A 72,089-nucleotide genomic window follows, 5' to 3' on the forward strand; every position below is an offset into this window, starting at 1 on the left:
ATGGTGAGGGTGATTTACTCTCAGAATGGTATTTAGATTTAGATTTACTTGCCATCCACAGTTCGGGGCCCTCCTTCTAGCACCAAATATGTTGAAGCCCTGAAAATTGGGTCTACAACAAGGGGGATACCCACCCTGTCCAGACCTTAGTTAGCAACTCCTTTTTTGTTTGGTATAGTGGGTCTCACTGGGGATATGGGACCAGTTTCCCAATTTATGTGTGTGTGTGTTGAGAATTGATATTTCCTTCCTAATAATTTCTAGGTAAAATGGTTTTATTCTAAGTCTAATCTAGTAACATGCAATTATATTCTAATGAACAGAAGTATCTAATTCTAAAACTAACCCAGGATTTAATCTTTCAATTATGCGATCTAAAATAGTTTCTACAGCAATTCATAATGAATATCATTCAATTGCTATAAGAAAAGAATTCAATAAAGATGAACTGTTTCATATAAAAAGTTAGCCGAATAGTCATGAAAAACATATCGCATAATAAGTCACTCATATATTAAGCATAAATAAATGGCTATCACCATACGGAAGTGCCAAATGATAACTCAAGCATTCAAGCATTCATACCTAAATAATTGAACATGAATATCACCTTAACACATAAGCAAAAATTGTTAAGAGATAAAAGTACCATTTATAACGAGTTCTACTCATGAGTTCTAGCAATAATGATTTATCTCTTCTTAATTCAACATCTACTAAGAGTACAAAAGTGAAATTTTAGTAGCAGATATTAAACATTGATGTCAATAAATCTTGGTCCATTCATTCATCAAAACCTCTTCGAAGGGTGCAAAAGTGCATGTTCTGAGGACAAGTTTTTGATCAATTTCAGGACCCTTCTCTAAATGCATGAGAAAGGTTTAAATACTACTAGATAAATATAAAAATAGTTTATTACAAAAATATAAATGGATGTTTAAATGACCATCATCATTTCAAGCAAAAAAGAAAGCAAAACTAAAACTAAAACTGGATCTAAAAGTGAAACTGGAAATTATGTATCTATGTATTTGTTCCTTGTAGTCACAAGCATCCATCATCGGCTTGAGGAGAGTTGGCTGACCGACCTTCGACTTTAGTTGTCTTGCAAAAATGGAATTGACAAGTTCTGGCGCTATCTTCTCGGCAGATTTAGTGAGACATTTGAGAGTCATGCACTGACTGTGTGGTTTAACTGAGTATTGCCAGTAAGAATCCCAATTTAACTTGGTTAAACTTTTGATGGACTCTGCCATTTCTTGAACCTTTTGTCTCCAACTTGTCTGTAGATGTTGCACATTTGGTAGAAATCCTAGAGTGGTCTCTGATATGAGATTTTCCCTGTGTAAATTTTCATTGACACAATCGATGACATTGTTTGCTGCAGTGGCTGCTTCTTCTGCTGCTTGTTCTGCTTTCCTGATCTGTGCATCCCACTTATTAAAGAGCATTTCTTTGTGGGCTTCATTGATTATGGGTGTGCTTGCCTATTTTCCTTCCTCTGATTCCTACCAAACCAAATATTCAGTAACTCTTTTATCAATTAAATCGTAATCATGTTGCAAGTCCACGACTTGATTAGTGATTCTATCGCTTATCTCACAATAAGAGCTCCACTGCGATATCCTTTGGCACAATGTTTTTTGCTGCTGCAGGAGTTGACCATTTATGGAAATGGATTCTATGACAAAATTTGTAAGCTGAGGATCATCCTTATGCATCTCTTGCATAACCTGTATCTCTTTTTATCTTTTGGCCAAACTGTTCGGTTATCCTAGCTGCATTTGTTGAAAGTCCTACCGTAATTTCTCTAGCTTTTTCTCTTCCTCGCTATTGACGCTGGCTTGGTGTAACTGTTGCTGCAAAATCTATATTTGAGCCTCTTTTTCTTTCAATAATTGTTGTACTTGGGATGCTTTATCAATGATTGCAGAAGCATATGCTCCTGCGATCTGAGATAATTTAGTGAGATTTTCAGTAGGGTCAGTGGTAGGATCTTGCCAAAGGATGTCTAATTGCTCTGCATCAGAAGAGAGAAAACTTTTCAATTTCCTTTTCTTTCTTTGCCTTCTCACCATCGCCTTATGCTATGGACTATAAAATAAATTGAGAGGAGGAATTTCCTCTATTTTGAGCATAATTTCAGAAGATGGGGTAATGGGAATATGCTCCATTTCTGGGACATTGCTGATTGTTCCAGTGACTATATCATCCACTGTCTGCACATTACTCTTAGGTGTCTTTGTGCTCTACCCCTTAGTATTGATTAAGTCATTGAATGTCTCCCATTCTTTATCTAGCTCGGTTCTAACTGGTGGTGGCTGGATGATGAGAGGGGGAGGATTTACCTATGGAGTGGTCAAAACCTGTTGTTCTGGGCACTCTTTAGACTGAGCAGTATCCCTTACTGACCCTTCACTTTTATTATGGTCACTCTCGGACCTCTTGGAGTGTTCTGGTGTTTCTCCCCCAGACTTGGATCTAGACCTGTCTGTGCTTGAACTTTCACTGAGACTGATACTGGGAGTTAGCTCCCTCACTGGTTCCAAGTGTAATTTATCTAAAGAGATATTAGCTAATCTCCTTTCCCTGTATATTTTTAATTCTTGAAATTCTGCTAGAGGAAATTGCTTTTGGGCCGAGTGCAGAACTTCTTTAAGTGTACTTTTCTGCTGAAATGTATCATCAAAAAGATCATCTTCTCCATAAAACACTTTTATTTTGACTGCAGTAGTGAAATTCTTAACGATATCATAAGGGTCGAATTGTCTTCCTGGAAATTTGAACAATCGTAGACATAACATGTTGTTTACTTCTTTGAATGCATGACCTACATCAAATAGTGAAAAGGCCCCACAGGCCATAGGAAATTGCGGCCAAATGGCCTTCTTCTTGTCCTTTAGCTCTTTACTCATTCCTCCTACTCTGCAAGTTTGGTAGGCAATCTCTCATGTCAATAGTTTATTAGGGACATATAAAGGTAGGACATGAGGGGAAGTGAGACTTCTGAATACTCTGACATAGGTGAAAATTTCTTCTCTGAACCATCTTGCGACAGGGAGCATATTGACCTCTGCTTTGAGAGAAAATCTTGGAGCGTCTTTATTATACAACATCTTGTATAGAGATAGCATGACCCCATGACAAATCTTATAAAAATATGGAATGAACTTGGAATCCCATAATTCCTTGTGATAAACATGAATGGGTAAAGGGTCGTGTGTAGTCCATTTCCAACCCAATAGAGAAAACTTGGAATCTAACAGATTGCATCCACTACATAAGCAGATAAGTAAAAAGGGGAATAAATCCTCTGAGCAGTTCTTTTGGACAGATAATTCAAAATGACTGTGGCTAAATTGTCAGACAATATTTTAGCCCAATCCACAATAGTAGCATTAGTGGTGGCATCTAATAATGGTAGCCAGTCAGATGAAAATTTGTTAATGTCAGGCTTTCCAAAAAGTCTACACAGCATAGCAACAACAAAGCAATAGGGAGAGGTGAGACAACCAATACTATACATACCATGCTTATCCTTTTTTACTGGTTTGTCCCTTCTCGACCAGTACTTGGTGCATTGTGCCAAATCTTCATTTTCTTTAGCAAACTTCTCCATGAACTATTTGTTATAGGTCACCTATGGCTCTGGTAGATCATACTTGAGCCTCAGTTCTTGTGTAGTGAATAAGCCAATGAAACCTTGGCTCTGAGTCTTAAACTGTCTATTTGTTATCTCACCGCTATCCAGTACCCATTTGACCATGTCTATGTATGGAAGAATCTTAGGCCTCGCCACTATCTGGTGTAAGAACGAGCATGCTAGTTTTGTAATTGATGCCTCAGATGACCCGCATGATTTTGAAGTAGTTGTAACCTCCATTACTCTGTGATTTTCTTCCTCGAGTAGATTATGCATGCCTTCCCAAGTAGTAATGTTGACATCTTTGTTACAGGTGGTGTCTGTGTATAAGGGCATCATTTATTTGTCTTCATAACTCGGAGCCTTTCCCTTCTTTCCCATAATAATTTGAACATTTCTATGTATACATCTCTACTTTTCGCTCCTGCAATTTGCAAATGAGGAAAGAGTAATGATAAGAAAAAGGTGACAGGAAAGCTTTAAACGCAGAAATCATATAAAATATGTCGCCTTACATGAAATGGCTCTTCGATCAGTTCACAACCATATTTCATTAATGATTGCCAACTAACTCATTAAATTAGCATTAACTCGCATAACTGGGTATCGGTTCATGGTAAAGATTTTTCTATCAACGAGCCCTGCAGATCTACGATAAGGCAATTTTGCAATTTGCTTCACAATATCGCAAATCCATTATGTGTGGCAATCATCCATTACCATATGTTTTCTACAAAATGTGATTTGCAAGATGCGCCATCGCATATCAGTGGTTTGAGGTATTTCACTTTAAGTGATACTTGAAGCACATGAAAACCACGATGCGATGAATTTCTTTAATATGTGATCTCGCTTTGTGATTTCATAATATTAGGATTCTATTTGTAGGAAAGCATTATTACCTTTTTGTGATGTGATGCAAAGCTTTTTATTCATAGAGTGGTTTTGTTCGAACTTATCATAAAACTTAAGCCTTTTTAGATTTTTCAGGTATTCTCCTAAGTTTATGATAGTAAGATTTATTCAAAAAGGGAATACAAGTCCTAATTTTTTTTTTTAATTTAATGGATAAGGGTCCCCACTTATTTAGTATTAGTGAGAAAACTAAATAAGAATGGGGGTTGTTGCTGGCCACAATAGGTAGCTAATTCAATTGAAAGTTCAAAATAGTCTTCGTCTATGTGTCTTATCAAATTTGAGGTCAAAGCATCAAGTTTGTCAAAAGTGTCTAGAACATGTTGATCTAAATCAGGATGTATAGTATTCTTCTTTGATTCAATAAATTGAATAAAAGTAGGGGCTATTACAGTATCATGGGCTGAAGTTTGAAATTTGGTACGAAACAATGAATGCTCAAATGGTAAATCAAATTGAAGATCCTCTAAGTTTCATAGCTCTTTAGGAAGTGAATTTGCTTTGATTAACTGACTAACACTTTCTTGAATATCTCCTTTTTTGTTTTTTCTTAAGATTTTTTCTGGATTATCAACAATTATAGCAGGGTTTGGATCTAGATGTGCCCTGGTACAATATGTTCTTTTGCAAGCCAGAATTTTTAATTTTTTTGTTTTTTAATGAAACCTTTGATAACCCTAACATGGCCTTAAGGTGAAAAGAAGAGATTTAGGATTTCCTTTAACATTTAATAAACTAAGGGCTCGTTTCCCCAGTATGGTCGCCACTATGTTATCACTCTAGAATTTCCCTAGGGTTGTCATGTTGCGTTTAAAGAAATAATAGAGGTAACCGCAAACCTACTTCTGGTATTAGGATCTAGCCTTTAATGCTCAGAGAGGGCTCTCTCCTAATGATTTAACTTTGTTGGATTAATTGATTTTAGGCTAGTTATTTAAGCTTGGTTGGTTTTTGATTTGATTTGGTGGTTGAATCATTGATTTAGATGGATAGATAAGTTTCTTTTTACCATTGGGCCATGGAGTCCAAATGTCAAAAAAACAGGACTGAATCAAGTTCTAAAGATAGTGCTCACAGGGCAAGGTAGCTGAGTAAATTCAGATATTTTAGGCTGGATGGTGAAGTGGTTTTTCAATTGGGGTCAAGAAGCAGTTAAGGATTCCTCATACTAAATAATGGAGGAAATGAAAGAGGTCAATCAAAATTAGGGAGAAATGAAGAATTCCCTACTCTAGATATCAAAAGAAGACATCAAAATGAATAACTGTTCAAGGGAGAGTGTACCTAAACAAATTCTGAAGTAACATTCCAGTTATTTCATTCAAATTGGAAAACATGTATGTATGTTAAATAATTAAGAAAATAACAATATAACAAATGAAAGATACTCCACTAAAGTGGCCCAACACATGAATCTTATAATGCAATGCCTTTATTACTCATTCTAGTCTGCTAACTTGAAAATTTTACAATAAACCCTCGGGTTTTTAGATAAATAATAACTATAGAAATGTCCAGCAATCCACCCTTAATACTTCAAATTATGAAGTATTTATAGAAAAAACTTATCACAAAATATCCTAAATTGTTTTAGGAATTATTCAAGGAAAATAAAATATCTTCATGCAAGAAGATAGATACAGATATGTAACTAATGCAAGTTGTACCTCTTTTGTTGTTTGTTGTTTTGATCCTTTGTTATTTTCTCTCTTTGGTTGTTTTCTACATTGGTTGACCTTTTACTTTGCCTTTGACTGATACTCTTTCATTTTTAAACCCTGTTTTTCATCTGATACTCTTTGAATTAGCTGATCTGATGTTTTACCTTCACTGCTCTGTATTCACTCTTTACCTTTCATTTTTACAGTAAATCATTCAACTTTTCCCAAGTCTCTACATCTCGTAATTTAATATTTACCATTCTTCTGTAGACTTCTTCAGTTTCTGTGTATTTTGGGAAAGTGTCCTTATTTATAAAAAGATGGTTTACCTCATGCTGGAGGTAAAAGAGGTTCTCAAAAGTATAGTAAAGGACTTTTCCTATAGGAATCCCTATCATGGAGGAACTGTTCGCTTGTTCCTTCACCACTTCTTTGATTTTCTTATCATAGTCTCCATGTGGCATCAACCTGTCACTAATCACCAATGGATTAGGCAGACCTTTCTACCTCAAAGCATTAAATTTTACCATAAACCTAGCTATTTCTAACTCCATTGTTTCGCACTTATCCTCAAGTTGTGTCATCATGTTCCTCTTGGTGATTACCTTCTTTACCTCTAGTATGGTCTTAGTTCTATCAACTATTCCAAGCTCCTGCAATTCATACTTGTTATTTGAGTTAAGCAACTGGATTATTCTTGAGGCTTCTTCTGGCATATTTCCAAGTTCAGCTCTAACCCTTTGAAGTGCCTCACCAGCCTCTTTGACCAAATCATTTTTCTCAAATATCACCTGTATAGATGGCTATATATCATTGACTGAGTCACTGATATTGGCCCATAAAAGTTGTTTTGCTTGGGCTAGTGGCTCTTTCAATGTCAATTCTTTCTCTAACTTTTGTATCCTTTCATTCAATCTATTTGACTTCTGTGTCTCATTATTATGCATGATTTGAGCCAGTTTATTTTCATCCTCTAGAATTTTTATGTGTTCCTTAAGTCTATTTATTTCAATGGTTTGGTTGGACATATCCTCCATGGCTTTCACCAGTTTACTTGCTTCATCACTAGGATGAGTTGTTGTTGTTGTTGAACTTGTTGTTGATGTAGTTGCTGATGCAGTGGAAAGTGTTGTAGCTACTAGAGCTGTTGTGGCCAGTGAGGCTGCCAAAGTAGAAGGAACTATCATAGTAATTGAGGAATAGCAGTGGTAGTAGCTTCTTCAATGCTGACCTGTTTCTCCTATATTAACTTATCCATCTCATTCTCCATTTCTTTTAATTGAGCGTTTAAATGGAGAATGAGGTCCATTGTATCATCTTTCTCGATTTGATTCGCTAGAACTTCCTTGATCTGTGGATGTTCATAAGGATGAAATTTTATCTACCTCTTCAATGTAGCAATGTCTTCATTTTTATTTTTTATGAGCTTTTCCATTTTCTTGATGTCATTTGGATTATATCCAATCTCAATCACTAGTCATTCTAGTGATATAATTTTGTTATCCTTTTCCTGTGAGGATGCCTTACTCTAGCTTAAATCGTGTTGTGATATTCTCTAGAGAATTTTGAAGTTTTTCTACACTCATAGCTTTGTTGGTCATTGTTGAGTATATCATTTCTCCTTCTTTCTTATGAAATTCAATCTGATCTAAAGGATGAAAATTCTTGGCCAAAACTTCAAATTCTATCTTCTTGTAATTTTCTGATGACCTAGGCTATTGTACTATAGGCTGCAAAAAGGTCATTTGCATTTTCCCTATTTTAATGTCAAAAGTTGAAAGTACCCTATTCTGATTACTAGGAGTTTGTTTGAAATACTGGGCATATGTTTCAGCTTTAAATGCCTCATTTCACAACTTGATTTCTTTATACTTCTCCTTTATATATTTTTCCTTATCCACTAGTTTGCTAGATGAAGAGACTTCAATACTAAGCTGCTTGTGAATAATTTGAGCATTAGAGGTTGAAGGTTGATGAGTTTCCTCCAAAACTACTGTAGTTGTACTCTCTCTAACCACTGTATCTGTATCAGTGATTTGAACTATCTCAACTGTCTGTTCTAGATCATTTACAAGATTTAGCTTGGGCTTCTTCCTTTACATGATTTCAAATCTGTCATGTGTTGTATCTATGTTTGAGCAAGAACCTTCTTCCCTCGTTTTTTTTTCATTTATGTCCTACAGGGTTGGAGTATGTAGAATGGAACTAGTATCCATTTGTTTCTCCATATCTATTATGGTATTTTCCAACCACTCTCACTGGTTGGCATATTTTTCAATTTATGGCCTGGACTCATCCATAAAAGGGCTCAATTTAAATTTGATCCTTAGTTTGTTTATGACACCTAAAGGGTCATACTTCCATTTAAAACTATTAGTAAACTTGATTTCTTGAAAACATTTTTCTGCATCTTCTCCAGCTTCCCTATTATTGCAGATAAAATGACCAAGCTGGTTTTTGATTTTGAACTACGTTTCATTCCTGGCTAATATAAAATTCACATCATCTGAATTTATAATTTGCTTGATATACTCTAATGCAAATATTCTCATGGGGAGATATTTTGGTAACTTATAGGGAGTGAGTTGGCATCCATACACCCTTATTTCAATGTGGTCCTAGTATAAATACCAGTCTCCTATTCTACTATGTTTGGATAACTTTAAAACTTTCTTTATCTCATCACTGATTCTGGGCCGATTACTACTTCTTAGCATATTATCAACTAGGTGAACAAAGGAATCAATGAACTCCTTGTAGCTGAAAATAGTGGAATAATTTTGGATTAACGGTGTCTAAAAGATGACAGATCTAGGATGGCCTTTAGTGCCATCTTTTGGATGTTGGCTGGAAACCTGTTTGATTGGAAATGTAGGAACATATGGAACAATACTGAAGAGTATTTGAATACTCCTTCATTTGGAAATCTGATCAATTGATCATGGATTTTTTCTGCTAAGAATTAGGCAAAATTGAAAACTATAGCCGGAGGCTTGCCTAGACAAAAAAATACAGAGGAGAGCAAGTATAGGCTCATCTACATGCTCATCAGTGGTATATCCTAGAATATAAGACAACATGGTTACAATCTATCTAACGCTCTTAGAGAAAATGCTAGAAGAGTATAGAGGACTATCTGTAGGAATATGAGCTTCTTCTAGGATGAAATTCTGAAAAATTTGAGACCTCTTAGGAAGATCCAACTTTAAATACAATATAAATAGGTTTTCAATAGAATATGGGGTTTCATTAAGCTTTGGCTGGATCTACAACATTTGGTTTATTGACTCTACAATGATTGTGAATAAAATCTGCTTGTTAGGGGAGACTATGGCTCTTTCACTGGGGATATAGCAGAGTTAGCATAGGTTGATGATTTTGGGGAATTGGCATACCTATGGGAACAAGTATTTGAGTAAATTAGATTCCCATAGATGAATATCATAATTCTAGTTGACGAATTTGTATTTACTCTAGCAGTGGAGTTTCAATAGATGGCTAGGGGAAACTATGTCTTTGATCTGGAAATCTCTGTCAGCCAATAGGAGGTGGTAAATGTCTAGGTTAGAGGTTTGTAGGGGTTTTGCATTAAAATTTCTCTAGGAAGCCATAGTTTTGTTTGTTTTATTGAATTAACATTTATCTAGCTTAAGGAGTAATCTTAGGACCTCTGGAACAATGCGAAAGGTAAATACAATCTGTAGAAAAAGGTTTTTTTGGATGCACAGCGGGTTTCTTTAGTTTGGGAAGGTTTTTAATTAATTCAATTGATTTAACCTTTTATAAACACTGTGCAAAGCTTAAGTACAGGGCCTTTTTGGTACTTTCAGGAATACCTAGAAAATGAAGATTTGGTGTATAGTTAGGGTTCTGTGGGAGAAATGGATGATTTCTAAGGCTTGAATGGTCTTTATGCTACTTTAAATCAGAGTCTGCAACATCTTCTGGTTGTAAAAAGGTTAAAGCAGTTGAACAGAGCTTCCAAGCATTAGAATTGGTTGACAAAGGTTCTTAGTAATAGAATAATAGTGAAAATGGTAAAAAGGGTGGCTTTTTGGTTTTTAACCAATAGTGGTCAACCTTTGGGTGTGGAGGTAATGTTTGAACCGTAGACGATTTCCTTTTACACAGGGAGGTGGTATTATGGCTTATCACACCGCTTCTGAGTGTAGGGTGGTATTTTTTCAAAGGACTTGATACAACGTGGGGCTGTTGTGTAGAAAAAGGGCGATCAGGCAAAACTGTGAATCTCGCATGCTTTTGGGATGCTAAAGATCAGATTTGGGAGCACACAATATGGGATGGAGACAGTCGGATCTGGAGGTGGGTGATCAGACAATTATCGCATACCGGAGTTACGAGGGATGAGTTAGGGATTGATTGGTGGGGCCAAGGGATAATTAGTGCGGTAGTTTAAATATATACAAAGGTTTTGTGAGGGTTGGGGAGTTATAAAGTGAGGGGCTTGAAATATATAAGGTGGGACCATGGGTTAAAATAATATAAGGGTTGAGTTAAAAGGGTATCGGGGAGGGTTTTTCAATGGGGCCCGATACATTTAACTTTTTAAACTTAGGATAAGGGGGTTTTAGTGGGCTTATAAGGGAAAATGAAATGAAATTAGGGGAAAATGATTTTTAAAGGGAAATGTCTATGGAAAGGAGTGAAATAAAGGAAAAAAGGGTTAAAATGAAGGGGAAGGGATATTTTTACCAGGGGAAATAAGAGGGAAGGGTCCTTTGGAATCAAGAAGGGGACAAATATTGGGGAATGAAAATTAATGAAGGGGTAATGAAGGGAAATTAATAAACTAGACATTTAGGGGTTTAGTGAAATGAGGGGAAATTAGTTAATAAGCTTTAGTATTTAGGCCTAAAATTATATAGAACTTTTTAGGCTAAATAGCCCAAAGTAATATATGACTTTTGTGAATGTCCTCCTTCTTTGGTAATTCCTCCTGCGCATGAAACATAGGATTAAGCATAATGAAGGTGCATTTAAGTTTTCAACCTTGTGCATTCCAAAACCTATTTTAACTAGCCTCTATTTACCCTAGCATTTTCTCTTCATTAATTGGGTGCATTTGAGCTTTCTAACCCTTTATTTCTTTTTCTTTGATAAAAAAAACCATCTAATTCTAATCTTATAACTTCCAATGGCTCAGACTAAATGGATGTGTTCATTATTATTCTCTACCTAACTACTGATCTGCCAAGATTAAATAGTTTGGCTAGATCTTTATTCTCTATCTGCCAACTTGAAATTTAAAGCATGAATGAATCAAGATTAAACTATTTGACCATCATGGATTGTGGCATTCTTGACAAGCTGCACACAATCTTATTTTTTGCAAGGCAAAGTAAAAATTAGTGGCATTTGAATTTGCATCGCTTTCATAATCTATTTTCTATCTCTTTTTGGTAGGGTTCATATTTTATTTACTTTTCTTTTAGTCCTTTGATTTTTCTTTTGGGACTTATCCTCTTTACATTTTCTATTTTTAATATAGGAAAACATTTTACAGAAAGCAAAAGTATGTACAATATTACAAGACTGATTATAGCCAATTCAAAATTATGAATCCTATTGCTATAGGACCCTAAGAGCCTGCACGGGCGAACTTTTCCCTACCGTGATTGTTCCTGCGTTGATATTTGATGGTTTCCTCCATTCTGCTAGCCACTTTCCTACAACTTCCTATACATCTATGTGCGTTAGTAGGTATGGTAACCTATACCATACTTTCTTAGGGTCTTGCTTCACACAGATGGATATGTTATGAAAATTAGCTTTAAACTTTGGGTATGCCTACTTGAATGGTCTTTATGCTACTTCAAATCGGAGTCTGGAATGTCTTGTGGTTGTAAATGGGTTAAGGTAGTTGAGCACAACTTTCGTGCATTAGAAATGGTTGATAGGGGTTCTTGGCAATAGAATAATAGTGAAAAGGGTAGAAAGGGTGGCTTTTTGGTTTTTAACCAATAGTGGTCAACATTTGGGCGCAGAGGTAATGTTTGAACCGTGGACGGTTTCCTTTTACACATGGAGGTGGTATTGTGGCTTATCACACCGCTTTTGAGTGTAGGGTGGTATTTTTTCAAAGGACATGATACAATGTGGGGCTACTGCATAGAAAAAGGGGGATTGGGCAAAACCGTGAATATCAAATGCTTTTGGGATGCTAAAGATTGGATTTGGGAGGGTGCGATATGGGATGCCACAGTCGGATTTGGAGGTGGGTGATCAGATGGTTGTCGCATACTGGAGTTGTGAGGGATGAGTCAGGGATTGATTGGCAGGGCCCAAGGATAAGTGGTGCAATAGGTTAAATATATACAAAGGTTTTGTGAGGTTTGGGGAGTTATAAAGTGAGGGGCTTGAAATATGTAAAGTGGGACTATAGGTTCAAGTAATATAAGGGTTGAGTTAAAAGGGTATCAGGGAAGTTTTTTCAATGGAACCCGATACATTTAAAGTTTTAAACTTAGGATAAGGGGGTTTTAGTGGGCTTATAAGGGAAAATGAGATGAAATAAGGGGAAAATGATTTTTAAAGGCAATTGTCTATGGAAAGAAGTGAAATAAAGGGAAAAAGGGTTAAAATGAAGGGGAAGGGATATTTTTACTAGGGGAAAATAAGAGGGAAGGGTCCTTTGGAATCAAGAAGGGGAAAATATTAGGTAATGAAAATTAATGAAGGGTTAATGAAGGGAAATTAATAAACTAGACATATAGGGGTTTAGTTAAATGAGTGGAAATTAGTGAATAAGCTTTAGTATTTAGGCCTAAAATTATATAGAACATTTTAGGGTAAATACCCCAAAGTAATATATGACTTTTTTGAATGTCCTCTTTCTTTGGTAATTCCTCCTGTACATGAAACATAGGATTAAGCATAATGAAGGTGCATTTAAGCTTGCAACCTTGTGCATTCCAAAACCTCTTTTACCTAACCTCTATTTACCCTAGCATTTTCTCTTCATTAATTGGGTGCATTTGAGCTTGCTAACCATTTATTTCTTGTTATTTGATAATAAAACTATCTAATTATAATCTTATAACTTCCAATGGCTCAGATTAAACTGATGAGCTCATTATTATTGTCTACCTAACTACTGATCTACCAAGATTAAATAGTTTGGCTAGATCTTTATTCTCTACCTACCAACTTGAAATTTAAAGCATGAGTGAATCAAGATTAAACTATTTGACCATCATGGATTGTGGAATTCTTGACAAGTTGCACACAATATTATTTTTTGCAAGGCAAAGTAAAAATTAGTGGCATTTGAAGTTGCATCACTTTCATAATCTATCTTTTATCTCTTTTTGGTGGGGTTCATATTTTATTTACTTTTCTTTTAGTCCTTTGATTTTTCTTTTAGGACTTATCCTCTTTACATTTTTTATTTTTAATATAGGAAAACATTTTATAGAAAGCAAAAGTATGTACAATATTACAAGACTGATCATAGCCAATTCAAAATTATGAATCCTATTGTTATATGACCCTAACAACCTGCATGGAGCAACTTTTCCCTACCGTGATTACTCCTGCACTAATATTTGATGGTTTCCTCCATTTTGCTAGCCACTTTCCTATGACTTTCTATACATCTATGTCCATTAATAGGTATGGTAACTTGTACCATACTTTCTCAGGGTCTTGCCTCACATAGATGGATACATTATGAAAATTAGCTTTAGACTCTAGGTATGCCTCCAATTTCCCAAACAATATTGGGGAAAGCCTTGGCCTCTCGTTGATCATGGTAAAAAGGTCCATCCTGACCAACACCCATAATACTTTCGTCTTCATGAACCTTTTTTATAGACATTTTTGTGCCTTACAGCATGAAGCATGAAATGTCCATAATCTAAGGGATCCAAAGTCCCTAAACATGTTGTTCCTACCCCTAGAGGAACAAGGTCAGCAAACCACAGCACTGAATAAAAGTTCTCCACCTGAAAACACTCAAAAACAAGGCAATTCTGGATCATGTCAACTGCTCCACTGAGCATCTGCGCTGAATGTCAAGTGCTCCACTGTCTACCTGCGCTGAATTTCAACTGCAAAGAAGGCTACCTGCGCTGGGCGAGTTTGGACATGTGGCACAGTCATTCCTCAAGGTGTTAATGCCCAGGAAGCTTCCAAAATGACACTTGGATCAAGGAATTCGACTGGTGATGAGTAAGAGGGTCTAGATCTCCAAGTGGACTCAAGAACTGAAGAATAACTGAAGTGAGAGAGGACACTAGTCAGCTTCATGCCAGCCTCAAGCTGACTCATCCTTTCTCCAAAACTCCTATATATAGATCTCTCTCAGGAGGTCTAGGGAGGCTGGAATCTTGTGAATGTAAGGAAGTGCTGTTGGTTTGAGTTTAGAACTATTGGGTGATTTGCTTTGAAGGAGGTGAAGAGGAGATTTCTTTCTGCTGGGAAGGTGATGCTGGATTGGGCCTCTTATGGTTGTATCACTTCCTGAACTTTACTTCTTCCATTAATAAAGCATTCGAGGTTCTTCTATATGCATGTGTCTCAATGATGTATTGTTATACTTGTGTATTTGATTTATTCTAATCCTTGAATCAATTATGAATCTATGCTTCTTGTAGTTTCCCTCTCTTGCCTTTTTGCAGGATCTTGGTGTAGCTGGGCCAGTGGAAGAGCAAGGAGCTGGGAGCAAGCAGGAAGGAGAGAAGATTGGATCAATCATTAGCGAAAGACATCGGTTAGTGGATCTCTTTCTCTCCTAGTTTACTTTCATAAAGAAGAAATCTTAAATAGATTTTCTTTGATTGTTGCTGAGGTACTATCACCCTTAGAGTGGGATAGGGTCATTCCGTATTGGATACTTTTCCCAACAACAAATTGGCGACTCCGCTGGGGATCGTATCTTGTTGGTTTTTTGTGTTTTTTCTATTCATTTCATAAACACAGGGAGTACCGAATCGAACTGCATTTGGATCTTTCAAATGCAAAGTAGAGGGCAGCTACTCTAGCTCAGTTTCTGGGCATGTTTATGATTTGAAGAGCTGATCCACAAGGACTCTGAACAGCTCTTAGTGATAGCTTTTCATCCTCCTAATTACCCTTTAGTGTGTACTTGATTGATAGCTTTTGATTTGGCCAAAAACTGTGGATTTTTGAGCAATCTGTAACCTGGAAACCAAGAGAAACGAGAGTTTCTCTGTTCATTGCAGGCACTGTGAAGGCAGTCTGCATTTCATCGCAGGTCCCGAAGGGGCTACCTGCGCTGAATGTCAAACTGACAGTGTTCTACCTGCGCTGAACCAGTTAGGCCTTGTGCAACTGGGGTTCTCTGCTTTCTGTTGCCCTATTTTCATCCCTGTTTTTGCAGCCTGTTATCAGTCAATGTACCTATCTGAAACCACCTTTCTTTGCCACTATTCTGCCTCGGTTGTATAAAGAAACTGTATTTGTTCTTTTTGTATTTCTTATATCATTTGCAATTTCCCATCACGAAAGTGAACTAGTCTTGCTGTGACCTCTTAGATCTAGACCTGTGATAAGTGTCGTTCTGATCTTTAGAGTTAGCTTGTTTGCTGTTCATAGCTGATTGAGCTTTTGCTTTCATCATATGGTTTGAATTTAGGTATTTCTAGTGTTGAAACAAGTAAATCTTAAGGTGTCTTTTGATTTTGGACAAAAGCTTGTTTACTTTCACTTGAAATTGAATTCAAAGTTATACAACAGCTTTCTTTTTGTAGTACATCAACATTAAGAAAGAGAAAAGAAATACCTGCATTGTGCATGTGCATTTTGACAGCTTGCATGTTGATTTAGGAAAAAGTGCATTAGTGTGTGCTCTATGATCTGTGTGAAAAGATGATGTCTTTCTTTTCCCTCAGTAGTTAAGATTTTCAGAGTTGAAAGATTGAAAAGCTTGCTTATCATCTTAGACTGCATTTAGGAGTTGTACCATACATCTCGTGGTGATCCATAAAGGCAAACTGCTAAACAAGATCAACCTAAAATAAATTGAATTTACATAACAACGCATTGAAACATAACGCAAACACATAGAGTTCTAAGCTAGAGACGTGTTCCGGCGTCGTTAAACGTGATATCTTAGCGTTGAGTGGTTGGGTGATTCCTCCATGGTGAAGCGATACGTATCAATACGGACTTGTGCTCCCACGTACCGTCGCGTATATATTGGGAGACCCCTATAGGAACAAAGCCTTTATCCATAGGAAGCCATGTCGGCCGCCCTACTGATCGCAATGCAGTGAACACAGCATTCACAAAGATCGACCACCCGTACCGTAAAACGTATTCTGTGGTTTTGCGAAAAGTTTGGCACACCCTCTGCCTAGAACTCCAGAGTAGTTTCTTTTGGCCTTTTTCAAACTCTATAACTGAAAAATTCCATCCGAGCATTTGTCACTTCGGGCTCGTTAAAACATCGAAGGAGACTAGAGTCATCTTTAGCTTTTTCTCAACTCTTAAAAAGTGAAAAAGCAAGTTGTGTCTAAAGTGTCGTTATAAAATTTATTTTAAACGGAACATAATCACCTCCTATTCCTGCGTTGATCTGTAGGTTGAGAACATGGAACACCCCAACCAAGGAATTCCCCATGACGGAAATCCTAGTCCTTTCTCCTCTTGGGGAGAAGTTGGTGCGCCCCACATGGCCACATTGTCGCTTCCAGGACTGACAATTGGCCTGCCAATATGGCTATTCTCAACCAATGTAGTTCAGAACACCATGGTTCCTGAACAGTCGAGTCAATAGTTAGATCAGTCTAGAGCTGCCCACCAGCCTTCTACTTCCTATAACTCTTCCTCCAATCCTTCATCTTCGCAAGGTAGAGCCAGCAAAAGCCAAGCTCCCATGGAGAAGAAGGAGAAGAAAAAGAGAGAGAAGAAGAAGAAGGAGCCTAAGGCGACTGGGGGCAAGCAAAAGACATCTCACAAAAATCCACACACAGCACAGACCGGGCCTAAATCGCCATGTGTCATATGTAGAGGAGACCACTTCCATAGAGATTGTCCCTGTATTCCCCGGATACTAAGGGACTGGTCCCCTCGTTTGCACAATTCGGGAGCATCAACCTCTGATAGCCATGTTGAGTGCTTACCGTCAACCAACGAAAGTGAAGGTTCAAGACAAAGAGGGGGAGCAAGATCCCCCTGCAGACTGTGTGAAGGCGATCACGCCATCCACCGTTGTCCCTTCTTAGACAAAGCGAAGAGAGTTTTGGAAGATCGTCCGGTTTCACCGTTGAGACTTCTTCCTGGATACAAAAAACTCGTGCCAAGTCCTTCGTTGGTTGAGAGTACAGCTGGCCCGCTCAAGTGGTCAGCTGAAGCGTCAGTCATTGAAAATGAACCTACTGAATCCAGACCAGACAAAAGTCCAAAGGTCAATACGGCAGTTGACCCGGTTCTCCCTTCATAAGTTTCATCTTCAAATGACACCCTCACTGAAGAGAATAAGGATGACACCATCCAGATTCTTTTCATCAACACAGACTCTGATGAGCGTCAGGGCAATGCGCCCATTCCTTTATCGCAGGAAGGAACATCGTCAGGGTCATATCCGGCCGTGTATTCGGTCCCACAACCAAGCAACCTGGTTGTGTCCTTTGATTGGAACCAACTAGGCAGACCCCGGTTGCCAGCCAGTATACCATTCAGAATCATAGTCCAAATTTACAGAAGGGTAATGGCTGGCACTATCATTGATGAAGGGGCATCTGTGAGTATCCTTTCCTCTATTGCTTGGAAAGCACTGGGTTCCCCGGCTCTTTTGCCTGAGATAAGAAATCTCTCGAGTTTCGATAAAGGAACCAGTCGACCATTAGGGATCCTCCCCAATGTGCCTATTACATTGAAAGGGAAGGCCGTTCAAATGAACATGATGGTCGTCCAAGGACCCTTGGATTATAACCTACTCCTTGGACGAGACTATATATATTGCATGGGAGCAATAGTCTCCTCACTCTTTAGAGTAATGTGTTTTCCACACGAAGGAAGAATGGTCAAGCTCGTAGACCAACTTTCATTTCCGGGATCATGCATCGCAAATAGTCACATACCAACCCTGAATGGTCTATTCAATCAAGAAATGTCTCCACCCCCAGTCCTCCTTCCCGATGAGTGCGAGTGATTCGGAAAGATGGGACTGGAACCTAGGGGGCATGCATCCTGGTCTGCTTCGGGCAGAGAAAACCTTAGGTATAAGATAGAATTTCCGCGAGAGAATATGACTAGTCCGTACCCCGTCCGTGGATGGAAGAGGGGTTGTTCTAGAATAGGATTCTTTTGTCAAAGTTACGTGTTTGACAAAGGTCATTCACCCTTGTCTATTTCGGTAGACATTGCCGAGGAAGTGTTTTGTTTGAAAGATTAACAGAACAATCTTTGGGTAACCTAAAAGAGGTAAGCCTCACCCTTTAAAACAAATGTTTTGACGGATAAGTAGGGGCAGCCTTGAAATTGTATTTTATACCTGGGGGCATGCAACCTTTTAGAGTGCAAGCAAGGGGCGACTATTTATTTTTTAAATTTTTAGGTCCTCCCCTTTAAACCTGTAGGTCTAACCCTTTAAACTCGTAGGATTAGCCGTTTCCGAACTTGCATAAAGAAAGGAGCGGAGCATAGCTTCGTGAGATAAAGCTCCAGTAAAAAATAGAGATCTCACAGGGGACATTTCTTATCTTATGACTGGTATATCGAGCAGTTTTACCGCGGAATTTATGCTCGTTAAAAAATAGAAAAGCGAAGATCCGAGCAGTTTTAGCACATAGTTCATGCTCGTTAAAAAATAAACATAAGATTGAGCAGTGTTTTGGCGCATTCGAGCTCTTTAAAAAATGAACCCAGTACCGGTAAATAACCATTTGAGACCGTAAATTCATCAGCCATAAAAAGCCTTGGTCGTATGTGCACCTACCACCTTCACTTTCATTTGGCCGATCGTTCACCTCCATATGATTGTTTACCCATTTTGAGGAAGAGCTGCGAAGAGTGATTTCACCTAGCCATGCTTGTGACACTGCCGTGATTGGAAAATTCCAACCTGTACCTGGAATCTGTTGCTATCCCTGTTTATCACTCGTTCCTCAAAAGACGAGTCTGCTTTGAGCTCTTTTCAACTGACTCGTAAAATATGAAAAGTTTGCCGAGTTTTGGCCTTCCAGCTCGTTAAAAGACCGGAAGAGATATCCCTCCTCTAGATTTTAATCTTTTTGGACCTGAGGGATTATTGCACAAAAAGGTCGAGCGCTTGTTTTATTCAGCTCGTTAAAGTTATCGAAAACTCATCCCTTTCGTATTGTTTTATACTTTTTCGGACTTAAGGGATTAGATGACGAAAAAGGAATTGTGGAGTTGACTTTATGTACCTTTTCAGACTCTCTAAAAATGAAAAGGACCGAGTTTTCCTTGTCGTTAGACTCGTTAAAATGATTAAATAGCGACAAACTTGTCTTTAGACGAGAAAGCGTTTCGCTATCGCTAGGCTCGTTAAAACATAGCGATGGGCTTGCCTGAAGGGCAGGTTATAGAACAAACATATGTTATCCTCCTCAAGCTTGACAAAAATAAAGAGGTACTGGTCAGAAATGACTGGGGAAAAATTGGGAGAACCTCAAAGCTGTAATGGTAGCAAGTCGCTCTTGAACATGACACTTTTCCTCCGTATCACATCGGGTTGGGTTGTTTCATTCACCGGTCTCATCACCATGGTCTCGCCAAACCATCCACATTTGGGGTAATGCTACCGATCCATCGCATCAGTGTCGTTATATGTTCAAGAGATGTTGTTCAGAAAGAGTCAACCGTGTCCCATCCACTGCCATACATTATCCTTCATCCATCCATGATCGCCACCCTGAATCATATGTCACAGATTGTTTTCACCTCCATTAAAATCATTAGCTCCGTTCCGTGTCACTGATGTGGGATTCATTAAGGCCCTCCTTTGACGGATCGCTTCTTGTCGACTTCAGCTCATTATCCAAGAAGTTGATCTAGGAACAACCCCCTCAGTACTTTGAAGCTTGCATGCCTCAATGGCAAGTTTCTCACTTCCGGCGACAGGTATACATCAATGACCTTCGACCGAAATATTTTGCGTGGTGTTCGACGCCAAGTCCTTTATTCACACCACGTGAATTGTACTGCAGTACCTTGAGGGTCATTATCATTATCGGTGATTCCTCTCGCACTTGTTAACGGTTTACATCATTGACCGGTAATCAAGCGATGTCTTTCCATGTTCGACTTCAGCGCAATTCTCACATGGATCGACTTGTACTTAGAGTGAAGATTGAACGAGTTTGAAGACCCCGGATCTAGTTTCATCCATCCGGGCTGCGATAAATATTCAGGAAATATAAAGACATTTGACATGTACATCATTTCAGCAGATGATCATCCTACTCAAAGGATGATAATTTCAGCAGAGAATTATCAGTCTACCATCAGACGATCGTCTGTTCTATGTACCAAAATGAATTTATAAAGCTGAGCATGGGAATGCCCGCCTCAGCTAGATCATGAAAGCAGAATGAAAAATAATGTATTGTATTGTATTTTATTACAGGTCACCTCTCAGCGATTGAATGAACTTCGGATCCTCCTGATAAATCATTTCACCCGATAAACGACCTCATACTTTAGGGGGCAACTGTTATAGACATTTTGTGCCTTACAGCATGAAGCATGAAATGTCCATAATCTAAGGGATCCAAAGTCCCTAAACATGTTGTTCCTACCCCTAGAGGAACAAGGTCAGCAAACCACAGCACTGAATAAAAGTTCTCCACCTGAAAACACTAAAAAACAAGGCAATTTTGGATCATGTCAACTGCTCCACTGAGCATCTGCGCTGAATGTCAAGTGCTCCACTGTCTACCTGCACTGAATGTCAACTGAAAAGAAGGCTACCTACGCTGGGCGAGTTTGGACATGTGGCACAGTCATTCCTCAAGGTGTCAATGCCCAGGAAGCTTCCAAAATGACACTTGGATCAAGGAATTCGACTGGTGATGAGTAAGAGGGTCTAGATCTCCAAGTGGAAGCAAGAACCTCCAAGTGGACTCAAGAACTGAAGAATAACTGAAGTGAGAGAGGACACTAGTCAGCTTCATGCCAGCGTCAAGCTGACTCATCCTTTCTCCAAAACTCCTATATATAGATCTCTCTGAGGAGGTCTAGGGAGGCTGGAATCTTGTGAATGTAAGGAAGTGCTGTTGGTTTGAGTTTAGAACTATTGGGTGATTTGCTTTGAAGGAGGTGAAGAGGAGATTTCTTTCTGCTGGGAAGGTGATGCTGGATTGGGCCTCTTATGGTTGTATCACTTCCTGAACTTTACTTCTTCCATTAATAAAGCATTTGAGGTTCTTCTATATGCATGTGTCTCAATGATGTATTGTTATACTTGTGTATTTGATTTATTCTAATCCTTGAATCAATTATGAATGTATGCTTCTTGTAGTTTCCCTCTCTTGCCTTTTTGCAGGATCTTGGTGTAGCTGGGCCAGTGGAAGAGCAAGGAGCTGGGAGCAAGTAGAAAGGAGAGAAGATTGGATCAATCATTAGTGAAAGACATCGGTTAGTGGATCTCTTTCTCTCCTATTTTTCTTTCATAAAGAAGAAATCTTAAATAGCTTTGCTTTGATTGTTGCTGAGGTACTATCACCCTTAGAGTGGGATAGGGTCATTCCGTATTGGATACTTTTCCCAACAACAACCTTTTTGGGTCCTTCGTTGCCCATAGCGAAGAAAAATTCATGGCCTCCAATAAATCATTGTTCTATGGAGGGAACTGGTTGTCCTTGAGTAGCCTCCAAGCGACGAGGGAAATCAACAATAGAAGTTAGGCATAGTGGAATGCCTTGTTGTCATCCTGTGCTTCGTGACAATTTAATAGTAACTCTTTGTAGAGGTGATGTGTTTAGTTGTATGGCACCCCCTTCACACACTGTGCAGTCAATGAAATAACTGGCATCGACAAATCATTTGCATGGAACTTTCCCATATTTTTACAAGTAAATTCTGTGCGGAAAACTACATTGTCCTATTAGTGATGGAGTGGATAGAATATCTACGTGAATTCTTCACTAATCCATACTCACGCTTCATTTTTTCCACAATTTTTTTCTCTTGACTCTTGCTCCAAACTCCTCGGTGGGATCCAACCCTTGGTAGGGAAACCTTGTGATGCGCTTGATCAACATATCTGTGATGGGGATGGGATCTCCTAGCTAGAGACACCCATCATGCACTAGTGTTAGAAATTTGTGTACGCAGACTGTGTTGATAGTGGTTCGGCTAAATTGTGGTACCCACAACATATTCAACAACCAATGTTTTTCAACCCCTACGAACCACTTCATTGTCTCTAGTCTTGTGACTCCAGTCTCCTCATAGTAGATTTTTGTCATGCAATTGTTTGTCACCAAATGCAAGAATTTCTCATGATCAGCTAGATCCCAGTTCTCCATTGTGAGCGTGGGATTTCATCCAAACTGCATGCCTTTAAATAACACTTTCTCTAGTAATAACGGTGTCGAGATGATAAATTTTCTAGAATCCAGATCCTTGGGTACCTTTTCTTTGCCCTTTCATAGAGGGATATATTCTAGGAGCTATGTGATAGGCTCGCCTTCCTCAGAATCCAACTCTTCAACCCCTTCGTGAAGCTCTTCTTCATCCAAATCCCAGGGTTTGAATGGTTGTTTGGCCTTATCCATCTCCCCTTTCTGCCAAACCTCCGCAGGGTTCTTCATCATTGACTACCTCACCAGTATAGCTTGTGGTTTCTTCTACTTCTCATTAGGAGTGGATTGTTTAGGCATAGGAAACCTCGGCGCCATAGGCACAAATGGCATATCTTCCATCGACATGACTTCAGGGGCAAGGACTTGAGATACAACAACTTTAGAACTTGTAATTTTGTGGGATTAGTTGCAAACATTTTCTCGAAGATGTGCTCACGGTTCCACTCAGGTAAATTTGCGAATGCTGGTTGTGACAAAAGTACCTCCAAATCTTCTCAATTCAGAGGTTTTAGACAACAAAGCTTACAAATAATTTCCAGAAGATAGTGTTCTAATATAGGCCATCATACAAGATTTATATGAATTTCAAATTGAAATCAGATGTTCCATCCAAAATCCTGTCATAGATACATCTTTGGTGGCGGATTTCAAAATATTTGCACCATAAATGACGCCCACTTGCTCCTCCTAACAAGATTTTCTCCATCCAATCAGCTATAGTGCACCCAAAAAACATTTTTTGACCCATCTACATGCCACCAACCTCCATGGTGTAGCTCTCCTAGCACAGCTCCTCCTAGCACACTTTTGTGTCTCCTCACACAATCCCCTTACCTCATTTTCCCATTCTTTGGGAAGTGTAGTTTATAGTCTTGTACTTCCTTGCAGCTGCTTGGAGAAATAAGACTGTCCTGCTATCATGTACTCATTACGCAGGGGCAAGATACCCTTGATATAACATTAATCTACTCCCATTGACTTTTCTCAGAAATATTTCCCCATTCTGCTTCGCGAGGTCAGCTGCACCACCATCTGTAATTTCTCTAAATACATAGGGGCCAAACCAATGCATTTGAAACTTCCCAGGGAACTTCGTGAACTTTCTATCATATATTAAGACCAAATCATTCACGTTGAAGGTGCACAACTTAATATGTCAATCATGCCAAGCCTTTTCGTGCTCCTTTTGCACCTATTGGTGAAATCCTGCTGAGAACCTATCTTCTTCTAACTCCAACAACTGCGCGAGGTGATCCTCCATAGTTTCACAGTCTACCATATCAGTCAATAATATAATCCACAAGGTGGAAATAATATACTCCATGGGCATCAGAACATCTCTCCCATAGACCAACCTGAATAGGGTTTGTCCTGCTAATTTCTTGCACGTCGTCCTATATGCCCATATGATCACTGGTATGAGCACATCCCAATCATTCCTCTACACGTTGAAATTTTTTTTCATTGCATTCTCCAAGATTTTATTGAATGCTTCAGCTGTACCATTCGTCGGAGGATGATAGGGTGTACTCTTTTGATGATAAACCTGAAATTCTTCGAGCATCGCGACAATAGTTTCATTTAGAAAGTGCATACCCCTGTCGCTCATTAGTATCTTAGGACACCCAAAAATTGTCAAGACATACTCAAATAGGAACTTTGTGGCTGTAGCAGTGGTACAATCCTCCACTGGTTATGCCTTTTCCAACCTCGTCAAGTATTCAGTCAGAGTAATAATATACCATGGGCCAGTCTTTTTCCCTAGTAGTTGTATTAGACCTAAAACGTAAATCGCCCATTTATCAAACACCTATAATGAAATCTGAGGATTTAGAGGCAATTCATCCCTTCACGATGGATTTCTCATCCTTCGACATGCATCACATTCTATACAATATGCCTCAGAATCCTTATTTAGCATTGGTCATCATAATCTTCCGTGTAGAATCTTTTGCGTGGTCGCTCTACTTGCATTCTTTCCTCCTGCCACTCCTCCATGTTCTTCGGTGAGGATACTAGATCATTCAAATTCTAGACATATTGGCACAATATTTCATCATTACCCATCTTATATAAGCGTCCCACAAGCACATAAAAGTTAGTTACGCGAACCACCAACTCGTTCTTCTATTGAGTAGAATATCCTTTTGGGGCTCCTCTAGTAGTTAAAAATTGAATTATATCTAAAAATTCATCATTTTTTACTTGTACAGCAAAGAGATGCACATCTAGTATCCTCCTTCCAAACTAATCACCTCAAAGTCATACTCTTCAAACAATAATAACCACCTGTAGATATTCCCCCCCTAAATAGGCTTGTTGACTAGGTATTTGAGAGCGGAGTGATATTTATACATTTTGGAGTGTGTGCCTAACAAATAATGTCAAAACTTCTCTACCGCGTAGATGATTTCCAATCCTTTGTCCTTAGTAGCTAAATAGTTATTTTCAGACTTTGACAATTTCCTAATCGCAAAGGCTATAGGGTGATCGATCTTGCCTTCAGCTAGCTAGGTCAGTACCACACCTAGCATAATACAAGAGGCATCCAGATGCACATGGAATTCTTTCTTCCAGTCGAGAAACACCAAAATAGGTGTAGTCACCATCTTTTCCTTTAACACATCCAAGATGCAATGACACTCTTCATTCCAGCATGAGTTTGTTTCCTTCTTTAGTAATTTCTCCATCAGCGTGGTGATATGTGCATAAGATTTATTGAACTTTCTATAGTAACTAGTGTGCCCCAATGTTGCATGCAACTACTTTACATTCTTTGGAGCTTCTAAATTAATAATCACTATTATCTTCACATGATTTACCATTAGACCCTGCTTGTAGACCACATTACCTAACATTATCCCATAAGGTACTTTAGAGAAATTTGGTATCTCCGACAAGTATCCAACATGACGCGTAGAATTGCAACATGGCATTTTACCAACCTAAACACAGTCTATTCATCAAAATATACTTATAAGAATTTATGGATGAATTATTTGAATGATGCAATTACAACTCTTGAAAACATCGAAGACGCATTCTTTAGTCCAAATGGCATCACTATGTACTAGAAGCCTCCCCACTCTCACGAAGGTCATCTTACTACGATCCTCTCGCGCGATATTAATCTGATGGTACCATGAGAACCCATCAGTGAACGAATAAGCTTCTTTCCCTCCAACATTCTCCAAAAATTTGTTCGTAAATGGTGTTGGAAATGGGTAATGAACACATGCATCATTGAGCTTCCTTAGGTCTAAGCATATTATGATTTCACCTTGCTGATTCTTCTCTTGAACTACCAAAGGGTTCACCCAACTAGATTCTTCTACTGGCTCAATAATTCCTACTTTCAGCATTTTGTCGAGCTCTTTTCACACCTTCTCCTTATACTTCAGATTAAACCAGCAGGGTCTCTATTTTACGGGCTTCACATCCGATTTTAAAGTGATATTCATCGCTCCTAGATCCCATATTATTCCCTTCAGGTATGAGAACTTGGTGGGAAACAAGTCCTGGTACTTGTGCAGTAGCTCCGCAACTTTGTCAACTGTATCTTCATCCCAATAATGTCCTATCTTTGCAAACTTAGGTTGCGCATCAGATCCAATGTTTATTTTCCTGGTCTTTAAAGGGTCTGATATATTAGGGTTCTCTGCTTTAGGTCCTTCAACGTTGCCCTATCCTCGGTCTTTGGAATATTGATTTTTCGTTGATCATATTATTCTTCTTTTGCGGTCACATTCTAGCACTCTAGCGCGTGGCACAACTATGTATTATAGTCCAGTTGAACCCATTCTACCATGTATTGAGGTGTTCTAAAAACAGCAGCCTTAATTTCCTGGAATGCTTCGTCAATGCACTCGAATCCATCCATAAAGCTGAAAGTTAATAAGAATCTCTCCCTCAAGATGTCCCATTCAGCCATCCCATGGCATAGCTCTGTCTCCAAATACCAGTTCATTGGGATAGTATCGAGGGTATGACAGAAGATATGTACCCATTATCATGGTGGCTCTTCTCCCCAAGCTTTAGTCCATCATGCCAACTATTTGCACGAATCATCCTTTCCACTATATTTCTTAGTCATCTGGGTATTAACATATCCAAACCTAAGCTCATCATTCGCTTTTATTCCTTCCAGTTAGCGAAGCTTTCCTTATGCGTACCCCACCAACGGGAAAGCGTAACCCACAGTACCAATTAAAGTGCCTAGAAGTGATGTTTTTTGGGAACGTCTCTTTCAAATTCATCCAAAAATAAATCAACATCATTTAAGCCATCTTAATGCGAGAGTTTTCTTACCTAAGTATATACGCACTACAGTGATTTAGTCATCATATTGTAACATAGCATAGAGACCTCATGCAACATATTCTACCAATTTTTGAGCTCCTCATCTTAGTCTGAGGTACAGGAGTTGTCCCTATCCCATGTGACCTGCCCATCTGTAGTGGGATTGATCCAATCTTCCTCACACATAGTAATCTTGTAGATTTGATCCAAATCATCATCCTCCTCATAGTCTCGGACTGATTCAGTGTACTGCACTCCTTCAGCAGGGTCCAGTGGCACAATAAACCTAAGCGCATTATTTTTGAATGCCTTCCTTTGCCTCTTCAAAGTGATCATCACATCCATATTGAAGGCCCAATAAATTCCTAGTAGCATAGTGTAAGGGTTGTTGTCATCCACTATTTCTATTACCTCAAAGTCAGCGAACACACCTTCTCCTTATGAATGATCTTTTGCTAATTGGCCATGCGTTGCTGTATAGGAGACTATTGTAGCACAAGTCCCTCCATCCTCTCCCATGTCTGCTTAGGCAGTACATTTGCATCTGACCCAAGATCCAATATAACTTAATCCATTTCATATTCTCCTATTTGTGTAGTCAGCATTATCTCATGCTCTGTTTACTTCTTATATTTACCTAGTTTCCTGACAACGTGCTATTCTAAAGGAATCTTAATTTTTCCCATACAATTATCAATCATCTCCTGGAGCCATTCTACTATCTTTTAATCTCTTAGCGGTTTCATACAATTTTTCAGAAAAGTATCAAATAGCGAAGGATCCACATCTTACACTTCACTATTTCTAGTTGATTTCTCTTCACCCCTTGATGTAGAGGCTTAAGCAAAATTCTTCTTGGCCTCCATAAAAGTTCATTTAGACTAGTTGAGGTAAAACTTGACTTTGTTTTCAGTAGCCTTGCGCACCCATCCTTCAGTCTCTCGCCGCTTTCCCTTATCTTCTCCTGTGGCCATACCATTGCACTTTATGATATTGATGCTATGATCTTCTTCACGAGGGACCTCCCTCATCATCTGGATATTCTTTTTAGGCTACTGGTTCTGTGTCTTCTTTTCTTCTAGCTTTGTTATAAGTATCGGGCAATCTTCTATCAAATGATTGAACTTTCTGCAATATTGACAAGAAGGATACGTTAGGTTCTGACAATCACACACAAAATGTCGAGCTTCGCTAGATTTATAACAAATAACTTGTTCAAAACCTATTCCAGCCCCTCCTCCTCTTCCTCTTCCATAGCCCTGAAAACCTCCACGTGTTGCACCCTTGCTATGATTTTGAGGCTGACCACTTGCATTCCATAGGTAGGGGTTCTATCCATCATTAAATCATAACTTCGATAGTGGATCTCATCATGACCAATTGATTGCAGAAATTGTAAAACAATTGCTAGGGGTCTGTACAGATTTTTGTAGTAGATGATAATTGTCTTTCGCATGTTGTCATGTAACCTAACAAATAGCGCACCATAGCGTTTCTCCTCCACTCAGCCTAACGATATTATCTCTCTTCAGGGCGACATGCCCTCCACTAATAAGATAATTATGATAAAATGGAAAATGGTTCTTATTGTGACCTTGGCCCTTGCATTTCAAGCACCAAACTTTTTCATGAACCTTAGACTAGGCTTCCTTTCCCTTCTTCAGGCTCTGTAACTCCAGGTGCAGATTTGGTAGCTAAAAATGAATCTGTTGTACTCCAATGTTCGTATCTTGTACTTGTGAGACTTCTAACCTCATCGTGGTCTCCATAACTTCTGCTTGCGTTGTTATATTCTGTTGTGATAATGGTAATATTAGGTGAGGCAACAACAAAGAAATGTACCAATATTTGTGTTGTTCATCTGTGATGTTCATATTAGCCTGCAAGATCAGGAATTTTAGCCTCTAATCGAAATCCCATGAGGATTCATTTACCCATTGTTGTATCTCCTTAAATTGTGTGATGGACTGTGCCTGAGATTTAGGCTTCTTAAACTCATTGTTTAATGCTTGCTAAGTCTCTGCCAATGATGTGCCAGGTTTGTCTTGATAATACTTGATATACGAAGTCAACACTCTATCCTGCAGTGCTATGACTAGATGCACTTTCTTTAGATTATCATCAATGATCTGCTATGTTTTCCACACAACATTTGCATTGAACTAGAATTGTTCGGGGTCTTTTCTCCCCACCCCTTTGAAGATCGACATCTTCATTGTGTTTTCCATGTTGAATGGTGGAGGTGGAGGTGAAGGTGTAGGTGTATGTGGTGGAGGTGAAGTGGATGGTTGAGGTATCTGGAGGATACCCTGACTTACCAACTACAACGCACTTCGTGGTGTACTCAAAATAGTTCCTTCATCATTGCTTGAAGAGGATCCCAATAGTAGACAATATTCAAAGCCTGATTCTCTATTCCTTCTCAATGATTTTTTGCCTTGCGTAGTTCCAAACATAAAGGTAATGGCATAACCAATTTTTCACATAACAACATCTTAATCCAAGTTTGGTGATATTTCAAATACTTTCCTCACGGTCCCTTAAAGAGCCTACACTCTTCTTCGTTGTAACTGATGGTTGTATCAATCATGAGCTGAGTGATGAATCCTCGTATAATATGATCAATCCAGTGATCAAAAACCTGCACAATGCTATTTTCTGAAACTTCCAAACACCTAACCAACTCTGGAGTGGATATAATAGGACCATCAAGATTCCATGTAACCTAACTATTTGCCAATCTAGATAGCCACTCATGCAATTCACAAGAGAGGAAACAGAAAAAGGATTCGGTTTCATCTTATTACATCTATATATTCAAAAATTGTTCCTTGGATAACTGCGTATTTCTGTTCTCCTAAGTTGCAAACGTGTGTTCCTTCCAATCGAGCCACTTTTTCATTTCTTTCTTAGTAGGGAACTACTTATTCAACATCACACATTCCTAAAATAGATCCTAGTCCTAGAAACAGAACCATTTGTTTGCTTGATGGGGCTTGACCTAGGTTCATCTTTAACTTTTCCAACCAACAAAATCGTAACTGCTAGCCCTTTTGGCAAGAACCTGCTTAGTGCAGGTTACAGTCTCACCTGAAGAAATATTGGGGGATGCTAGAACCAGGGTTCTACATCCAGAGGCTCGTGTGATGGTTTCTTGAAGTTCTTATGACTTAGATCAGCCTTTGCGGAGATCTAATCCTTCCGATAGACAACTACTACAAACTTAACTAAACAAATTTTAGATCTTTTTGAAGCTACTTAGTTATACTTATAATGCATAAAGATTATAGATATACTAGTTCTGCATAGTAAATAAGCATCGATTCACGTTAAACAGATTATGGAGCGAAGATACATAAACTTCGTAGAAGTAAATACAAGGGCACAAATGCATCAATTTTGGCACAAAATAGTCTTTATTAAGTATAACCATTCAAATACAGAGTCTTTATCCCTACACAACCAGCTGTAGGGGTCCATACACTCAGGTACAAACTTACCAAGGTCTCCGTCCACTCAACTAGAGGACCCTTCCCCTTTCACCTAAGGACAAGAAACAAACCTTTCTAGCCTTAGCACCTTGCCCATACAATGATTTTTCACCTAAATTTGTCTTCTGGACTTGCTATGACTCAACTACTTATAGCATTTTCTTTACAATACCATGGTCGAAGTACCATGGGAATGTCTCAAAATAGCTCTATCGCCTACCCACCTAATGGACTAAATCTCCTTTGTCTCTATATAGCTTCGTGCTCCACTTTCCACATTTCATGGAGAATTTAGCTTCGCTTCAAAAGGATATTACAAAAATGATTCAAAACTTCAACAAAATTGACCCCGGGGACACCATCCCAACAATTGTGATCCTTAACCTCATGAAAAAAAACTGTTAAAACAACAGAAGACTCCGAAAGAATTTCCTATGGAATTTTGGCAGTGCTTGCGTGTATTGTAGTTTGAAGCTCTAAAAAACTAAATGAAATTGGAATATCTTTGGGATAGATTCTAATATTGTCTTCACAAATCACTTGATACCAAGGTAAAGTTGAAGTTAAAACTGAACTCAGCATACTTCGGTGATGGAGCTACATAATCACAAGCAGACATAGTTGCTATCACAGGTGACTGTCTGCCTCCCCCTCATCAAACAGGCTCCATCGTCGCAGAGTGATGTGGGAGAACATGCATACACGTTTGTTCAACTATCATATCCTCCTAGCATCACTTCTCTTAATTTTTGTGTAGATTTGGTTGCAAAGCCCATGGGTTGTCACATGCAGCCTCTTTCTTCATGTTCTGCTTATCATCCAAATTGCACTGTTTTATGTTGTTCCATTCTGGACTCTACACCTATTATGAACGAGGATCACAACATCGATGGAGTTGGTGTTTCACAACGAACTTGCACTGCCATTCATGATGAGTATGACTGGGAACTTGAACATCAACCCACGGCAAAGGATGATCTCCTTCTGTTTGCGCCTATGCTTCGTTTTCTTGACACCTTTGGTGATTCTGCTATCTCTGATCTTGCTTGTGTGAATCCATCCACGAATATATATATTGCTAATCATTCGAAGAACACACCCAATGTCAATCCATCATTTGACGATGAAAAAGGGAAATCATTTCTAGGCAATCCACTGGATTCTTCATCTGTTTTTTCTGGAGTAGAAGATGAACATTTTGGCTTCTCATCTACCCCACTACATGATTGATCAAATCATGAGGATTCTTACGAACATCCCTAATTTTCTAATTGTGGTTGTCATGATCTTTGTACTTCTTCATTTTATCACGATATTAATTTAGTCGTTGTTTATATGCCTAGGCCATTGGTATGTGATGATTTACCTATCGACGAAGTTGAAACCTTGTAGGTTGTCAAGGCACCTCATCCCAAGCTGATGGTTATGTGAGGCCCTCATTGTCTTGAAGTTGGTTTCACTTCTGATCAGGAAATTGTTGAAACATGGAAGGTTCCTCATCACTCTTTGCTTCGCATTGAAAATCAACCAAACACCCAAACTCTTCTTCCTCCACTTGAATCCCATAATCCCATCGCTCTTGCATTAGAGGAATCTTACACAAGACGCACACTTGTGCGACATAAGTGGTCTACCTTTCTCACATTTGCTTGCATGTCACAATTAAGAGAATGCATATGCTTAACATCTGTAGGCAGTGTATCACAACACCATGGAAATTCCACAGAGTGCATGTCATGCACTTTTACTTATTTATTTTCCTTGGATGCATTTAAACCCAGAGTGTGTTTGTCTTCATCGTTATATCCTTCCTGTTTGTTGGTTCACCTGAATATGTTGTTCGCGAACCATGCCTTCACCAACATGGGTCAACCAATGCGTTGGCGACTACATTGTAAGTATCACTTTACGTAAGAAGGCCCATGCACCGTTAGCTTAGGAGGAGTAGTAGTGTTTGCCTTGCCTTATTTTCTTACATGCATGTTTTCTTTCTTGATTTTTTATTTGTTTTCTTTCCTGCTTGCTTTTCTTACTTTCTTTGCTTCCACATCTGTCTTTTCTCTTTGTTTGTTTTCTTTCTTGTTTACGTTAGTAGGTTTATTTCACATCAAACTATGTGCGACTCTTGAAACAAGCAAGGGTAAAGTACAAGAGGACTTGTGTAGTTATCAATACTTGGTTATCTATTGTCTTGTCTCTTTATGTAGAACTTTTTGTCTTCACTCCATGATACATCAATGGAAAACACGTTCTGTTTGAAGTGAACCTTAATGAAAACACAACGGTTGCATGCTAACTAGTATCGCCTACTCTAGTCAGTTGTTTTGGGTTAACCTTTGTCAACTCGGTCAAGTAGAGTAAGGTGAGGGTGAAAACATTAACAAACATGTTAGAGGTATATAGAAAATACTTCTCTAAAGTAAAAACCTCTTCCACTCTCATTATGTCGGGAACCCTCTTCTGTCGTTGAAATGAATAAGTGCTATGCAAAGTTATGAAAAATGAAAATGTGAAAAATTTGAAAAATGAAAAATGAACAAGGTGAAAGAAGAGAAATGCTTATTGTGCATAGAGGCGATGCAAGTAACTACACCGGGGTGCTGACCAGGCTTGCTAGTAGCAAAGAGATGCTTGTGTTCCTGCATGACTCCATCGAGGTATTGTCCAAACTTGCTGGCAATGGAGCAACACCAGAGATGATACTTAAACTTTGACTGTCATATTGCTTGTGCGCCAATATACCCCTCATCCCAATCGAAAAAACTATTTTGGATTGGCTTGGAATGTGTGATGACTGACCAAGAGCATGGCAGGTGCTACATCTTTCAATCAAGCTAGTGTGGAAACCAAGAATATCTAAGAATTGAACAATACTTTGGGAGGAGATAGACTTGATTTCACGAAAAAAGGTCCATTTAGAGAAGTATAGTTCCACTAGTTTGTCGCCAAGTGTTTTATCATCTACAACCACCCTCCAAAATTTTTCCTTAGCTTCTTTTTGGAGCCGCCCTACCAACCATCTTTAACATCATGTCTTGCACTATCCAAAGTACATAGGCTTTAGCTGAGTTTCATTGGCTAGCCAACCTATGCATGTCAACTTGTTTGCCTCTCACTAGAGGCTATCATTTTGGACTTAGGAAATTTTCTCGCTGAGAGGCTCCCACTAAAAATTGGACAATTCTGGAGGGGAGCTAGCCTTCCCTCCAGAAATTGTGCAATCCTGCTAGGCTTCTTGTTGGGATCTAGAAATGCATAAAAAGCCAAGTGTGGAGTAGGTAAATATCCTCTGCAGATAGAGGTGATCCCTCTATCCCTAGAGTGGGTCTAGCCACAAATAGAACAACCTAATGAAAACTTCCTTAAACTAGAATCAAATAAGAGGGCCTACCTCTTAGAATGCTACTCCGCTTAATGATGACCTTGGTGGTTTGCTATGGCTTCCTTTGAGTTCTTCTCTTTCAAATACCTGAAACAAATACAAAAGGGACAAGATCAAACATAATAGCATACAATCACATTCAATTTAATTAAAAGGTCAAGGAATCTTAATCCATTAAATGTAATATGATACTCAATGTAAGAAATAAATAATTAGTTGTATCGATATAAAGCTCAGAGAGATATACAACCAAAGCCTTGACATTGCAGGTCTCCTCTAATGTATCTGGGTTCCAAAGCCACTTCTAACATCTCATGGTTAGCCTCAACAATTCGAATTTAAGGCTTATTCCCTTTAGTTCCAAACCAAACCAAACACACTATTCTCCCTTTACACACATGAACTAGAAAGAAAAAGGCTATAGATATATTGCTAGTTATTCAAGCTCCAAAAAAGACTAGTTCAACTTTGAAAAGAGGATTTTGTTTAACTTTGATGGAGGGGAGATGGTTCCTCTTATTATGGGAGAGGCATTATCTCTTGAGATTGTTCCATCTCAATAGTGGAAAAGAGCCCAAACCGAATTCCTTGGCTCTATCTAGCCCAACCATTTACTAGACTTCCGTTATGAAGCTTCTAGAACTAGAAGCTTCAACTCCATATTTAAAAAACTTGCCAAAAGAGGATTGACGCGAGTAATGAAGGGCTCACTTGCATCATATTATGCTAGAATTGGTTTTAAACCCTACAAATCGGCGTGAGGAAGGAATTGAGCACTAGTGTCAGTCTTGTAAATTGGGATAAAAGGAAGATTCTTGGGAAATGATGCAAAAGGGAAATGACATAAAAGGGAAATGTTCTACCCATGAAGAGGGGCATAAGGGAAGTCTCCTCATGATGTGAAATCATGTAAGGTTCACTCTACAAGTCGTCCAAGATCGAGGAACATGGAGTATAGGGACAATGATAAAATGTTGTGTAACAGATACCCCTAAAGCATGAAGGTCAAACTAGAGTGAGGGGTGAAATGGTTTATAAGTAGGTGCATGGAACTGGAGATCGTCGTCGGAGAACCTGCAAGAAAGAGTAGATACATATACATCACTGAACACTTTGATCAATGATACATGAATTGTGGTATGGATGCAGCCATCTAGAGAAAGATGATGTAAATGGATCCAAGGTATGGGCGCAACCATCCAGTAAGGAGGATCATATTGAACCCAAGGTATGGTCATAACCATCCAATAATGAGAAGGATCACATATAACAACTCATGGTATGGTCACAGCGATCCATCTGAAAGAGACATGTATATCAACATGATCATGTCACATCGCCTTGCAACCTAGACTTTTGTAATCCGAGCCTAGGGTCTTGCGCTCCAACACGACCCAACAAAATTAGAAATTTTAACATGTGAATAAGTGTGTTGAAGTCAAATATGCTAGAAAGTCACTTGATTACCGGTCAAAGATGTGAACCATTAACAAGTGCAAGAGAGACCACCAATAATGAAAATGGCTCTCAAGGTACTAGTAGCACAATTCATGGAATGTGAAGAAAGGAACTAAAATTGAACACCCATGAAATGACCCAATAAAAAGCTAATGGTGTGAACTTGTCATCGAGTGCAAAGAACTTGCCATTAGGGCATGCAAGCTCTAAGGTACTGGAAGTGAGTCTCTCATCCAACTTCCTAGATAATGAGCTGAAGTTGAAATGAAGTGACCTCGTCGAAGGAGGGCCATGATGTATCCCACATCATTGACGTGAGACAAATGGATGTAATGATATTGGATGATACAAAGAATCAAGAATGAGTATAATTGTAAAAGGATAACTCTTGAACATATGGCTGACACGACTCTGAAGTTTAGCAGCTTTTGGATCCATGGGATCAGAGGTCATGATGACATGGCAAAGATCAAATGGAAAGGACAAAAAATTAATGGCCCAACCCTGGAGAGTCAATGATGAAGCGATGAGATCCCAACCCATCACGAAGCAGAAAGTGTCATGTTCAAGAGTGAGCTGGCGACACAACTGATGGAATTTCCAATTTTCCCCCACCATTTCTCGTAAGTACCCCAATTATGTTTTATTGCAATATTGAAAGGGATAGCATGTGCTTGCACTATAAGTCCATCCTTTGAATGAATCTGACCTAGTAAGATTAATGATCCCTAGGAAGGAGAAGCTCATGTCCATCATGGTGACGAATCTGATGCCATTTAATCTTTTAACGAGTTTGACAAATGTGTAACTCAATATCTTTTTCATATTTAGAGAGTTTGAAAAAGACACACAAAAGAAAAATCCAAAGCTCCCTTTTTGTAAAGTTCTCCCTCGAACCTGAAAAGGTAGACAACGATATTCAAGAGAACCTCTTGGCTATGTCAACCAAGGAGTACCTTTTTCGTAAATATTTTATCCCGGCCCGAAAAGTGGGTGAATGTATACCGGGTAAATGATGTTTCAGAACCATTTATCACGTCAAAATGATAAGACCTTGGAAATATTTTCATGTTTTGAGAGTTGGGAAAGAGCTTAAAGCAGACTCCCTGTTTTTATTTCCTTTAACGAGTCTAAAAGGGAAAAAATACTCGGCAATATTTTCAATTTTTTACGAGTTAGAAAAGAGCTTAAAGGTGACTCGTCCTAGAGGAATGAGTAGTATAAAGGGTAGCAATTGGTTCTAGTTATGGTGGAATTGCTCAAAAACTAAGAGGTCAAGGGGCTAGCTAGTAAAACCACTCATTGTTGCATTTCCTCAAGAAAGGAGAAACAACCAAGTGAAAGCATATGACTGGCGAAAGAGATGGTGGCGATGGAATGAAACAACCAAGGATCATCTAGTAGAAATTAGTTGATAAAAAAAACAATCACGAGATGTAAATTGGGTATCAGTTCATTTTTACACAAGCCTGAAGCATGGGGAACTTTGCTTGAATTTAGTTTCATATTTACAAAAGATCAGAATGAAAAACTATGCTTGATTTTGGTTTCATTTTTATACAAGCAAAGAAAAACTATGGTTGAGCTAAGTTTGCATGTGCCCAACATAACAAATCAATTCAAGGTACATGCCCCCTAAGCTTCATTTCATTCATCTTGGTGGATGGAGTGAAGGTTCACTTTCGAGATCCAGGAAAGACTTGACTATGATTTTACGTGATCTTAATGAAAGGTTCAATTTTGAAAAGGGAGTTGCTTCATTTTTTAACAAGGTTGACACAACAAAATAGCTATCCTTAGATAGTTGTTTCATTTTTTAATGAGGTTGATAAAGGAACAAACTATCCTTGGTCTCTGTGATTCATTTTTTAACAAGCTTGAGACAAGACAAAGAACTATGCTCACATTCCTTGTTTCATTTTTTAATGAGCTTGACACAAGACAAGGAACTATGCTCACTAATATGATCATGGATGATATGAGAACATGGCTCCCAAGAGGTCCTCACTAGATTGGAGAACCATGCTCGGGGAGGGATACATGTCAACTGGTACCATAGACAGATCGGGTTCCAATGCCCACAATACGTAATGTATTATACCATCTGTGTGATCATCAACAGATGTGGAGATGGAATGGGTAGCCACATAATTGATTTGTGGTGGGGAGGGTACTACTCATATACAAGAACATATAGGGGATGATGGTTGCAAAGGAGGCAGCTGGTGATCAATGAATGATAACTGATTAATGGTCACTATTCTCCCTTCATGTGCAAAACAAATCACAAGGAAAAGAAAAGAAATAAGAGCTCCCATGACGTAAACATAGTCACATCCAAGGAGAGGATTGAAATCTAAGAGACCTTGGACTAGCATCACATCTATATAGATTGTATTTCCTCCCAAAATAATAGGGAACTTTGGAAGTATCCCTAAGGGTTGACTGGTTCCTCCATTGAAAGCCAACAGATTCTAAGTAACATGCACAAGCTGTGGGGAACCCAAAGCTTGCCAAGTAGTAGAAGGCATGATGCTAATAGATACACCTTCATCTAATATAGTGCCATGTACTACCATATTATAGGCTTGTACTATGATCTAGAAAGGCACATAAGATGCAAGGCAGAAAGCAGTCAATTGATTGTAATCAAAAGAAATGTAAAAACTACTTGGTGGGGGTATCATATGATTTCCCCCATGCTCTACAGGAATAGGAGAAGGACTCTCCTGAAAAACTAGGATGGGAGGGTCACTCTTCGATTCATGAGAATCTGATGAGACAAGACGAACATGAGTAGTATGATCACTACTCTCTTCAGAAACAGAGTCAATAGCTGAAGGCAGAGACAAGTCGACACTCTTTTTTACCAATGGTTGCTCAGGAACAGACACAAGAGAGTCATGGTCAGAAAGAGAAAGATGGGCAAGAGATCAATCCAAGTCAATCTCTTTACCAACTAGGAGAGCGTCAGAAGAAAGTCTCTAATAACCAACAGAGAGTTGGACCTGAGGAGTTGTAAGGATTTCCAAAAGTCTGGAGGCTTTATCCATAAGAGGACAAAGGCGTGAAGAAGATGCTCTCCTTCACATAACCTAAAGGGGATTTTATTTTTCCCTTCTTCTTACCATCATTAGTTGAGGGTGTAGCAGCGACATGATCTCTAGAGTTTGATGGGGATGGTCAATCCAAGTCTTGAGACCATACCTATAAGACTCTGGGAATTCCAGGGCACTCTTGAAGGAGATGGTCACCCTTACACTGTTGGGTTGTGTTATATTCTTTCCACGTAGTTAATAGGGGGTTTGAAGGGCACCCGTAACCCCACTTTATGGGGTCCAAGGTAGCGCCCCAGAAAATTTTGGTTTTGGATCCTATGTTAGGTTGGGCAGACCCACCTATGGTTTTGCGCATGATTTTCGCACATATTTTTTTTAGACACGATGGTTTTTCGGTCCATGGTATTGGACGCGATGGTTTTCGGTCCATGGTATTGGATGCTTTGGCATGTATAAATATGTATTGTAACATTGAAAGGAAAATAATGAAAAATCAATCTGGTAGTCCTGGTTTCAGGATCCAGGGGAAAATATCTGTGTATATGTGTTTTATGTGTTATGATCTAGCATTGTTTATTTTCTGTGTTTTAGAATTCGTATGTAGGTAATTTACGTACATGATTAAAACCTACATTTGGTATTGGAGCTGTTTTGGCTTCAAGGGGACGTCTTTAGTGCTGAGGGGTTTTGCACGGGCCTGTGGTAGACCCTGTTCAGTGGGAGATCTGCGAGATCGATTCTGGTGGTGAAAGAAGATGGTGAGTAGTGGAAGGATAGAGATCAAGAAATTTAATGGTCAGAGTTTTTAGTTGTGGAAACTCAAGATGGAGGATCTGTTGGTGGATAAAGACCAGTGGATCGTAGTAGATCTAGGTACTAAACCAAAGGGAGTTTCTAATGAAGAATGGAAGAAGTTGGATCGGAAGGAAAAGAGCACAATACGATTCTGTGTCTCAGATTAAGTATTGTTGAATGTATTAGGGGAAGCTATGGCAAAGGCTTTGTGGGACAAGTTAGGGAATTTTTACCAATCTAAGTCTCTGGTGAATAAATTGTTCCTACGGAAAAAGCTATACAACTTGAGGATGAATGATGGAGACTCGGTGACAAAGCATCTGAATGCACTTAATATTGTGGTAAGTTAGTTAGCATCTACTGATATTAAAATTTTAGATGAAGATAAGTGCATCAGTTTGTTTTGTTCTCTACCAGATTTGTGGGATAGTCTGGTTATTGCAATAGGTAGCAATGCAACTGCCTTGCATTTTCATGAAATAGTCCCATCCTTGCTGACGGAGGAGATGAGACGGAAAAATATGGAGAGCCAAAATGGTGATGCCTTGTCTATACGAGGGTAGACCGAAAACAGAAACAAAAATAAATCATCGAGTGGGAGATCTAAATCTAAAGGGAGATCTAAATCTCTAGGAAAACCTGTAAAGGTGGCGTGCTGGAAATGTGGAAAGGAAGGGCACTAGAAAAGGGACTATAAATTTAAAGCTCCTGACAAAGGAAAGGGATCTGATGAGGCTCCTTTTGCAGAGGCAAAAACCACCTCAAATTAAGGTGGGGATGTGTACTTGGCTTCTTCAAGTACACATGTAGATCATGAGGCATGGTTGATTGACTCAGGTGCATCCTTTCACTTCACTCCCCATAGAGAGTGGTTCTGCGAGTATGATAAATATGATGGTGGTGATGTCTTCTTGGGGGATGACAGGAAGGCTAGAATCATTGGTCGTGGAAAAGTAAAGTTGAAGTTGCAAGGTGGAAGGGTTAGAACGCTTCCAGGTGTTCTACATATTCCTGGATTAGCCAAAAATCTGATTTCAGTTAGCAAGTTGGATGATGCAGGTGTAAAAACAATGTTCGAGAAGGATACTTGCAAGATGGTTTGGGGAGCACTGGTATTGATGCAAGGAGTTTGGATTGGAACTCTATACAAGCTGGAAGGTAGCATTGTTATTGATGGGTGCAATAGTTCTATGGTTCCTAAAAGTGGAGCAAAAAATCTAGTGGTCTCTGGAGAGAAGACCATGCTGTGGCATCAAAGGCTTGGACATATTTGACAAAAGTACCTTCGGATACTTCATGGTAAAGGTATGGTAGGAGGTATGAGTAATAGCTCTCTGGATTTTGATTTCTATGAAAATCATGTATATGGGAAGTAGATTCGGGTGAGTTTCCCCTCTTGTAGTAAGAGGGCGAAATAGATATTAGAACTTGTGCATAGTGATGTGTTTGGACCTGTGAAGGTGCCATCATTGGGTAAGTCTATGTACTATGTATCATTTATAGATGACTTCTCAAGGAATACATGGATATATTTCCTTAAGAATAAATCTGAAGTCTTTGACAGGTTTAAAGAATTTAAGGCTTTGGTGGAAAACCAGATAGAGAAGAAGATAAAGGTGCTGAGGACAGATAACGGTGGAGAGTTTTGCAGTAAGGAATTTGAAGAATTCTATAAGAAGTGTGGTATAACACGGCAAAAGACTATTCCATGTACACCTTAGAAAAATGGAGTTGCAAAAATAATGAATAAGACATTGATGGAAAGTGCAAGAAGAATGCTCAGCGGTGAGAGGTTAAGATAGGAATTTTGGGCAGAGTTAGTGGATACTGCATGTTACCTGGTCAATAGGTCACTTTCATCAGTGTTAGAAGGTAAGACTCCACAAGAGGTATGGACTGGTAAGAAACCCTCTCTTTCACATCTGAGAGTATTTGGATGTGATGCATAAGTGCATGTTCCAAAGGAGAAACGAACCAAGTTGGATAGTAAATCTGAAAAGTGCATCTTTATTAGGTATAAGGGTGGCTTAAAGGGTTATAAGCTTTGGAACCTAGTCACATGGAAGGTTGTGTATAACCGAGATGTGGTGTTCAAAGAGGTGAAAGATGTTATTAAACATGAAGTCCAATGAAAGGAACTTGAGAAGATAGAGTTTGAGCTAAAGGAGGAAGAATCAGACTCTATAGCAGAGGAGGAATCAGAAGATGAAGAGCCACAAACTCTGGCTATGAGAAGATAAATTCAAGAAATAAGGTAGCCTGAAAGGTATAGTCCATCTACTTTCTATTCAAATTTTGTTTTATCTACTACTGACGATGATCCCAGAACTGTGAAGGAAGCAGTAGATTCAGAGGATGGAAAACTCTGGAAAGAGGCCCTGGTTGATGAAATGGCATCTTTGCACAAAAATGAGGCTTGGGATCTGGTGGAGTTGCCGGCTAGAAGGAAACCCATTGATAGCAAATGGGTGTTCAAAAAGAAGACAAATGCAGAAGGAAAAATGGAGAAATACAAAGCTCGATTGGTAGAAAAAGGTTATTCCCAGGTGCCGGGAATTGATTTTGGTGATATTTTTTCTCCTGTTGCCAAGGTAACTTCTATTAGATTACTTTTATTTGTTGCTACTTCTTTTGATTTTGAGGTAGAACAGAAGGATGTGAAGACAACATTTCTTCATAGGGATCTAGAAGAGGAAATCTACATGAAGCAACTTGAAGGCTTTCTAATGAAGGGTAAGAAAGAATTGGTATGCAAGTTAAAGAAGTCTTTGTATGGGTTAAAATAGTCACCAAGGATGTGGTACTAGAAATTTGATACATTTATAGGGGGACTTGTCTTCACCAGAAGCAGAGCAGATCACTATGTGTATTTTAAATTAATTGGTGACCATGTAATTTATCTGGTCTTGTATGTGGATGATATGTTGCTGGTTGGAAATGAGAAAGAAATTATCCAGGATTTGAAGACCCAATTTTCCTCCAAATTCGATATGAAAGATCTTGGTGTTGCAAACTATATTTTGGGCATGGAAATTAAAAGAGATTGGGCAAAGTGGAAGCTCTGGTTAAATCGGAGGAAGTATGTCGAGACAATACTATAGAGGTTTAATATGCAGGATAGTAAACCGGTGAAGGTTCCTATTCCTGTCGGTGTGAGGTTATCTGCTGAAAAATGTCCCAAGACACAAGAAGAGGAAGAGGACATATCCCGTGTTCCATATGCAAGTACAGTCGGTATCGTGATGTATGTAATGGTCTGTACTAAACCAGACATTGCACATGTAGTGGGAGTATTGAGCAGGTTTTTGTCAAAAGCAGGAAAGGAGCATTGGACAGTAGTGAAGCGGGCTTTCAGGTATTTGCGTGGCACTAGTGATTATGGTATGTGCTACCAAGGAAGACCAGGATTGGATAGAGTGTTGGATATTCATGGATTTATTGATGCAGACTGGGCTGGAGATCTGGATCAGAGAAGATCTATAAGTGGGTATGTGTTTAACCTATTTGGAGGTGCAGTCAGTTGGATGAGTAAGAAACAATCTGTAGTGGCACTATCAACTACAGAGGTAGAATACATGGCAGCCACTCTTGCAAGCAAGGAAGAAGTTTGGTTGTAGAGATTGTGTTCAAGTATGGGGTTAGTACAGGAAGCTATAAGGATAGATTGTGATAGCCAAAGTGCAATTTTCTTGGCAAAGAACCTTGCATATCATTCAAAGACAAAGCACATTAATGTTTAGTATCACTTTGTGAGCGATATGGTAGAAGACAAAAAGGTGTTGCTGGTAAAGGTGGACACTTTGAAGAATACTGCATATGAATTGACAAAATCTATGAGGTTTGAGAATTTTTCTTGGTGTAGAAAGACAATGAGCATTTCAGGGCTGGGAAAATTACTAAGCTCTCTTGTGGCCCCCTATGGAAAGAAAACAACAAGTGGGAGAATGTTGGGTTGTGTTATATTCTTTCCACGTAGTTAATAGGGGGTTTGAAGGGCATCCGTAACCCCACTTTATGGGCTCTGGGGTAGCGCCCCGAAAAATTCTAGTTTTGGACCCTATGTTAGGTTGGGAAAACCCACCTATGGTTTTGTGCATGATTTTCGTACATGTTTTTTTGGATGCGATGGTTTTTTAGTCCATGGTATTGGACGTGATGGTTTTCAGTCCATGGTATTGGACGCGATGGTTTTCAGTCCATGGTATTCAATGCTTCGGCATGCATAAAGATGTATTGTAACATTGAAAGGAAAATAATGAAAAATCAAGCTGGTAGTCCTAGTTTTGGGATCTAGGGGAAATCTCTATGGATATGTGTTTTATGTGTTATGATATTGCATTGTTTATTTTTTTTTCTTTTAGAATTTGTATGCAGGTAATTTCTGTACAGGGTTAAAACCTACATACACATCATGAAAGGGAATCTGACCTTCCGTGGAGGATCAAAAGGTTTGTCTACGGGAGGTGCATTTGGAGTAATTGTTGCACGGTTGGCCCCTAGTGGAGTCGCCAATTTGTGGAGTAGGTAAATCGCCTCTATGGATAGAGGTGATCCATCTATCCCTAGAGTGGGTCTAGCTACAAACATAATAACCTAATGAAAACTTGCTTAAACTAGAATTGAATAAGAGGGCCTACTTCTTATAATGCTACTTCATTTGATGATGACCTCGCTCATTTTCTCCAGCTTCCTTTGAGTTCTTCTCCTTCAAATACTTGAAACAAATACACAAGAGACAATAGGAAACATATTAGCATACAATGACAATCAATTTACTTCAAAATTTAAGGAATCTTAATCCATTAAATGTAATATGATACTCAATGTAGGAAATAAATCATTAGTTGTATCAATATAATGCTCAAAAAGAGATACAACCAAATCCTTGATGTTCTAGGTATCCTCTGGCATATTCGGGTTCCAACACCACTTCTAACATCTCATGGTTAGCCTCAACAATGGGAGTTTAAGGCTTCTTCCCTTTAGTTCCAAACCAAACCAAACACACTATTCTCCCTTTACATGATCCATGAACTAGAAGGAAAAAAGCTATAGATATCTTGTTGGTTATTCAAGCTCCAAAAAAGACTAGTTCAGCTTGGAAAAGGAGTTCATATAGCTTTGATGGAGGATTCATCTTATTATGGGAGAGGCATTATCTCTTAAGTTTGTTCCATATCAATAGGGGAAAAGAGCCCAAACTGAATTCCTCAGCTCTATCCACCCCAACAATTTACCAAACTTCTGTTATGAAGCTTCTAGACCTAGAAGCTTTGACTCCATATTTAAAAAAAATTCCAAAAGAGGACCGATGTGAGTGATGAAGGGCTCACTTGTTCCGTAAAGTTCTAGACCTAGTTTTAAACCTTGCAAATTAGTGGGAGGAATATTCTTAGGAAATGATGCAAAAGGGAAATGTTCTGCCCATGAAGAGGAACATAAGGGTAGTCTCTTTCTAATGGGAAAACATGTAAGGTTCACTATATAGGTCCTCCGAGATTGAGTAATGGGGAGTATAGGGATAGTGACAAAATGATGCGTAACACGAAGCAGCCTTCCCCTTGAAAATTGTGCAGTGCAGTTGGACGCTGGGCTTCAGCTCAGGAATTGCACAATTTAGAAAAACGGATAGGGCTTCAGTCTAGAAATTTTGTAGTGCATGAGGAACAATTAGTCTTGCTCAACCCAAAAATTATGCAAACCTCATCAACGGGCTTGTAGACTGCCGCATGCCCTTTTAGGCTGACCGGTTCCCTCTAGGACTGCTTTTCCCAAAAAGGCAAAAGGAAAAAGTAGAAAAGCATTCCTATATTTTAGGGATACATTTTTAGTAGCTGGAGGTTACATACAAAAGCCATTTCGGAAACCTCCCACCAAGTGACATTCTTTCCTAGATTTGTGGCACGCGCATCATAACCTCAATCTTATCAAAACTCATTCATTCAATGTTGCAAAGCTCATTACTCACATCGATCTTAGAGCTCTGACATCCCACATCACATCTAGAAGTCTTTAGCACATTCAACTTAGCCTTTCTAGGTAAGTCCACTTTTCATGTCTTTTGATGATTTTCTAGCGCTTTTTGTATTTTGGCCTATGTGAGTCTTGTCTGCTTGGTTTCAATGAACGCTTGTTGTTGTTTTAATGCATGTTAGCTTGTAGAAGCATTGTATCATTTTTCCTTTACATCTCACTATTGTCGCATGCATGACATTGTTCCTGCACTAACAGTCGCTATTGTAACGACTTGCTTCACACACATGCTCACTTTCCCATTTTTTGAATCTTGCACTCACTCTTTCCATGCATCGTCATGCACTATTTCTTACACTCAGTCTCGCCATGCATTCAAGTCTTTTCATGTTTTCACTCACCCGTTGATGGGTCTAGGCTACCTTGGAATAGACCTCGCCTTGCTGAACTAGAAATACACATCCTTGAGAATTAAGGCTATGACATCCTCCGATAAAATGTACAAACCAGGCCAGCGCTGACCCCCAGACTTGCTCTGTGTAGTTCTGGGAGGCAATGCCCAACTGTCCCCATAAACTACACAATGCAGTTTGCTGGGTTTGCATGACCTTGCTGACTGAAACTGTGCACTCCACAGTTTTAGTCCTCATTAAGCTAGGTTGTATTATTCACTGCATAGTTCTAGTAGTCAATTAGTCTTCTGACAACCCAGACTGTGCCTTACATAGTTTTGGTAGTCAGTATCCGAGCCTCTTGGTGAAAATTGTGCAATCTTCACAATCAGTCACAAAGGTATGTTGCAAGTCAGTCCTCAAGTTTGTTTTCCTTTTCAACTGACATATTCCTTGACGTGAGTTTTGCTATGTCTCCACATATCATAGTTGTTTGTCTGCTTCTCAAAAACTCAGTTTCATTTTCCTCTAGGAGAGTAGAGTCAAAGGACACCGTTGAGAGTGCAACTAGGGATGTAGTTGAGAAAGTGTCTATGAGCTTTCCTATCTATGAAGACATCATGTTGTTCATATGCAAGGATATTAGGATCAAATGGCAATGAAATTGTAGTGAGCAGCACCATCATCAATAACAAATGGTAGAAGACCTACGCGTGACAAAGGCAAGAGGAAGGTTGTTGAGAGCGCAGATGCATAGCAAAGCTACAAGTTCAAAGTAGATCCACTCATGATGAAAGCAGCTTTGCAGATTGAGGCTAAGAGACGAAAGCGTGAAAAGAGGATCACATAGAGGAAAAGATAAAAAAAGTATGGAATAAAAAGAGAAGGAGTTGCAGAAGTTGAAGAAGCAACTCAAGGAAGAACAAAATTTGTGCATATGAGAGAGGGAAGCACAACAGGAACAAGTACAACAAGAGGTGTAGCATGTACATATTGATGAAACTAGGCCCATACATGTTATATACCCACCCCAAGAGTTGGAACAGAGCAGACAGGGTGAGCAGTGCTATCGATCACATGCGCAGGCGTTCAGTAGCATGGATATCATTGCGTGCACACATGCAATCCCACCTATTGGCACACTCACTGAGGTCAAGTCAAAGAACCATGTTTGAATGGAGCTATACATGTACTTTGATGAGTTGATGTGCATAGCCACCAATGCGCACTTGGAGATCCGCACAAACACTATGCATCAATATGTTGTTGGTCCGGTTGAACTTAATACTATGATGTGCATGTTATTAGAGGAGCTGGACAAAGGTTCCAAACCAATGGAATGGGATGCAATGAAGGCAAGGGTTGGATTCCAAAAGGATGTCACCATAGAGTAGATGGACACCATCATGGACTACCAAGCTTGGCATCGGTTTGCCACTGTCGATCATCATAGGGATGTCAAAAGGTTGGTATTCCCACAACTTTCTGAGTCTTAGTGATGTCTTGCATGCCTTGCTCAAGCCTATTTTGTCTCACATGGGTAACATGTGCAGATTGTAATGTAACATCTTGTACAAGTGAAATACCAAATGTTGATCATAGAATGTAACAATCATGTAGTAGTTGAAGAGTCATGAGGGTAGGTGAAGATTCACAAAGGGGGAATGACAATGGTCACCCCACGCTTTGCTATTTATAGAACCTCATAACTCATTGTAAGGGATTTTTGGAGCCAAGATTCCTATATGTGTATCCTATAGAAATCTTGGAGTGTATTGTAACGAGCGTTGGCTTCTCCATGGTGCAGAACTAGTATATCTTTTTGCAAGAGTAGGAGGCAGTGATTGTAATGTTCCATTGTTGGGACTATTGGATTGTCATAGTTGTATTTATGATTGGATCTTTCACTTTCTTAATATAACAGAGCAAAGACATTTCATTCATATGTTTTTATTCTATTTCATCCAGCGTAGTTACTCTAATGATATATGGTTGTTGTTTACACATGTATGTATGTACTTTTCTATATATTTTTGAATGATATCTTATCGAGATGTGTTGTTAGTTTAACCATCACTTTGGATCATTGGCTAACCTTCTTTCCAACTTGTGATGTATCTCTTTCGCTTGTTCACTTTCAAGCTGTGTTTTGTCATAGGTTTCTAAGGGGAGCACTCAACCCCCTGTTACTTTTGTTAGAGCCTCTCATGCACCTTCCTTCACTTGCTGCATATGTCATACCATTGTTACCAACAAGGACATCTTACTCACCTTTGCACGCAACCACAGTCAAGGTGATACCGTACTACCCACTGCTAGGACTCCTACACCAAACAGTCTAAGGTCTAGTTGGGACTTCTCACCAGGGACATCCCCTAACATGTTGGTTGGTCCAACAATGTCAACAGAAATAAATAATGCAAAGACACATATAAATTCAATTGGAAATCTACATGGGGTACCTAAAGTATTTATATCAGATAAGGATAAGTTCACTTCAAATTTTTGAAGGGGATTATGCAAAAGACTTGGAGCTAGCCTAAACTTCAACAAAACATATCACCCAAAATCAAAAGGAAAATAAGATGGTCCATCAAGTGACTAAGAATATTCTCATGATGTATGTGGTGGAGAAACTATCAAAATGGGAAACATACTTTCACTTGATAGAGTTTTCCTACAACAATGAATATCAAACATATTTTCATATGAGTCCATTTGAAGCCTCGCATAGGGAAAAATTAAACACATTTGTAAATTTGGATAAATAGGTGGCCAAACTTATTGTTGGACGACAACTACTAAGGGAAATGGAAGAAAAATAGTAAGGATCAAACAAAACTTGATGGCTACTCAAGAAAGATAGAAACACTATGGAGATAAAGGTGTTATAAATAGAGTGTTTAGAGTGGGAGAACATATGTTCTTGAAATTGAAATATAAAAAGTGTTTGATATATTACAAATCTTCTAAAAGTAGTAACTTGATGTTGTGTACCCTTTGATATCTTGGAATGGATTTCTCTAATCATATGTTGACTTGCATTTCTTGCATCCATGCATATTCATGATTTGTTTAAGGTATATTTATTTACAATGTATGTGCCTCACGATAACCACATCATTGATTGGAATGTGATTCAAGTGGATCACAAAGAGCACTTTCAGGCATAACTAGTATGCATCTTACACCAAAATGTAAAGGAACATTAGAGAAATGAAATAGGCTCAGTAAAGGTGAAATGTAGTTATTGTAAGCCTGAGAATTCCATGTCCAAGATAGAAGAAGCTATGTTGGATTCATCCCCATACACATATCCCCATAATGCTATATAGCAATATCCTTAGAATAACATATAAGAATATCCCTAGAATATTCCTATATAGTATTGTACGTATCTTGATTAGGCTTGTGAACCAAATTTTGTTGTTCTTACATGCCCATGTGAATACATTTCTTTTTGGGGCCTATATTCCTATATGGCTATGGAAGTATGGATTATGTGAAAAAGCCCGATGACCCTAATATTGTAATTTGTAATGACATCATCTAATATATCACATCACAACTACAAAATCTTAGATCAAAAGAAGTATGGTGGTATAAACTCCACAAGAGGAAAATTGAAGGGACATAACTATGGTATAGTTTAAATATAAAATTTAATATCTCCAAGTGGTGTGAAATAGTTTCCCATGTGAAAAATGGGATAAATTACACATGCATACAAAATTCATGTGTCCCTCATCCTACCCATCCCTCCTAGAATTCATTAAACCATACTGGACTAAAAGAACTCCTAGTAATTATCCTATGACATTGTTGACATTTTGTACATTGTGGTAGGCTATCGTATAAAGTTGGAAAGAGAATATTTCAATTGTGAACCTTGTGAATTGATGGTTCTAATTTCCATGGTGGAAATTTATGGACCAATTTTTCTAACTGATATGGGAAATACTAGAACTTGGAAGGAAAAATTAGTTGGGCTACCCAATAAACTATATAGGGGAAATCTGCTTCCTCACTAAGGGAAATGATATATATTCAAACGATTGCTATACTAGTATGAGGCCTAGTGCCTAAGTGGTACAAACTATGTGTCCATATAATTGGCTCAAGGAGAGAGTTTTTCCATTGTGGAGTTAGTGCTTTAGTTGAGGGGAAACCCACTAATGAGAGTTTTGGAGTAGTATGGTCAATTGCTGGGAGGAAAGTTTGAGGTCTCTAGCCAACTGGTGTTAATTTTAGAATAAAATCCTTCCCAATATATGATATTAAGGAGTGAATGTTGCATATATATTTTTTTGTCCATGTTATGAATGTTTTCATTAATTTTTTTTTTAACAATGCTAGGCATGCTACCTACAAATTGATATATGAATGTTGAATATATCCTTTTATTTTTAAGGATTCTTTTAATATGTGGACCATGGTAATTTTTAAAACAATTATTTTTGTGTTAATTATCTAGAATAGGGTTAATTGTATGGGGTAACTATGGGGAGTTGACTTGTAGATAATATGGTGGGAGCACCTTCAAAAGGGATGGTATTGTAACAAATCCTATTAGAATGGTTATTAAAATGAACAACTTCCCTATGTCCTTTTTAGAATAAAATAATTTGGTGGATTTTCTTGATGGAAGAGTTGGACGACTAAGATAAATTCCTTGGTTGGAATGAACCTTGTAGTATGGATAACATGTTTTTAAGGGCCATTCAGTGTTAAAGCACACAAAATCCACAATAAGTAGATGTTAATGAGCTAATAGCTAAATCATAATTGAGCTCATGATGTCCTCCATCAAGGAACTCATGGTGGTTACCTTTATATCTTTAATAATATGAATAATTTAATATGAGATATGTGAGATTGTTATATAGGAGAGGACACTCCTTCAGCTAATCCAATATGGGGATTTGATGTTTAGGTATCCTTCATAAATTTATTGAGAATACTTCCTAACTAGGGGTAGTGGATGGATATTTTCAATAGGTAGGTGAGGATCTCTTCATTATTAGGAGTCTACAAGGTTATTATACCTTATTAAATTTGTACCCATACTTGGATGGCTAAGAAGTTTGATGAAGCTTGTAACGTTCTTATAAAATTTCAAGGAAAAAAATTCTCCATTCCTAGCCCTGAATCACATGGGTCAATGGGCCCAAGAACATGGGCCTAAGTGAAATGGGATTAAAGAGGTGCATGTTACATAATGAATGGGTATTCTCATTATCTAGACAAGTGGGTATCTATAAATTTTAATAATGGGGCTTTACAGAAAACCCAAATGGCATAGGCCTAAGTGGGTGGGATTGTGATACGCAGACCCAAAGTCAAAGTCGTGAAGGATTTAGAGATATGGATTTCACAAATATGGATACTAATATTTATTGGTATTCTTATGTTGAGCCCACCATATTGGAAACTAGAGTCAAAGTTGTGAAGGATATAAAGATTCAATTTTTATGAAAATGGACATTTTGATGTTTCTCATAACATAGATGTTGAATCCACTACATTAGAGGAAAAATTCAAACTTGTGAGAAATTTCAAATATGAATTTGAAAAAATGGAACACTTAAGGATTTTCTTAATCTAAATGTTGAACATTAACAGATATTTCCATGTCACATTATAGAATCTGAAATCTATCAAATGAAAATTTTGAAAGTTTACTTTTGTTGATAACTTTTGTTCCCTAATAAGATTCAAATGGATTTGAATGGTCCAAAATTGGTTAGTTACATATTTTTGACATTCAAAAGGTGCTTCCTAGAACATATGATAAAATAAGTATGATTGTCACATTTAGATTCTAGCATATTGATTTTTTTCATCCATATACCCATATATTTGTAGAAGCTAGACCTAGACATCTAGAAATCCACAATGTTTTGGAAATGCACCCTTTTAGGAAAACAAAAATATGGGTACCCGCTGGGAATAAAATATAGAATTTAATGAGGTTACCAATGTGTCATTTATTTCACATAATTCCAACATGGAAATATGGTAGGGATGGATGATGTGGCCTACTAACAAGCATGATAATATGTGACAGCTTTCAAGAGGGAGCTAGTGTGGTAGATGAGTGGTGCCATAGTGAAAAATCCAAAAATCCATAAATTTTCGAAAAACAATTTTTTTATTTTTATTTTTAATATTAGATGTTACATATATCTATGGATATGGATATGGACCCACACTATTAAATAATCATGAGTAGGGCTTAGATGATTCATACGTGATAGAATGACTAAGAATCTAGATGTACCAAAAGGTTGATCTATTTAACCTACTAAAGATCCAAAAATATGGAACTCTTGTAAATGGAAACTTTTGAAAAATATAGGATCTAAATGTTTACCAAGTTTACTAGGAACCAACACTCGATATATAAATCCAAAAAACTTTAATATAATACTAGTCCAAGCAAATCAGAAAAAACATAAATCCAAATTTTAACTAGGTAGGAAGTGTGTCTAGCTTATAGGCATGGCATAATTTTGCGGCGACACATGAGCATAGGTGCAACAAATATTATCCATAAATAAGAAGAAATGGAATAATTGGGTGGTGACACATGGCACAATATTACAACATGTTAGCCATGTGTTAGTTGTACAAAGGTTAACATGGAAGTTATTTCACTGGCCATAATTTTATGTCTATGGCTTCAATAAGGTAAAATTTATATGAATGGAAATATCGCTATGATCTAAAGAGAATGGTATCCTTAAATAATATTAGAGATGGTTTAAAAAAAATCATGTGTATATTCTAGCTCCACAAGGTAAACTTGGATGTCCTTTTCAAAACCAACTCCTTAGCATTATGCACCTACAACTTCAACACCTGGGATTAGGGGAATTTCAAGTGACACTATCCCTTTAGACATATACCTTTCTTGTATCCACCTTTGGGAATAGTTAGTAGTCCAATAATGGCCACGTTGAAGTCACCCAATTTAACCCTAGGAGTTCCAGTTTGGTACTTCAACCTTACTTCTCCCACACCACATTCTTAACAAGCATCCCACCTGTAATTGATCTTACTACCCTTCCAAATATTTCAATTCCTTTCCAAATCTAGTTTGATCTTACACCTACTAGGAAAGTAGTTGAAAAGCTAGGTAGATCCAAGAAAAGAGGGGACACAGATAAGATAGGGAAAGCTATTGGAAATAAAATCACTTTTCCTAAGAGATTTATCAACATAGATGACTAAAATTCCAACCCATCCAGCATATTATTTAATGTCACCCTTCCTAATTCAACAAAAGATAATAAATATTTGTGCATAAACAACCCATGCAAATTTTGAAATATCTACAGTCACTACTCTAACTTTTGTCCCAACCTTATATATTTTCACAACACTTTTTTTCATATGGGAGTTGAATTCCTCTCATAGTGAATCTTATACTCCTAAAATTGTGAAACATATCTCATATCTTTTAAAATGTTGGACGTCTCCTAAACCTATCATTAAGACTTTCCTCCTAATGTGGAAAAGGTTTATAATACCATGAAAATAATTTACCATTCATCAATGTCATTGAATTCATCAAAAAATACTCGTTTTCTGATTGTGTAAATCATGGAAACCCTTAAATGTCTCATGTCACTTTGGGCTCAAAATTGGTAACAAAATTCATTCACTAGTGTTCAAACTACCCTTATAGATATTGCATGCATGAGCTCTCATTCTCATTCCCATGGAATTGCTTCAAAGTTCACTTCTCCATATTCTACCACTTCATCTACAAGTTTGGTCTCTAGTACCACCATAATTTCTCCTCGTTAAAGAATTCTAGAGTCCCATAGCACTCTAGATCACCCTTAGGATGATGCATCTCATCACTTATATCTCTCATTTCAACAACCTAGTACCTCTAACCAATTTCCTAATATTCCAAATTCTTTTCTAGATCACCCTTAGGATGATTCATCTCATCACTTATATCTCTCATTTCAACAACCACGTCCCTCTAACAAATTTCCTAATATGTCAAATTATTTTCTAGACAAGAATATATTCATTATATCTAAAGGAACTCCATATTATTGTGGCACGTCTTTTCGAAGAAATTTTTTTCCCTTTATCTCACATACGTATTATCGATATAAATTGGCACTCCACCATTTCCTTCATCAAATTGCGTTATCACATTCCAACCATAAATTCATAATACATATGTGTAGGACCACCACTAGGATATTTCTTCTTGCATTTACATAGTTCTCTCCAACATAATTGTTTGTTGGGGAGTAACATCTCATTCTAGGGGGCATGATGGACCACCTACCCAATTACGATAATTAACATTAGCCACTCTTGGCCTAGACACCAAAGGTGTTGGTAAAGTAGATTATCCTCTCATTCATTTAGTAGTATATCATGCTAGCCTCTCCAACAAGCTTTAATTTTTATTTAGTGCTTCATGAAGAAATCATTTTTCCCAGAAGCGTTGAAGGAACTATATTTCTCCCCTTGGCTAATTTTTTAACCAATGTTACTTTTTTGTGATTTGACACTTCACCGATAAGTCATTGTTTACATGAAGCATTAGATGCATTCCATTTCTATTAGAATTTCTACCCATTTGTCTCTCTTTCTTTACCACCATTGTTTTTCTACATAATGTTGGAAGTGGAGCCTGATTATCTTCCTGATTATTCAGAGGTTTTTTGTTTCAGCTGTGTTGGATCCACATTCCCAATGGGGTAGTAATGTCTCCCATTTAATGGTCATCAAGGGGTCCCCGGGGGGGTCGCATGATGACTTTTATGAGACCCCCCTGGCGGGGGGTCAGGGGAAGTTCCCGCAAAGCTAAATACAGATGAAAGTTTTCTTAATTTAGTGTTTTCTCCCTAGAAGGAAACTCTTAGTTTATATGATAGAATTGTATTGTGACTACATATTATTATTCTGAGTGAGAGAGAGAGAGGAGGTTATGTGAGAGTGAAGATGAAATTACAATGGATCTTTTGTTTGTTGTATCTCTTCATTTTGTTGGACAATATAAAAGGAAGGATTGTTTGTTTCTATGTAGACGTATCCCAAATTTGGTGAACCATGTATATATATGTCTCTCTTGTTTTATGTGTTTCTGCAACATTTTGTGTATTTTATTGCTCTTTCAATTAATTTGTAGCAACTGGAATTAGAGTAGAAGGTGTATTTGGCTAATAAATGGATAGGACAGAAGGGTTCTTGGTTTGAGTGGGAGAAATGGTGGAAGATGATAGGTTTAGGCTCGAGTAATTTAATGGGAAAAAATACCATTTGTGGAAGATGTAGATGGAAGATTATATGTATTAGAGAGGTGTGTACCTACCATTGAACAAAAAAATGAAAAGAAATTGACGAGTATGACAGATGCACAATAGGATATTTTTGATAGAAAGGCACTAGGAACAATGTGACCGTGGCTGGAAGTGTTAATGGCATTCAACATTTCAAAGGAAATGACAATAGAAGGTTTGATGATGACATTGGAAAAACTATATGAAAAAACCTCGGCCTCAAATAGGTTATTTCTTATGTAGAATATATTTAATATGAAGATGTGAGAAGGTGGTTCTGTTACTGATAATTTAAATGAATTTAACAAGGTTACGAGTCAGTTTAGTTTTGTAGCGGTAAATTTTGATGATGAAGTTAGGGATCTGTAGTTTTTATGTTCATTGTCAGAAAGTTGGAATGGTTTAGTTATGGATAGTAGTAACATTGTTTCTTGATATAGTACTTTAAATTTTGGTGATGTTGTTGGTGCTATCCTTAGCGAGGAAATCCAACAAAAATGCTTAGTTGAGACATCAGGGAATGCTTTGACTTCAGAGACTAGTGTTGTAGTGTTTTCTTCTCAATGATGTATGAAAATAACCCACTTAAGATCGTTGATGAAAACGATCTCAACAATAGAAATGACTGCCAAACGTTGTAGATCTGCAGCTATTGGTAGAAACAAAACCTGCCAAAAATCGTGGTCTATGTTGTAATCATAGTTAAATAGTAAAATGAAGAGTAATAACCCCAAAATATCCAATGGAAACCAAATTTGAAAAGAATGATTTTATTATAACACCTGTGAAGGGAACAAATATATGTTACCAGTCCCCCTCTATGGGATGGGTTCTTGGGAATCCTCAAACACTTTCATCTTCTGTAGAGTCTCTCTCCTCTATAATGCATAAACCTAGTAAAAAGATGGTGTGCAACAATGAAAATAATGAAAAGTGAATAATGAATGGAAAACCCTCCTATTTATAACAAAATATTGAGTTATCCTCTAATAATGAACAATAATAAAATATTATTGATCTCATTCTTGGAATTACCACTTGGAATATTTTCTTATATTTTTTGAGGGAAAAAGTATTTAAACTTTTATTTAGAAATAATAAATAAATAAATGATTTATTTATTATCTCAAGGAATTAGTTAAGGAATAATAAACAAAAAAATTATTTTTTTTTTCCAAGGAAAAAAACGGTAACCTTTTATTAAAGAATTAATGAAAAGTTACACTAGCAGATGCAATTAAGCATTCCGTAAACAGCCACATGGGCACGAGTGCTGCCGCACCCCACGCAACGTTAGAAGACTAACGTGCACAAAGAAATAAGAAAAGAGAAAGAGAGAAGTGAGAGAGAGAGAAAAAACTGATTTCCGGCAGTGAGTAACACTCACGCATCAAGTTTTCCTCCCCTTTTTCTTTTCGACCTTGCGCCACTCTCCTTGAGTGGGCTCGATCGAAGCAATGACTAACTGTGTTTCTGCATTCTGTGGGCCTGGATCTTTGTCTGAGTCTGAAGTATCAGATTGGTGATGCCGTTTAATGCCTCCCATGCTTTGGTCCGCACTTGTCATCTCTGCCTGATTCTTCTCTGCCTGATTTGAGTTGAACTGTGAGTCCTTTGTGACTGTTGTGGTACCCTTCTGAGACTCTGTTTCTTGAGTGACCTCGGCATTCACTGCAGTGGGCTCTTCCTCCTCTGCTTCTGATTCTTCGTCCTCTGAGTCAGGGGAGGAGAATTGCCATCCTTTCCTCTGCTTCCCTTTCTGCTTCTTTTTGCTGTTTACTTTCTTGGCTTCTGGGCACGAGCTTTGCAGGTGTCCTATCTGCCTACAGAGCCTACATCTGAAAGCTGTGTTTTCATAGTCCAATGCCTGTAACCAATCTTGTTTTTTGTAGATTAGCCTTATGTTGTCCGGCAGCCCTTTGCTTAGATCTACTTCCACACAAATGCGTGCGAAGGTGTAGATCCTTTCATCTATCCTTTCCAGATATGTTTTGATATACTTCCCTATGCTGTTCCCAATACCTTCCAGAGCTTGTTCACTCCAGAAGTGAAGGGGGATGTTGTATAGGCGCACCCAAACCGGTACTCTGGATACCGTCATTTTGTTTGGATCGAAATCTGGAAACCATGGAGTCATGAACAGCCCTGTTGTTCCCCAAAACCACGGCCCAACGCTGATGACTGTATCTCTGACTTCCTTGGAAGTGAATCGTACTATAAAAAACCCTTTGGAGCATAGATGTATATCACATTCCATGGTCCAATTGGTGAAGATCCAGTGGAATAGATCCATTGGTTTAGGCCAAAAACTGTTAAAACGGCATATTAGGGCCTGCGTTTCATAGGACTTAACAAAAACATCAAGCCCTGCAGAGTCAAAATTTAGAGCTGGGGTTTGCCCCAATTGTTCTACAATATATGGCTTGGGCTTATTTCCGCCAAGGTCTGGCGAGGGTCCAGAGTCTCTTTTTCCCTGTAAAATGTTTTTGTATGATAAGCCTCCCTTGTGTTGGTTCTGGGGTGTTGATTTCCCCTTGACTCCCCCTAAAGATCCTGGTTGTCCCTGAGGCGGAGCCCCTCCTCTCAGCCTCAGGTTTAAAATAATGATTGTTCCTGAGCTGATCTCATAGCTTTTCATGGTTCTACAGTCCTGGAGGGACCACCTACCACTGATCAGATGTTGGATCTGGACTGGATATCCCATCTCTGCCCATATCTGTTGTTTCAACTGCAAGATGGTGCCTCCTGCATGAACCCACACTAATCGGGTTTTCCCCTCAGGGGTTTTAATAAATATCTGAAAAAGAGTTGATCTTACCTGCTCTGGCTGTAAACATTCTTCCAGATCTGGCCTCGTATTGGGTCGTCTTTCTTTGTGCATGCCTAGATCTACCACTCCTCTGTTCGATCTGTGCTTGCTGCCGTCGATCTGCTGCCTGGGAGCTCGAATGTAGGCAGGATCAGGTAGATCTGGGCCGGATCTGCAAAGTTTTGACCACTGCATTGAAAGAGGGAGCAGATCTGCAGCATGCAGACCCCCCCTGCCATTACTCTGTTCGATCTGGGAAATGCGCGTTCTTTTCTCTAAGTGCAATACGGCATGGTGTCGGCTTTGTTCCAAATCGTAGATGATCACCACGAAAACCTCCTCATTTGACCATGCACGGAGGTGGTCAGCCATTGTGGGCTTCTCTGCTTGATCCCGTTGTAGCCCTTGCCGTAAGGAGCATTCACGCATATCAATACCCTCGGCATCTTCAGCTAACAATTGGTTCGGAAAAGAACCCAAATCATGGATCTGGCCGGATTTTTTGAGCAGATCTATATTTTCGTAGGTCCTGGGGATTTCCTGTCGTTTCCAGTTCAAAGAAACGTATATCCTTGAGGCAGAAAACCCCACAGATATGATGTCGTAGTTTTCTGGAAGGATTTGGGGTCCTTGTCTGCGCCATTCCACGGAAGGGACCCTTTCAGCACCGTGAAGAAGGACGCCCACCGTATCTCCAAACCTTGGAATGCCTTCAGCCTTTGCAGCAGTCTTTGGACCGGCCGCTGCCAACATCAAATCTCTGCAATCACAAACCCTAGCACTCACCATTCTCCAAACAAAAAAATGATTTATTTAATTAGTCCTAAGGGATTTAGTAAAACTTAACAAGGAATAGTATTTATTTAATGGTTAATTAGTTATTCTTAGAGAAAAATAAGTTAAATGATGATTTATCTATTTATTTTTCATTATTGGGTCAAATTTAACAAGGAATAATAATAAAACAATGGTTTAATTAATTATTCCCAGAAGAAAATCAAATAAATAGTGATTTATTTAATTATTCTTCATGGGTTTAACTATAAATTACTTAATAAAGGTGGTTTATTAGGTAACTTCTCATAGTGAAAGCAATTTTCCTATGGTAAAATTGGCTTTACATGGTGTACTTCAATCCATCCAGTAAATTAGGTTAGATGATCAATTTTTTGGTGATAGCAACTAGGAGAAGAAAAATGGAAAGAGGAAGGAGCCCCAAAAATTGTAGGAAGTCAAGAAAATTAATATCTCTAGATTAGGAATAATGTGCTGGAAATGCGGAAAGAAAGGGTACCTAAAGAAAAAATGCAAATCTTGGAAATGAAAAGAAGGATATGGACAGTAAGAGATGTTGAAAATGGCAACAAGAAAATCTTGATTTAATTTTCCCTTGAATTAAATTAGGAGAAAATTGTAATTCCACATCATAAGACAATGAGAATGAGTTAACTAAGTTAATTTCACTTAGTTAGCTCATTTAATTTGAGATGAAGGACAAATTTGAGTCATGTAGAGTCTCTCCTAAATTTTAGGAGCTTAGGTTGAGTTTAATTTGAGTTGTAATAGTTTAATGTCAGATAAACTAGTTCCAAGTGTTGGAGCAACTAGTAGGAGGTCTAGTAGTGGGGTGAAACTTGATGTGTTCAACCATTTAACTCATAAATAAACCATAATTAACTCATGCATGCATAGAATTTGAGTTACTCGGTTATGATTGGAGTTCAAGGGTAGTGTACTATTAGTTGTATCATTTTATGAGTTTTTCAAGCGGTGCATGCAGTCGCAGAAGGGCCTATAGAGATTTCACAATTCAGGATGGGATTTCCCTAATTAATAGGGGGCTAATTCCTTGAGAAACAACACAAGGAAATAGGAGCTTGGAAGGAAGCATAATTAACTAAGTATTAGCCAGAGTTAGCATGTGAGGAAGTGAGATAGATTATGCTAGTGTAGAGGTTTCTCAGGCTCGAGCAAGCATTGTAAATATTCTATATTTTGGGATCTAATTTAATATACATATAGGAAGGGGTTTTTGGGTAGCAATATTTCACCTTAGATTAATCTCTGAGCATATGTGATTGAATATTTTCTCATGTTTTGTGATTTATTGATCAATTAATTTTTTTTCCGCTGATGAGTAGAGGAGATTCAAGTCTTTTGTTTTAGAATATTACATAGGAAGTTTGAATCTATGAGGAATTTATACATCATACCAGAGAAGGAATCACAATAGAAGAGAATAATTTTAGTTTGTCTTTGCAGGTAAATCAAATTTTAAATATCATTCTTCAGAGCCAATAGGATGTTCTTCAATGGATTAAGACTCGAGCATGCCCTTGAGGGTATCCCAAATTATATTGCTTGGAAGGAAAGGATGGAGAAAGTGTTGGAAGATAATAGGCTGAAGGAATTGATAAACAATGATATTCCTAAGCCTCCAACAATAGATGCTCAAGATTTGGTAGAATGGAAGAAATGTGTGGTAAAGGTGAGGAGGAACATACTAGAACGAGTTCAAGATCATATTGTATTTACTGTCCATGAGAAGGATGCCCCATATGCATGTGGAAAGCCTTGATAGACTTATTTCAGAACAATAGTGACTAGAGGAAGCTAACACTAAACAACAAGCTTCGGAAAATTAAGACGAAGATGGGTGACATAGTACCATAGTACTTGAGGAGGTTCACCCAATGTTGGGATGAACTTCGGAGTGTTGGTTTTACAATTTCTAAATCTCATATGGTAATGCTAGCACTTCTAAGACCCTTCCAAGTTCATAAAGAGGAGCATTAGGTGAAGCTCTAGCTTCACAATTCAAGCTGGATTTTACACTCATTGCATGCATGGTATCATCAGTGATTGGTAGTGTGTGGTATCTGGATAGAGGAGCTTCATTCCATATGACGGGAAATAAATAAGTTTTTAGTGACTTGGAGGAGAATGAACTGCATATTCACATCGATATGGGAGATGATGAAAGGTATAAAGCAACGGGTATTGATAAAGTTACTTTTTAGAGGGATTTTGGTTCTCCTCTCACCTTAAAAGATGTCATGTATGTTCCAAGTTTGAAGGAGAATTTAGTTTTAAGTGCTATGTTGGAAGATTGTGGCTATGATGTGATATTTAGCAAAGGAAAGGATTTCCTTAAACATATTGCCATGGGACAAGTGAAGCAGATCAGGGTTTGGGTGAAGAACCTCCACAAATTGGATGTAGAATAATGTGTTGCTTTGATCATAAAATCATAGAAGGTGTGAATCCAAGACATCAGTGAATTATGGCATAGGCGACTTATAAATTTCCACCATGCAACCTTCAAGATCATGAAAAATATTTGTATAGGACTTCCCAAAGGTACACTAGAGCAGTGAGATACATGAAAAGGGTGTACACTAGGGAAGTACAACAAAGCCACCTTTCATGATAAGGGCAGTAGAGCACAAGAAGTCCTTGAAAGAGTTCACTCAAATATGTGTGGATAATTCTCGACAGCCTCTATGGCCAAGCACGGGTATTATTTTATATTTGTAGATGATTTCTCACATAAGTGTTGGATTTTCTTCATGCATAAGAAAGACAAGCATTCTCTAAATTTTGTTAATTTAAATCACTTCTTGAGAAAGACACTAGAAAGAAAGTGAAGGCCCTTGGGAGAAATAACGACGGTGAATATGTGTTGAATGAGTTTAATTTTTTTTTAGCATCAGAAACCATCTGATTGGAGTTCAAAGAACCCCATAACCCACAATAAAATGGGGTGGATGAGAGGAAGAACAAAACTATTGTGGGAGTTGCATGGGCAATGTAACATGATCAACGTCTATCGTTGCACTTATGGTCTTAAGCATGCAACACAAATGTATATGTACAGAACCTCATCGCATTCTAAGGATGAGTACACAAGAGGATTCATTTTCAAGGAAGAAACCAGATATGTCACACTTTAGGATCTTTTGCCATCAATTTAATTTCATGTTACCAAGGATGCAAGGAAAAGTCTAAAGCTGAAAGTTGACTTGGGAATATTTGTGGGGTACACTAATATACCTCACAACTATTGGGTGTACTTGCCATCTCACTAGATGATAGTTATTCGTAGAGATGTGAAGTTTGATGAAGGAAAGGCCATGAGATGTTCCCTTGAGAAGTAGATTCAGTTGCATGTAGATGAGGAGAGTTTGGCTCCAAAGGAAGAACCTTAGGACGATGTGGAGAAGCCACAAGAAGAGGAGAAGAGAGTGGAAGTACGCACTCATGCAGAGACATCCAAATATGGAAGGAAGAACACCAGGGAAGCTGACAGATTATTGCATGATGCTAGAGAGAATGTGGGAGCACCCACATCACAATGCTAGTAGAGGAGGTCACCAAATCGGTACACTAAGTACATGGATTTTATGAGTGAGCCAATTGAGACAAGACCATCCTCATTCGTGGAAGCAGTATAGAAGCTAGTATGGGTTGATACCATGGTAGAGGAATATGATTCCATATTTAGAAACAATGTTTGGGAAGTTATCCCAAGAGCAGCGAACAATTTAGTAGTAGGTTCGAGGTGGATCTACAAGCTAAAGCAAGAACTATATAGAAGCATTTAGAAGCACAAAGCAATATTTGAGGCCAAGGGGTTCTCTAAGGTTGAGGGAATTGATTAAGAGGGTACCTTTGCTCCATTAGAAAGGTACGCTTCAATCAGATCAATTATATGTCTTACAATGCAGATGGGATGTAAGATACAAAAGATGGATGTGAAGAAAACATTCCTCAATGGAGTGATTGAGGAAGAGGTGTACATTGAGTAGCTAGCAGTATTTTGTACCTTTGATAAAGAGTCACATGTGTGTAGACTCAAGCAAGTGTTGTGTGGATTTAAAAAAGAACCATGTGCTTGGTACACTGAATCGACAACTATTTCATGAGGGTTTGATTCACCAAAAGTGAAGAATATGCAAACCTTTACCACATTATGGTTGAAGGTAAATTATTGATTATAGTATTATATGTAAATGATTTAATTCTAATTTGTGATGAGAAGTTGGTCAACAATTTCAAAGAGGATCTTGCAAGAGATTCCGAGATGAAGGATCTGGGGCTCATGCATTATTTCCTTGGTATGGAATTATGGCAAGGAGAGGGGGAATTGTTTTTCTCTCATGGAAAGTATTCCCATGGGATGTTGAAGAAGTTCCACCTTGAACAAGAAAACCCATGGAGACTCCTCTAACATAGAATTGGAGGAAGGAAGATGCTACTTCAGGTGAAGTAGTGGAGGCTACTATTTACAGGTAGCTAGTGGGTTCACTTATGTATTTGGTGAACAAATGGCTAGAAATGTGTTATGTAGTTAACCAGCTTAGTTAAGCAATGGTTAAGCCAACCAAATTGTATTGGAAGGTAGTCAAACATATGTTGAGATACCTCAAAGGCACCACTCAGTTTGGTCTTTGGAATAGGTGGACAAAGGGAGTAAAGTTGAAGGGCTTCACATATGTAGATAGGGCAGGTAATCCATTAGACAAGAAGAGCACATCAGGAGGCATCTTCGGTATTAGGTCAGCAATTGTTTCTTGGTCTAGTAGGAAGAATAGACCAATTGCATTTAGTTTAGTAGAAGTAACATGGATGCTATTCAAGTAGCTTGTGAAGCTATCTGGATGAGGAAAATTCTTTGTTTATTTGGTTAGTTAATGGATCCCACTATGATTTACTGTGATAATCAGAGTTGTATAAAATTCTCTAAAAATATAACTTTCCATGATCAATCCAAGCATATAGAAATCTGGTATCACCATTTACGAGATTATTTGCAGAGGAGAATCATGTTGTTGGAGTACATTCCTACAGATGAACAAGATGCATATATTTTTACAAAGGCATTGTCAAGATGAAAATTCAAGTTCGATAGAGGAAGGATTAGGGTAGTAGATAATCCCCTTCTTGTTGAGAGGGAGTGTTGAAAATGCCAAGAAGAAAATTATGATTTAATTTTCCCTTGAATTAAATTAGTAGAAACTTGTAATTCCACATCACAAGACAATGAAAATGAGTTAACTACATTAATTTCACTTATTTGGGTCAATTAATTCAAGTTGAGGGGCTCACTTTAGTCATGTAGAGTGTCTCCTAAATTTGAGGAGCCTAGCTTGAGTTTAATTTGAGTTGTAATAGTTTGATTCAGTGAAACTAAGTTAATGTTAGTTAAACTAGTTCCAAATGTTGGAGGAACTAGTGGAGGTCTAGCAATGGGTTGCAGCTTCATGCTTTCAACCATTTAACTCATAAATAAACCATAATTAGCTCATGCATGCATGAAATTTGAATTACCCAGTTCATATTGGATTTCAGGGGCAATGTACTATCAATTGTATAATTTTGTTAGTTGTACAGGTGGTGCATGTATTCAGAGAAGGGCCTATAGAGATTACGCAATTAGGGATTGGGATTTCCAAAATTAATAGGGGGCTAATTCCTTGAGACATAGCACAATGAAATAGGAGCTTGACAAGTAGAAGAATTTCCTAAGTATTGGCTAGAGTCAGCTTGTGAGTCAGTGCGATAGATTGTACTAGTTCATAGGTTTCTCAAGCTTGAGAAAGCATTGCAAATATTCTCTATTTTTATGATCTAATGACATATACAAATAGGAATGGGTTTTGAGCAGAAAAATTTACCATTAGATAAATATATGATCATATTTGATTCAATCTTGTCTCATGTTTTGAGATTTCTCATTCGATTAATTGTTTCCATTGATGATTAGGGTAGATTCAAGTCTTTTCTTTCACCATATTACATAAGAAGTTTGGATCTACAAATAATTTCGATAAGATAACAATCACGAAGTGAATGTTACAGGTGATATGTTGTAAGATGTTGTGATTCTTTCAACAAAAAATATTATTCATGCCTTTGTGGTTTATTTAGGGGATTTGTTTCGTACCACACCTGATAGCAAACATTTCCATGACTATGTTCAAGGATATTTTGGACATGTTCATCTGGGTGTTGATAAAAGCTATAAAATAATTATAATGGGTAAGGTTTTTATAAAGAAACAAAATGGAAAATAATTTATGTTGAAGGATTTAAGGCATGCTCTAGATCTGAAGAAAAATCTAATTTCAACAAGGTAGTTAGGTGGTGAAGGTTGTGTAACTACATTCGTAGAAGAAACCTGGAAGGTCACTAAGGGAGCCCTACTAATATAAAAAGGAGAAAAGGCTCGAACATTATATTGTTAGGTTCCTATACTACTAGTGTAACCCCTTATTGTTATTAGTGCAACCCCCTTATTGTATTATTACACCCATATAGTCCCCATGTTGTTATTATTGTGCCCCATAGAAGCCCACTATTTTTATTGTTGTGCCCCTACAATATTATTGTTATGTAGGCTTTGATTGTATTGGAACCCCTTAGACTCCAATATATAGGAAGGAGGTATTTTAATTTGTATCATCCAAGAATTATTCATTTGTGTAATGTAAAGGAGGTTTCCCCCTTGAAGAAGTTGATTTTAAAGTCGTTGATCTATCATTTCTTCTATTTTGTGTGTTGGTTACATAACATTTGGTATCAGAGCTTTGGATTCTAGGGTTTCGTTGCTTCAAACAGACCATCGTGGAATTTTCACTATAACGATTTTTATACAAAGTTTCAGAATATGAAATTAAAACCCATTTGTAAAAAAATGTTTATGAACCTTAGGTCCAAATTTCAGATATTTTCTCGCTTTGTGGAGATATCTTCCAAGGAAGTCAGGGTTTTTGTAGGCTCCTAAATTATATCTCAAACATGTGAGCTGGGGAAAATCATCGTAAATTTCTCTCTGAGCATCGGATTGAAATTTCGTACAATTTTTTAGAAAGAGGAGAGACTATTGTTTTCTGTATATCATTTCCAGGTCTAAAGGTCCAAAAAGTGACACATGGAAATCTGTACAAGTTCACTCTACTAAAATAGTCTATAATCAAGACATCTTGGAATATTTGGAATAACTCTTTCTTGGAGAATCCAATATTGATTAGACTTATGGGGTTGGAAATAGGACTTCGAGGGCTAGCACATGATGAAATTCCTGACCTTGGAGATCCTAAATTATAAAGATACAACAGACTCAATATCGAGCACCTACAAAGTGAAAAAAGGTGTGTAGTCTTTTTAAATCTTTGCATATGTTTGGTTTGAAAAATTAGTTTGATGTAATTCAAAGGGCATAGTGAAGCATAATTATCATTGACTTATGCCCCGAAGAAATAAAATCGAAACACCTAGTAAGGAACTTGAAATATCTACCATGACTCATGAAGAAGAGGAAGAAATGAAACATGATATATCAAAATTACGACAACAAGTGCAACAAATTTCACTCTCACAAAAAGCAACAAAAGCTAAGATGGATGGTTTAAATAAAGGCATGGAAGTTAAGTTTTATGGTGTGGAATCTAATATGGATGGTTTAGAAGCAAACATTGAAAATTTGAAGAAAGAAATGGAAGGTTTGAAAGGAGGTTTGGAAACGTTGCTTCAAGAAATTATTCCTACTAGTGAAAAGATAGTAGAGGAAACTCATAATGAGAAAAAAAAAAACATTTATCATCATTCCATTGAATCTAATGTCAAATTGAAGACCCACCATGTTCCAAAGATCAATATGAGAAATTTTGATGGCAAGGATCCCGTAACATGGATAACATAGATGGAGCAATATCGTTATCTCCATAATGTCCAAAACGCACAAAAGTTATGCATTGCAACTTTATATTTAGAACCCAATAAATTTATATGGTATCAATGGCTTTTCTCTCGTAAACAAATTTATGGAGGAAATGATAGCACATTACAGGCATACAAAAAAAAATAACCACTTTAGCCAATTGAGAAATCTCAAATTAACGGGTTCAATGGTGGAGCACATTGAGGAATTCCAAAAATTGAATATAAGGCTAAAATCTATTCTAGAGGAGCGTAGAATTGATGTGTTCATAGGGACTTTAAAAAATAATATCCTTCATGAGGTTCGCCTTTGGGAACCTGATTCATTGTAGAAGCGATTAAGGTTGGCAAGAAAAGTTGAAAAAAATTATGGCAACAAGGAATCCTACCACTCACAACTATAAATATGGAAGTGTTTCTTCCCCTAGACGTAAAAAACCTAAAATTTTGACACCACAAAAATTGGAAGAAAAATGAGCGAAAGGGCTTTGTTACAGTTGTGATAGAAAATACACTAAAGGTCATAAATGTGTTGAGAAGAAATTATTTTACACAGATTCTGAAGAGCAGGAAGAAAAGTAACAAGAAATGTCAAAAGAAGAGGATATACACCAGGAACCAACCCTAGAGAAAGAATAAATGAATTTGACCATATCTTGTAATGCATTGGTAGGAATTACGACTCCTAAAACTCTCAATATAGAAGTACATATCAAGAAGAAAAAGGTAATAGGGTTGATTGATTTCGGTAGTACCCATAATTTTATTCATTGTAAGATAACCAAGGAATTTAATTTCTTGCTATATCCAGCACGAGAGTGTCAAGTGATGGTTTCAAATGGAGGAACCAAAAATTTCTATGGAAAATGCAATAAGATCAAGCTATCCATGGGAGAATTATATAATGAATAGTTCAATTATTTCCATTCCCATGGATGGTGTTGATGTTGTAATAGGATTCTAATGGCTACAATCTTTGGGTACGATAACTTTTAATTTTCAAGAATTTTTCTTGAATTTTTTTTGGAAGGAAAGGAAGTTGAATTAAGGGGCATCGTAGGGAAACTGGGAAAGATAATCCACTCTAATATCATGGCAATGCTTCTAATAAATAACAACAGGGCGTAATTTCACAATTATGTTCACTATAGGTTCCCACATCGAAATCATATATTTCTCCATATCTCCAAAAACGTTTTGGATAATCATTCCAAGCTATTTGAGACTCCCAAATTCCTTCCACCTATTTGTGATCATGATCATGCTATTCATTTGATTCCAGAAATTGTTCCCCCAAACATCAGGGTTTATAGATATCCATATTCCCAAAAGAGTGAAATTGAATGTATGGTTGTAGAAATGATAGAGGTTGGTATAATTCAACCTAGTCAAAGTTATTTATTTGCTTTAGTGGTATTGGTACATAAGAAGGATGGATCATGGTGTTAGGATTATAGGGAGCTCAAAAAGGTTACTATTAAAGATAAATTTCTCAGTCCTATCATTGATGAATTATTGGATGAATTACATGGAGCAATTTGCTTCACCAAGTTGGATCTTTGTTCAGGATATCATCAAATATGAATGAAGATTGAAGACAATCCAAAAAGAACATTTAGAACTCATGAGGGTCATTAGGAATTTTGGGTCATGCCTTTTGGCGTTACCAAAACACCTTCTACATTTCAAGGCTTGATGAATTCCATTTTCAAACCCTTCCTTGGAAAATTTGTGTTAGTATTTTTTGATGATATACTAATCTACATCAAGTCTTGAAGAATCATATTCAACATGTTGATAGGATGCTCAAACTATTGGACGAGAAACAATTATATGCAAAAAGCACCAAATTTTTCTTTGGAGTACAAGAGGTCGAATATTTGGGTCATATTGTATCTCATGAAGGTGTTAAGGTAGACCCTAGCGAAATTAAAGCCATTAAGGAATGGAAAATTCCCACATCCATAAAGCATCTGTGAGAATTTCTCAGGTTGATAGGATATTATTGCAAGTTTGTTAAGAAGTATGGGAGAATAGCAGCACCTCTAACAACATTACTAAAGAAAGATGCATTTTCTTGGATTTGAGAAGCAACGAAGACCTTTAAACATATTAAAGAAGCAATGTGCTAAGAACCAGCCTTACCTATGCCAAACTTCACAAAAACCTTTATTGTGGAATGTGATGCCTCAAGAAATGGAATTGGCGCTATTTTAGTGAAAGAAGACAGACCAATTGCTTTCGAAAGTCATCCAATCGAAGGAAAGTATTTGCACAAATCTATTTATGAGAATGGAATGTTGGCAATACTGCGTGCACTTAAAAAATGGTTACCTTACCTAATACAAAGCCAATTCTAGGTAAAAATGGATCATGATAGTATTAAATACTTTTTTATAACAAATATTATCCTTAGAAGAAAAAAAAAATGGGTCACAATGTTGCTGGGTTATGACATTGAAATCATCTACAAGAAAAGGGAAACAAAATGTTGTTGCAGAAGCACTCTCAATAAAGGATGAGGATGTGGAAGCATTGTTTTGTGCCATTTGTATTATGCAACCAGATTGGACAAATGAAGAAAGGGATGAATGGAATAATGACGAAGAAGTGTGGGCACTCATTCAAAAGTTACAACAAGATCCAAATACATATGATACATTTAGTTGGAAAAATGATTCATTATGGTACAAAGATCGCTTACACCTTAGTAAGAATTCCCAACTCAAACAACATATTATTTTGGAATTACACACCTCTCCCTTAGGAGGGCATTCAATATTTTTAAAAAGTTACCACAGGGTTAAGAAATATTTCTTTTGGGATGGCCTTAAATCTGGTATTTAAAATTTTGTGGCAGAATGTTTGGTTTGCTAACAAAATAAAGTTGAGACAATTAAGACTCAAGTTCTGTTACAACCTTTATCCATTCGAAGTCAATGTTGGGAGGATGTTTCAATGGATTTTATCATAGGTTTACCCAAGTCCGATGGAAAGAGTGTCATCATGGTGGTAGTTGATAGACTTACCAAGTATGCACAGTTTTGTGCATTTTATCATGCATTTAAAGCTAGTAGAGTTGCTACTGCATTTATGGAAACAATTCAAAAGCTACATGGAAACCAAAATATTATTGTAAGTGACAGTGATCCCATTTTCACTAGAAATTTTTGGACATAATTATTTACTTGTTTGGGTACTCAGTTATCTCATAGCTCATCATATCATCCTCAATATGATGGGTAAACTAAGATAGTGAACAAATGTTTGGAAGGATATCTTTGTTTCATTGTATTTGATAAACATATATAATGGGTCAAGTGGTTGCCTCTAGCTGAATGGTTGTATAACACTTCTTCCCATATTGCAAAAAAAATTACCCCATTTATGGCACTTTATGGATATCATCCACCATCCATCATGTCATCTTTAAAAGAAAATTCTAAGGTTCAAGCAGTGCGATATCACATCAAGCATCAACAACATGTTCTCAAACTCTTAAAGGATAACTTCACTTTGGCGCATAATAGAATGAAACAAAAAACAAATCAACATCGCAGCGAAAGAAATTTTTATGTAAGTGACTGTGTATTTCTAGTTCTACAACCATACAAACAAATGTCGCTCATGCAAGATAAGAAGGATAATAAATGATCCCAAAAGTATTATGGTCCATACAAGGTGTTACAAAATATTGGTAATATGGCATACAAATTTGAGCTTCATGCATCTTCCCGAGTGCACCCAATTTTCCATGTTTCATGCTTAAAGAAGGTTATAGGTGCGAAGATCCCAATTCAAACAGTATTGCTAGAACTTGATGAGGAAAGAAAAATCATATTTGAAGCTGAGGCAGTCACAGAAACAAGAAATTGGTAGCTACAAAATTGATGAATTTCAGAGTATCTCATCAAATGGAAGAACTTACCTACTGAAGATTCCACATGGGAGGATGAGAATTTTATACAGAAGCATCCATAACTACTCAAGCATTTAGGACAACACTTTTTGAAGGAGCGAGGCATGTTAGGTCCCTATACTACTAGTGTAACCCCGTATTGTTATTAGGTGAACCCCCTTACTGTATTATTATGCCCATATAGTTCCCATGTTGTTATTATTATGACGCAGGAGCATTCAGCACCCTTAATTAATGGAGGAATCCAAAGCGGAGCGAAGAGGAAGACATGGACCAGGGAGGAAAACAGGGACAAATCTGTTTTAAAACAGAGAAAAAGATGGAAGCGATAAGTCTCTAGAAGAATTTATCTACCACATATGTATGCATGCAATATGGAGCAGTTCGTTAGAGGAGATCAAGGAGAGGATTGACCAGATCCTTCATAGTGATCTGATCCAATATTCCTGTAACGATGAATCAATATTTCTTATATATATATATATATATATATATATATATATATATATATATATATGAACATGCGTGTTCAAGGAGAGGGACACAGAGTGATATAGATAAAATTGGTGTAACCATAGTGTTGAAATGTAGTCAAGAGGAGAACCCATGTTAAGGCTAAAATGCCTTAGAATTGTAACTGTGTTATTTATGATAGATCTGTGTTTTGTGGGTTTTCCGTGTGTCTGCATATTATGTCCCTTTCCAATTTTGTTATGTATTTATGTGCCACTGGTTTAAATCCCAATTGTTAGTGTGTCGCTCAACCATCAGGATCGATGGTGACCCATTGTTTTAACCAAGTTAATTGTGTTGTGGAAATTTATGCGTGCTTGATGGACTGTGGTAGAACTATGTTTAACACAAAAACCCTTCAAAAGGAAAGCGGGATTAGTTGAAAAGGATATGGATGAGGATGCCTAGGAACCGTTGGATCAATATGATCAATAGTCCAGATGATGTTGACGAGGAGTAAGTGGAAGATATGATCACATCGGAGTGAAGGGAAGAGCGACTTGTGATAATGCGATGGATCCTGGACCATCGGATCGAGAGTCCAAATAGAAGGCCTAGATCTAATCGCTAATCACCAAGTAGAGAAATAAACGGATAGTGTGATGGAATGCCAATAGGCCGATCAACAATGCACCGATAGCCATTGGATCGGTGAATGAAATGGACGGCAGAGATTAAATCGGTGATTGAAAGTTGAGTGTTTTGGAGATCGGAACAACGCTACACAAAGGTCAAAAGAGTGGACCCAATAATCTTTATAAATGTGGGCTTATGATATTCAAAGTTTGGTATGTGTTCCAGAGCTGGGTTTTCGTATGTTTCCTATGTATTTTTGTAACATGTTTTGCCTGAATGGTTAAGGCTTGAACGCCAATATGTAAGGCTCTCGATGGTGTAAAGAGCCTGATAAAGTTATATGGTTTTGGTCCAATGTAAGTCCATGCTTTAAAAGGCTTAGAGCCTAAAGAAATGCATCCAATAGGATTTGTGGGCCATAACCCACAGGCCTCAGGATCGATTTTTTAAAGGAAAAGGGATTTTGGTTAACCCCCAATTTTCCATTTCCATCATTTGGTATCAGAGCGAGGAAAGGATTTCTAGAGAGAAGAAATAAGGAGCAGGATGTACAACGATTCAAAGTATGGAGAGTTATGGTCTTACTGTCGCACAGAGAATGACAACAGAAGGTAAGAAGATTGCAACAAATGTA

The sequence above is a fragment of the Pinus tabuliformis genome, chromosome 7 (assembly GCF_031772625.1).
Source record: "Pinus tabuliformis cultivar Carrire ecotype Pingquan chromosome 7, CPIR1, whole genome shotgun sequence".
Lineage (NCBI taxonomy): Eukaryota > Viridiplantae > Streptophyta > Pinopsida > Pinales > Pinaceae > Pinus > Pinus tabuliformis.